The 72,089-nt window shown below is 36.4% G+C and overlaps 2 protein-coding genes and 1 long non-coding RNA gene across 3 annotated transcripts; 2 read left to right on the top strand and 1 right to left on the bottom strand.

Annotated features, from left to right (window-relative positions):
* The first annotated feature begins 31,138 nt into the window (after window positions 1–31,138).
* LOC127130952 (uncharacterized) lies at window positions 31,139–31,853 on the top strand. The gene is made up of 2 exons (XM_051059903.1): window positions 31,139–31,391; window positions 31,495–31,853. The coding sequence occupies exons 1-2, from the start codon at window positions 31,139–31,141 to the stop codon at window positions 31,851–31,853; spliced, it is 612 nt and encodes a 203-aa protein (XP_050915860.1).
* Window positions 31,854–43,444: 11,591 nt separating this feature from the next.
* Window positions 43,445–44,159, top strand: LOC127130951 (uncharacterized). Its single transcript, XM_051059902.1, has 2 exons — window positions 43,445–43,697; window positions 43,801–44,159. Exons 1-2 carry the CDS (start codon window positions 43,445–43,447, stop codon window positions 44,157–44,159), a joined length of 612 nt encoding a protein of 203 aa, XP_050915859.1.
* An 877-nt stretch (window positions 44,160–45,036) lies between these two features.
* Window positions 45,037–46,301, bottom strand: LOC127127214 (uncharacterized). The gene is made up of 3 exons (XR_007805282.1): window positions 45,762–46,301; window positions 45,390–45,626; window positions 45,037–45,165 (listed from the first exon to the last, which is right to left on the bottom strand). It is a non-coding gene; the product is annotated as an uncharacterized LOC127127214 (long non-coding RNA).
* Window positions 46,302–72,089: the final 25,788 nt, after the last annotated feature.

Raw genomic sequence — 72,089 nt, 5'->3', positions numbered from 1 at the left:
AGGTAGTGCGTGTCTTCGTCCATACTCCATCAAGTTCATATCTAGGGTTTGAGACCCTCAATGCAAGGAGACTAATCAAGAGATGGTTTATAATTACTCTAGACATCATATATGGGTCCCCATGATCTTCATTTATCATTTTGATCAAGAATTCATCAAAAGTTTGAAGCTTGTTTGCCTTGGAAGTCCTAATTCATCTTGGTATTTTGTGTGACTTCTTCAGCAATTTTCTTCAACATTTGATCAAAAATTTCAAGGGGTACTTCATATTACATCATATTATGCATATATGATCCCCCATGAGTCCCAAATATCAATACAATTTCAAGTTTGCAAGATGGTTCATGGTGGTTGACCAGAGAAAGTCAACTAGTTAAAACTGGGGTTCCCTAGACCCTATCTCCTACACTTTTTGTCATATGAAAATGATTTCAAGATCAACGTTACTTCTTATGACATTACAAACAACTTTAATGTTTAAGTAAAAAGCTAATTTTTCTTAGAAAGTCATTTTTTATGATGAAAGATTATAGGTCATTTTGTCTGAACCCTAGTTAGGAGATCAACTTCCAAGTACCATAACTTGATCAATTTTTATGAGATGAAATCAATTCAAGTTTCACGATCACATTCAAGATGCCCTCTCCAACTTTGATTCTTTTAAGAAGTTCAAATTCAAATTTCAAATGCATGTTCCAAGAGGAAACATTATAGGTCATTTTGGGCCACTACCATTGAACAAGTGATTTTCCTCAACTTCTAAAATGCATAACTCCTTCATGCCAAATCCAAATGAGGTTAAATTTGTGACCAAATTGGATATGTTTTAAATATTTACAACTTTGATGAAGAAACCTTTTCCATTTGAGTCATATAACAAAAGTTATTCAAGGTGGAAGGAGTGAACATTTGACTTGGTACTTAGAAAATTTTCAAATATGTTTGATTTTCCAAACTTCCACCTTAAAATTAATCATAATCCAAGCTTTAAATGGAAAAATGTTCAACATGAAAGTTGTTCCCCTTGATCTCACCTTTCCAAAAACTCCAAGATCATCTCATTTGGCCAATAATTGAAGGATTTGCGCATGGGTTCTTTTCAAAGGTTCATTTGGATGAATTTCACATTCACATTTCAATCTCCTTTGCATGACCACATGACATGATTTCAGCATTGCACATGAATGATTTTGGACCTGATAACATCATTTGATGGGCCTATCACACGCCCATGCAAGCATGCAAGGGAATTGCTATTTTTTTGCCAATTTTGGAAGTGTGTGAATATCAAATGCATATCCTATAAATAAGACCCTCTTGGCTCAGAATTAAGGACCTCTTTCCCAAGTTTTGAACCTGCAATCTAAACCCTCACCATTAAAGGATAATCTTGAAGGTTTTCATTTGAAAATCGAGCTTCAAATCTCTTTCTGTTTTGAGATTGGAACTCCAAGAGTCCAAGCCTTTCCTTGATCCAATTCAACTCCTACAAGCTTCTAAAGTCAAGCCAAGGCCAATTGGAAGCAATATCAAGCAAGTATGAAGATCACTCGAAGGTGATTTTCTAGAATTTTCATCTCTCTCAATTCTTCAATATTCTTTGTGATTTTTGGTTGGCTGAAGTCCTACAAATGTAGGCAAGAAGATTGAGTTTCTTTGAGGTCAAATTGAAGCAACCCAGTTCATGATCCTCAAAATTCAAATCCCTGTATCTTTTTATATACTTGGAATTAGAGAAAATTGAGGCCAGATTCGTGATCCTGAGCATTTTCTCTTTGAATTAGTGTCCTTGTTTTTCATTTTCCATTAAGATGAAGTTGGACTAGTCTGGTGAAGGTCACCGAAGAAGATGACCGAATCCCTAGCTCCGGTGGTGTGTTGGCACACCTCCTGGCCATCTGATCATGATTGGATATTATAATCTGGATCGTTGCTTTTGATTACTGTAAAACCCCAATTTTGACCCTAAGATTCCTCATGCTATCTCTTCATATGCATTAGCATTGGGATCACACCTTGGCATCCCCCTTACCCCTCATTCATTGGGTTTGTATTGGGAAAGATCACCAAGCACCATTTGATTGTATCATACTTTGTATTTTATCATCTTTAATAACTAAAATCCCAAAAATATGTCTTGGCATTTTGTCTAACTTTTTTGTAGGTAGGGCACATGCTCACCTTTGATCTATCAAGCTCATATCTAGGGTTCAAGACCCTCATTGCAAGAAGCTCAATCAAGAATTGGTCTATAATGGATTTATACATCATATATGGATCCCCATGTGCTTCACATGTTATTTTGATCAAGAAATCATCAAGAGTTTGGAGTTGGTTTGCAGTGGAAAGCCTAGTTCATATGGGTGTCTTGTGTAACTTCTTCACCAAGCTTCTTCAACAATTGATCAAATATTTTAAGGGGTACTTAAAATTTAATTACCTTATGCATATATTATTTCCCATGAGTCCCAAAAGTCAAGAGAATTACAAGCTAGCAAGTTGGTTGATGGTGGTTGACCAGAGGAATTAATTTGATAAAAACTGGGGTCCCTTAGACCCTATCTCCTACAATGTTTGTCATATGAAAATTATTCCAAGATCAAAGTTACTCTAAATGACATTACAAACAACTTTCATGTTGAAGTCTAGAGCTATTTTTTCTTGGAAAGTCATTTTTTATGGTGAAAGATTATAGGTCATTTTGTCTAAACCCTAATTTGGAAGTCAACTTCCCAAGGACATAACTTGCTCAATTTTTATGAGATGAAATATTTCCAAGTTTTCAAAATCAAATTCAGGGTGTCTACTTCAAATTTTATGTTTGGAGGAAGAGGTAATTCAACTTTTATGAGCATGTGATATGAGGATACATTATAGGTCATTTTGGACCAATGCCATTGAACAAGTGATTTTCCTCAACTTCAAAAATGCATAACTCCTTCATATTAAATCCAAATAAGGTCAAATTTGTGACCATTGTGAAGCACGTTTAGACAGCTACAACTTTGATGAAGGAATGTTTCTCATTTGAAGCTCACATAAAAAGTTAGCCATGGTGGAATAAGTGAACATATGGCTGGACACTTAGAATTTTTTTTTGATATGTTTAAATTTCCAAACTTCCACCTCAAAATTCATCATGATACAAGTTTCAAATGAAAAAGTGTGCAACATGAAAGTTGTTCCTCTTGACCTAATCTTTCCAAAAAGTCCAATTTCATCCATTTTGGACCAGATATGAATGGCCCGTGCATGGCTTGAACATTGCATCATCATTTGGCAAGATTGAACTTCAAACTTCCATGCACCATTGCCTAGCATTCCGACATGATCTCAGACTTGTTCGTATTCAATTATGGACCAAATGACATGATTTCATGGGCCTGTACACGCCCATTCACCCATGCATCACACATTGCCAAATTTGGAAGTTCACTTCAAAGGTGCAAATATCACTTGAATTGGATATAAATAGAGACCCTATGCATCAGAAATAAGGACCCCTTCGCGCCAGCTTTGATCCTAAACACCAAACCCTTCCATTTGAGAGGATAAACCTGAGAATTTCCATTGGAAATTGAGTTTGAATCTCACTATTTTGAGATTCAAATCTCTAGGGATCCAAGACCTTTTGATCATTCTAATATACTTCTGCAAGCATTCTGAGCAAGATCAAGCACAAGCCAAAGCAAGAACAATCGAATCCAGACCTGCATTGAAGGTATTTTTTAGAAAATTTCATATCTTAGATTCTCACTCAATTCTCCATAATTCTCTTGGATCCTTGGTTGTCTGAAGTCCTACCAATGTAGGCAACAAGATTGAGTTGCTTTGAGATCATATCGAAGCAATTCAGATCATGCACCTCAAATTTCAACTCCTTGTATCTCTCAATATACTTGGAGTTAGGATGAATTAAGGCCAAATACGAGCTCAATGCCATTTTACTTTAAAATCATGTCCTTATTTTTAATTTTGGTGATGGTTATGACTGAACCAGTCCGGTGAAGCTCACCGGAAAAGGAGACCGGAGTTGTAGCTCCGATGGTGAGTTGGTAGGTTCAGAGCCACATGATCCGTTTGAAATGAAATAATCTCGTGCATTGGTTTGAATGACCATGTTTATGGCGCGCTGACTAGAGTTCATCGTGGATTGCGCGTTTGAGACCACTTGACCTGCCACGCTTTTTATTATTATTTGATTTTCATTTTATTTATGTTATCTTCATTAATTCATATTAATTTTAATATTGATCCGAAAAATATGAGAGTTTCACCAAAAACTTTTAAATAAATTCCTATTTCATTTTCTAAATTAAAATTATTTTTTGGATCATTATTAATATTTTTCATGATTTAATTGTTTTTGTGAATATTTTTAATTGTTTAAAAATAGTTTTAAGTTTCCAAAAACTATGAAAAAAATTCTCTAAGGTCCTTTGGCCTTGTTTGACCTATGATAAATCTCATGGCCATTTCTTTGGTGTTTTGATGAGGTTTTAGGAAATTGATAAACCATAATTTAATTTAATGCATATTTTAATTGTTTTTAATTGATTAAATGCCAAATAAAATGTGTTGAGCTTCTAATTTTGACTTGTTGAGTTTGACTTGTGTTGTTGGGTCTTGACCAAGGTTGATTTGAATTTGTTGAGTTAAGATCATTGATTTAGGGGATTGATGAAATGTACATTTCATCTCCCAAAATGAATGAATGGTCTTTATTTGGTAAAAATCCTCCTTTGACCAATTTGTGTTGATTCTATTCCTCATCCCTCTTCATCTTATTCCCCTTCTTTATTCATTCATGTCATGGACCTATGATATCTCTATATCCTAAGGCTAGTTGATTGCAAAATCAACATAAGTATGGATGAGATTAGGTCCACCCTTTTTGCATATTCTTTTTGTGTGTGGTATGTTTTATGAGCATAGTTCATTATACTATGTCTCTAACATGCATTAACACCAAAATTTTATTGCCCGACCTCAAATAGTTGTGACTTCTACATAAGTCCAATTACGATTGCTTAACATAGCGCTAAATTTGTGACATAAAAGGCATATCATTCTAGTAAATGAGATTGTAAGTCTCCCCTCTTTCATGGTATTGTGTGGAAACTTGGCCTTTTTTCCTTCCTTTGGAAGATGTCTTGGTTCAAGGATCCATGCTTGTGAATAGTCGGTTGAGTGTTCTCCAAAGAATGACTTAAACAAAACAAAAGCAAAAGCAATACTAACTTCTAATCAACTAACAACTAACATTTAATTTCAAGCCATTTACTTTTATGCACTTTAATTTCAAGTCTTTATTCATTTGCCATTATTCATACCATTCAACTTGTTTACTTTAATGCCATTTTCACTTTGCTTACTTGAGCCATACTTTGTGAATATATTGTGTTTCTATATACTTGTTTGTGTTTGTGGTCTTTTGACCTAAATGTACATAATAAGAACAAAAACCCTAAAAAATATTTTTGTGTGTACTGTTGGACTTGATCTGAGACATTGGACTTAGAATTAGGCAACAGTCCCTATGCAAAGAACTTGGCCAATGCCAACTTTCATGAAACCAAGTGCTTGTGAAGTGAACATTCATCTAATACAATATTGAAGATCCATTTGAGTTCATCTGCAACATGATCATATTGAAGCTGTTATTTTGAACTTGTGTCTAATGCTTACCTTTGAAGTCATCTGATACATGGGGAATTTTGAAGAAGATCATGGATTTGCTAAGCTTGGATGTGGCTATCTTTATTTGATGCCTTGCTCTTCATCTTGATATTTGTGTATTCATATTGCTTGATTCTAAAGTCCAAGGGAAATTTGGGTCTCTATATGACATTCTTGTCTATTGGATTAAAGCCCATTTGTCAGATCTTTTTCAACTCTCAACTTTTAAATTTGTGCTTAAGATTAGTTCTTCATCTTCTCTCCATTTCTTTAATTTTCAAAAATATCTCCCTCTTTTAAAAATCTTCTTTGATTGTGATTTCTAAACTTTGGCCATATTGCAAATTAGAAACTTTGGTCGTATGCCATTGCATCTTCAAACTCTTTTTCTTAAACAAACTTATAAATGAACTTAACTATACTTGACTTAAAATTTCAAAAGCCAAAAAGAACTAACACTCATCCAAACCCTTTTTAGGCCTTTGTGCCTTTGTTAAACTTAAAATTTTGTTAAAAGCAACTCACTCGCTGAGAAATTGATACCAAGAACTACGAGTTTTTGATCCCTCATTTTTATGTTGGTACGTAGGCACAAGTCCGAAGGTCTTGTCAAACACAAAAATATAATTAATTAATTCTCTTATCATCCCTCCACTCTATTTATTACAAACATCATTTGTACAAAAACACATATGCACACAAGAAAGGGCTCCCTAGGAGTACCTAGGACACTTTGGATGCTAACACCTTCCCATTGTGTAACCAACCCCCTTACTTGTAATCTCTGGCATTTTATTAGTTTTGATTTGAAAACTTCTTATCTTTTGGGTTTTGTTCGTACTTTTCCCTTTTCCCTTGGAAACAATAAAAGCGTGGTGACGACTCTGGTTTTATTGATGTCTAGCTTATCCATAGCTTGATGGTCATGAATTTACCGTTACATAAATTAAGTGGCGACTCTGCTGGGGAGTAGTCTCTAGTGGGTTTAGCCTACTTTTTTGTGTGTATATAATTGTATACTTGATATATGTATATTTGTTTGTATGATATAATCTGCTTGTTGTGCTTGGTGATCTCTGAGTGGTGAGATAAGTTCTAACCCAAACTTGAGTGCAAATTAAGATAAGAGGATGGTATAGTCATGTTCAACTTGTGTAGAGTAGTCCTTAACAAGTTGGCTTGAGACCCATCTACTTAGTGGAGACTCTTTTGGAGTTATGAATGTCACACAAGTTATTTGTGGTTAGGCATTACTTTCTCTAATTTGGGGTTCGAGAAGCTGAGAACCGTAGAACATTTAACCCATCTTGGCCTATTTAGGATGTAGTGCGGAGACTGTTCAAGTGTAGACTTGATAACAGTTGTTACGCGATACTACACTCAAACGAGTTTCTCTTGAGAATATTATGGGTTGATGAGTCAGTCATCCTAACCTTTAATATCCGATAGATGGAATTAAGACTTTGAGAACTTTTTAGAACATGATCTACAGGTTTTATCCTTAGTTCACTCCTTTAGGATGGTTCTTACCCAGACTCCATGCTCGTGACTCACAACAAACCCTTGATTCTTGGTTGATCCAATCGAATTTTGTCAATATCAATGGAACTTGGGTGTTGATAAGGTGTAAACCATAATCCACCAAAATGGATGATTGATCTTGAAAATGATTTGATTCATCACTTGAACTTTGTTTGTTTGCCTTGTGTGTGATCCCTTATTTGTAACTGTTGCATTCATGCATTCATGCGCATCATAAAATTCATCACACGAAAAATTTCAAGGAACTGAGGTCTTATTTGCAAATATTTTCAGACCACGGACTGTGGATGAAGGAACACTAAGAAGTACAGTTTCAGATGTCCCGACTTGAAAGAACTAAGGAAGTTATCATCTTTTGTATTAGATCCTTTGGACTTCAAGCAACGTCATGGGAAGCTTCTATCTATTTTGTCTACTGATGTGGTTGAAGGACTTTTGAGTGTCTTGGTTCAGTTCTATGACCCTCTCTACCGTTGCTTCACTTTTCCCGATTATCAGCTTGTGCCTACGTTGGAGGAGTATGCCCATCTCTTGGGAATAACTATTTCTAGCAAAGTGCCTTTTAGTGGATTGGAAGAGATTCCTAGATCTCATCTTATTGCTGAAGCTCTTCACTTGAAGAAGTCTGAGATTGAGGCTCATTAGGTGAAGAAAGGAGGATTGTTTGGGTTGACTTCTAAATTCCTCATCAAGGAAGCTACTGCCTTGCGTGGATGCTTTCGAAACCATCTTTGTGTTGCTTTTCTATGGTTTGGATTTGTTCCCTAACATTGACGGTTTTGTTGGTGTTAACGCCATTAGAATTTTCTTGATTGGGAATCATGTGCCTACTCTATTAGGAGATATGTACTTATCTTTGCATCTAAGGAATTTTAAAAGTGGTGGGACGATTGTGTGTTGTGTTCCTCTTCTGTACAAGTGGTTTATTTCGCACTTGCCTCAGACGCCTGCTTTTGTGGAGAACAAACAATGTCTACGGTTGTATCAGAGACTTATGTCTCTCACTAATGATGATATAGTTTGGTATGATCCTTCATTGGGTAGCTTGAAGATTATTGATTGTTGTGGTGAATTCTCTAATGTGCCCCTCATTGGTACACAAGGAGGAATCAACTACAACCCTTCTTTGGCTCGTCGTCAACTTGGGTTCCCCCTAGAGCCAAACCTAATAACACTTTGGCAAAAGGTCTTTCTATAAAGAGGGTAAAAATCCCCAACATTTGAAGCAGAAGATTGTGCATGCTTGGCATAATGTGCATAAGAAAGGAAGATCCGAGCTTGGTTCGCACTATTGTGTAGCTTTGGAAGCGTACACTCTTTGGGTGAAAAAGAGAGCTTTGGAGTTGAAGATGCCTTATGCTTGTGAAAGACCTATGTTTATGGTTGTGGTTGAGCCATTAACTCTCCCTAACCAAGATGCAGAGGAGTTGAAAGACGCGCTCGCCAAGATGAAGCAAGAGAAGGATATGTGGGTAGAGCGTTTCCATGCTTTGAGCAGAAAGCAGGAGGAGTTGCAGCTTGAGTCTAAGGACAAAGATGCACTTATTAAGCTTCTTGAAGACCGAGTAATGAAGACACAAAGAGAACCATAGGTTTCATCTTCCTCTAGTAGGCCCCAACCTTCCATCGCTTGGAAGAAGATTGTGGATCAGCTTGTCTTTGAGAAGACTCAGATGAAGACTTCTTTTGAGTCCGAGATTCGACGCATCCGAAGGAAGTACGCGTCTGCAGCCAGATCTTTTAACATTGTTGTTAAGGATCCTTAGGATGACTAGTTTCTTTCTCTCTTGTATTTTTAATTTTGGTTTCTGAAATTGTGCTCAGTGTAATCCTTCCAATTACATAAATAAAAGAGATTTTTTATGGTCTTATCAAATTGTTGCAATTGTTGTCATAAATATATATTTGCAAATAATATAGTAAGTTCCTTGAAAATAAAAACAATCAAGCATTCCATTTCATGCATCATTTGCATAGCAGGTTTCTCTTTATCCAGATGTCTTATTGGTATTTCTTCTGTGCTTCAGCCAAGTTGACTCATCGATACAATATCCGCGCCAATCACTCAAGAATCCTGGAACATCTAGAGCAAGAGAATAGAGACTTGAAGGACGAGATCTCCTGCCTGACTGCCATGATGGAGTCAGTGTTAGATGCTCAGAACTAATCTTTTCCATCGTCTGCAACTCCTCCTCCTCAGAGGATTGCCATTTCAGAGGTTGCTACCTCTACCATTCCTGCTACTGTTGCTCACTTTGCACCTACCATTCCAGCCGGATTCCCATGGGAAATGCCGCCCAACTTTGTGCCTGAAGGTTTCGCGCCTACTTTTGCCTACATGCCGACATTTAGCTCGGTCATGTCTGTGTCGCCACCGGTTGTTCATGCTTTGCCCCGTGTTGAAGACACCATCTATCATTCAGAGCTGTCTGAAGGTCCGGATGTTTACAAGAAGATGGACAAAATGAAAGACCAATTCCTTGAGTTGCGAAAGGAGTTCAAGACTTTGAGGGGTAAAGATCTGTTTGGTAAGAGTGTTGCAGAACTTTGCTTGGTTCCAAATGTCAAGATCCCGATGAAGTTCAAAGTTCCCGACTTTGAAAAGTACAAGGGGAATACTTGTCCGCTCATTCATCTTGCCATGTATGCTAGAAAGATGTCGACACAAACTGATAATGATCAGTTATTGATCTATTACTTTCAAGACAGTTTGACTAGTGCCGCTTTGAGGTGGTACATGGGTTTGGATAGTGCAAGCATCCGCACGTTCAAATGATTTGGGTGAAGCATTTGTGAAGCAGTACAAGTATAATGTGAACATGGCGCCGGATAGGGACCAATTGAGGTCGTTATCTTAAAAGGATAAGGAGACGTTTAAAGAGTACGCTCAAAGATGGAGAGAGCTTGCTGCTCAGATTACCCCGCCTTTGGAAGAGAAGGAGATTACCAAGATTTTTCTCAAGACCCTGAGCTCGTTTTACTACGAGCGGATGATTGCTAGTGCCCCCAGTGATTTTACCAAAATGGTAAACATGGGAATGAGGTTAGAAGAAGGTGTCCGAGAGGGACGGTTATCTAGGGAGAAAGCTTCGTCCAGCAAGAGGTACGGTAACAGTTTTTCTAAAAATAAGGAGAACGAGGCTAACACAATATCTGTTGGGAGGCAGAGGAGACCTCATGTAAGAAGAAGTCAACCACCCCGTCAACACCATCATTAAATATCATATGTGATTCCAATATTTTCGAACAATCAATCAACACCAATTCAACAACAACGTCAACAACCGCCACAGTAACGAACAAACAACTACAACAACAACAATACCAACAATCATCAACAACAACAAAACTTTGAGAGGAAGAAGGTCTCTTTTGACCCTATTCTTATGACTTACACAGAATTATATCCATGTTGGTTCTCAAGAACCTTTTGCAACCAAGAAATCCCCCTCAAATTCCTGAACCACTTCCATGGTGGTACAAATCGGAACTCCACTGTGCCTTTCACCAAGGAGCTCCCAGTCATGATATTAAAAATTGTTACCCCCTGAAGCATGAAGTCCAAAAGCCGGTTAAGAGTGGAATGATATCCTTTGAGGACCGTGTACAGAATGTCAAAGCTAACCCACTACCTGCCCATGGAAATTCATCTATTAATATGGTGGACGGATGTCCCAGGGAATTCAAAATATATGATGTACGCTTCATTAGAAGGTCCTTGGTTAGGATGCACAATGATATCTATTTGGTTAACGATTGTGAGCATGACCATGATAGTTGTGCAATTTGCCGTGTCAATTCTCGAGGTTGTATGATTATGAAGAGAGACATCCAGAGGTTGATGGATGAAGGTATGATTCAGATTTTCCAGTCCTATAACTTAGGTGACGATGTGAATGTCATTGTTCCCATATTCAAAACTCCTGAGAGAATAGTAATCCAGTATGACAGCAGCAACAGTAACAGTGTCAACAATAGATCGGTATCACCGTTAGTTATACGGTTAGCGGGCCCCGTCCCGTATGCATCTGATAAGGCTGTCCCGTATCACTACAATGCTACCATGTTAGAGAACGGTCAGGAGGTTCCTTTGCCTACGACCAATTCTGTCGTGAGTATAGTTGATGTTACTAAGGTGACCCGTAGTGGTCGTGTCTTTGGGCCGGTGTTCCCTAAGAATGTGGAAGATATATCTGTCAGTAAGAAATTTGATGTGCCTATGATAGATCTTGTTAGTGCTCCAAGATGTCAGTCTAGTGAATCCAGTGGTTTGAAGCCCAACAATGATGAGGAGGTACTCCGATTAATTAAGAAGAGCGAGTTCAATGTGATGGAGTAGTTGCTCCAAACTCCCTCCAAAATTTCAGTGTTGTCTCTGCTAATGAACTCTGAAGCGCATAGAGAAGCACTACAGAAAGTGTTAGAGAAAGCGTATGTGGAACATAATGTTAGGGTGGATCAATTCGATCATATTGTGGCTAACATCACTTCCTAGAACAATCTCAGTTTTTATGATGAAGAACTCCTCGAGGAGGGTAGAAATCATAACTTGGCTCTGCATATTTCGATGAATTGCAAGGAGGACACTCTGTCAAATGTGTTGGTTGACATCGGTTCTTCATTGAAGGATGTCATATCAAGGAGCTCTGATGAGATATAGTGGCGTAATCGTCAAAGCTTTTGATGGTTCTCGCAAAACGGTGATCGGTGAAGTGTACCTTCCAGTGAAGATAGGTCCGAGTGATTTCCAAGTAATGGATATCCACTCGGCCTATAGTTTCTTGTTAGGAAGGCCATGGATACATGAGACAGGAGCTGTTACTTCAACGTTGCATCAGAAGTTGAAATTCGTGAGGAATGGAAAGCTTGTTATTGTTGGTGGGGAGAAGGCTTTGTTGGTGAGCCACCTGTCATCTTTCTCTTATGTAGAAGCTGAGGATGAGATTGGAACTCCGTTCCAAGCCTTATCTATTACTGAGGAAAAGAGAGTTGGGGCACCCATGTCCTCATTTAAAGATGCGTAGAAGATTGTTGAAGATGGTAAGTCTGATCAGTGGGGACAGATGGTAGAGGTCTCCGACAACAAGAGTAGAGCCAGTTTGGGTTTCTAACAAGGTTCATCTGTGGTTGGAGCTGAAGATGTGAAACCCAGTTTCCGTAGCGGAGGGTTCATTCATGGTAATGAACAACACTTAACTGCTGTGATCAAGGCTGATGAAGATGAAAATTGCACCAATTTTGTGACGCATGGAAAAGCTTGCAACAATTGGATTGCTGTTGATGTCCCTATTATTGTGCATCGATCTAAGTAATTTCTTTTATTTGTTTTTGAAAATCCTTCTTCTAGACCTAAGGGAGAAGTGAACATTGATTGGGCATTTTTCAAATTTGATCATCAATAAAATATAATTCTATTCATCCACATCTATGATGTTTTATTTTTACTTTTTGCTTTATTCTGAAAAATGGTAATCACAAAAAAAACTTAAATAAATAAATAATAATTGTCCATCTGCATAATATTTGAATTCCCTGTATTTGAGACCGAGGAAGGAAGTGATAAAGAGGTATCTGATGAATTATCTCGTCTACTTGAGCATGAAGTAAAATCCATTCAGGTATTCGAAGAGCAGATTGAGTTAGTCAACTTGGGTTCCGAGGATGATGTGAAGGAAGTCAAGATTGGATCTCGATTGTGTCCTGAAGTGAAGAAGGGGTTGGTTGATCTTCTCCGAGAGTACTCATATGTGTTTGCTTGGTTCTATTAAGACATGTCTGGTTTGAATTCTGAGATTGTGGAGCATAGATTACCGTTGAAGCCAAAATACCCGCCAGTCAAGCAGAAGTTAAGGAGAACTCATCCTGATATGGCAGTGAAGATCAAAGAAGAAATGCAAAAGCAGATTGATGATGGTTTCCTTGTGACTGTTGAGTATTGTAGTGGTAAATTCATGACCATCGAGCTATGGATAAGCTAGACGTCAAATAAACAAGAGTCGCCACCACGATTTTATTGTTTCCAAGGGAAAAAGGAAAAGTACGAACAAAACCCAAATAATAAGAAGTTTTCAAATCAAAACTAATAAAATTCCAGAGATTACAGGTAAGGGGGTTGGTTACATAGAGGGAAGGTGTTAGCACCCAAAGTGTTCTAGGTACTCCTAGGGAGCCCTTTTTTGTGTGCATATGTGTTTTTGTACAAATGATGTTTACAAACAAATAGAATGGGGGGATGAGAAAAGAATTCATTAATTATATTTTTGTCTTTGACAAGACCTTCGGACTTGTGCCTACGTACTAACATAAAAATGAGGGATCAAAACCTCGTAGTTCGTGGTATAAATTTCAAAGTGGATGCATTTCTTTTAACAAAAAATTTAAGTTTGAAAGGCACAAAGGCCTAAAGATGACTTGAGTGAGTTAGTTCTTTTTGGCTTTTGAAAATTTAAGTCAAGTATAGTTAAGTATATTTACAAGTTTGATTAAGAAAAAGAGTTTAAAAATGCAATGGCATAAGGCCAAAGTTTCTAGTTTGCAAAGATGGTCAAAGTTTAGAAAAACAAACACAAGAAAATAAGATTTTAAAATGAGGGAGAGATTTGAAATTAAAGAAGTGGGGAGGAGAAGAATAGACTAATCCTAAGTGTAACACCCTTCTAAAATACCCCAATATTTAATTAAAACAACATATAAAACTCAGAGTAATTATGCAGTTAAGGGTGTCACACACAAACACTGTACACCATTCACCAATATAACGGTCATGCTCTTTTATTAAATTCAAAACATAAGCATTTGCATAAAACGCAGCGGATAGAAATCTCATCAATCATGTAAAACATTACATGTAAAATGGTTCACAACCAACAATAAAACATTTAAAGCAAGTTAAAACATCCCATCCCGATGTTACATCTATCAGAGCACGACCCACTAAGGAGACTACACTAGACTCCAAGCATTCACTTCTACTAAACTCATTGCTCGTTACCTGAAAAATAGTTGTAAGGGTGAGTTCCTCAATCGATATAACAAGCATTATAAAACATCATGTAATGCTAAGTAAATAACACATTTCATCACCCAAATCAGATTACACATTCAGTAACAGCAATATCAACTCAATCATACTCAACATCAACACAACACACAACACACGTATAATACTGGAATACATCCATTCATATTATACGCCATATATCAATTATGCAATGAGACTCCATGCATGCGGTACCGACTCTTTGTGAACATATAGTTCACCTCACCGTCCAAATCCAGGCACGGCTACCAAGCCCACTAGTCCCACTCATTTGAGACCTAGTGACTCACTCACTAATTCCTCACCATGGGAATTAGCTACCACCCCAAATGGGCCATGCTATGCACGCTAATCACCTAGCATGCAAACATCAACAACAGTCCAAAATGACTAACTCACTAATTCCTCACCATGGGAATTAGCTACCACCCTAAAGGCCACAATATGCATGCTAATCATCTAGCAATGCAACATCAACAACAAAATCCACAATGGACATATGCTCACACTCTAAGCCATACAACAGTCCATTCACAATTGCATACATAACATGTGCATTCACAACATTATGCATACTATCAACATTATCAAAACATGTATCAAAACATCATATCATGTTAAATAATTAACCACAGTATTAGCACACTCTACTAATACCTATACTGCTCAAAATAGCGGGAATTAATCCTTATTACATCATACGCCACTATAGGCCAAACATCAATTATGTACACAACATTAAAATGTCAATTTTCTCACTTTTCAACAGTGTTAACCGGTTAACGCCCTGGGTTAACCGGTTAACGCAGCACAAACACACTTTCTGGCAAAAACGCAACAGTGTTAACCGGTTAACACCCTGGGTTAACCGGTTAACGCAGGCAAAACAGCACTAATTTCACAATTCGCAACAGTGTTAACCGGTTAACACCCTGGGTTAACCGGTTAACGCAGACAAAACAGCAGTTCCTGCGCTAACACAAAGCAGAATGCAGAATTCTCCGCATTTTCCGCCGTTGGAGGACTTCCGGACCTCCGATTCCAATTCCGTAAAAACTATACGTTAGGGAAATTACAACACACTCAATTACAGGTTCAATTTCAGTTTTTACACAACATATCCATCACAATTTTCAGCATTCAACAATCCCAATTAGGGTCAATTCAACGGTTTATCACTACCCATTACATGCTAACCCATAATACCCATTAAACGACGATAAACCCCCCTTACCTGAGTTAATCCGGCAACTTTGAGCTTCAAGCTTTTCCGTTCTCCAACCCTTGCTCTCTAGCTCTTCCTCTTGCCCTTTCTCCACTTTCTCAATCGCTTCTCTGTTTCACGTGAAAACCTTTTCTTTACTAAATGGGACTCTTTTTCCTTATTTCACACTTATATATATTTTCAAATAATTATTATTCCAAAATAATAATAATAATAATCCAATTATCTAGTTAAATTAATAAATATTTTATTAACTTAATTTAAATAATTACCATATTATTATCGGGGTGTTACAACTCTCCCCCACTAAAAGAGTTTTCGTCCTCGAAAACATACCTCAATCGAATAACTCCGGATAAGACTCTTTCATCTGACTCTCCAGTTCCCAAGTCACATTGCCACCTGCTGGTCCTCCCCAAGCTACCTTCACCAAGGCAATCTCTTTACCCCGCAACTGCTTCAACTCTCGATCCTCAATCCTCATAGGTGATGTTTCAACAGTCAGGTTATCTCTCACCTGTACATCATCTATTTGGACTACATGCGACGGATCATGAATGTACCTCCTCAGCTGAGACACATGAAAAACCTAAGGCAAATTCGCAAGCGACGGCGGTAAAGCGATACGATAGGCTACCTCTCCTATCCTCTCCAAAATCTGATAAGGACCAATAAATCGAGGTGTCAACTTTTTCGACTTCAAAGCTCGACCAACCCCAGTTATCGGAGTAACACGAAGAAACACATGATCTCCTTCTTGAAATTCAAGTGACTTCCTCCTCTTGTCATGATAACTCTTCTGACGACTCTGAGCAATTCTCATCTTCTCCTGAATCATCTTAATCTTTTCCGTAGTCTGTTGAACAATCTCCGGTCCAACCACAGCACTCTCACCGGACTCATACCAACATAAAGGTGTCCGACATCTCCTACCATACAAAGCTTCAAACGGTGCCATACCAATACTCGAATGAAAACTATTGTTGTAGGTAAACTCAATCAAAGGTAAATAACAATCCCAAGCACCTCCTTTTTCCAAAACACAAGCCCTCAAAAGATCCTCTAGTGACTGAATCGTCCTCTCAGTCTGACCATCAGTCTGCGGATGATATGCACAACTCAATCTCAGCTTAGTTCCCAAAGCCCTCTGCAAACCTTCCTAGAACTTCGATGTAAATCTAGGATCTCTGTCCGAAACAATACTAGACGGAATACCATGCAAACTTACAATCTTCTCAATATACAACTCGGCTAATCTCTCTAACGGATAATCCATTCTGATCGGAATGAAATGAGTCGACTTTGTCAATCTGTCAACAATCACCCAAATAGCTTCACAATTCTTACTTGTCCTCGGTAAACCAGAAACAAAATCCATACTGATACTATCCCACTTCCACTTTGGAATAGCCAACGGTTGCATTAGCCCAGACGGCTTCTGATGCTCAATCTTTGACTTCTGACAAGTCAAACAGGAATAAACAAAACTTGCAATTTCTCCTTTCATTCCCGGCCACCAAAATAACCTCTTCAAATCATGATACATCTTCGTAGCCCCAGGATGAATACTCAGGCCACTACGATGTCCCTCCTCAAGAATACTCTTTTTAAGTTCGGTAACATCCGGAATACACACCCGATTACCAAATTTCAAAACACCATTCTCACCAACTCTGAATTCACCACCTTGACCTTGCTTCACTAAAGTCAACTTATCCACCAAAAACACATCGGATTTCTGACCCTCTCTAATCTCATCCAGAATACCACTCGTTAACTTCAACATTCCCAATTTAACACTATTGTGAGTACTCTCACACACCAAACTCAAGTCTCTAAACTGCTCAATTAAATCCAATTCCTTAACCATTAACATAGACATATGCAATGATTTCCGACTCAATGCATCAGCCACTATGTTTGCTTTACCCGGATGGTAATTCAAACCAAAGTCATAATCCTTCAGAAACTCTAACCATCTCCTCTGTCTCATATTCAGCTCTTTCTGATCAAACAAATACTTTAAACTTTTATGGTCACTGGAAACCTCAAATCTTGACCCGTACAAGTAATGTCTCCATAACTTCAGAACAAATACCACGGCTGCCAACTCTAAATCGTGTGTCGGATAGTTCCTCTCATGAACCCTCAGCTGTCTCGAAGCATAAGCTATAACCTGCTTATTCTGCATCAACACACCACCCAAACCCAACAATGAAGCATCACAGTAAACCTCAAATGGTTCCGACGAACTCGGTAATATCAGAATAGGAGCAGTAGTCAACCTTCTCTTTAACTCTTGGAAACCTTCTTCACATCTTAAATCCCAAACAAACGCTTGCCCCTTTCTAGTCAACATCGTCAACGGTAACGCCAACTTAGAAAATCCCTCAATGAACTTCCTATAATAACCAGCCAAGCCAAGAAAACTTCGAATCTCAGCAACAGACTTCGGAGCTTCCCACTTAGACACCGCTTCTATCTTAGAAGGATCAACAGCAACACCACCTCTTGAAATCACATGACCAAGAAAACTAACCTCCTCTAACCAAAATTCACACTTGGATAGTTTAGCAAATAACTTCTTTTCTCGTAGAACTTCTAAAACCACTCTCAATTGCTCAGCATGCTCTTCTTCAGATTTCGAATACACCAAAATGTCATCAATAAACACCACAACAAACTTGTCTAGGTACGGATGGAAAATCCTATTCATATACTCCATGAATACTCCAGGCGCATTAGTCACACCAAAAGGCATTACAGAATACTCATAATGTCCATACCTTGTTCTGAAAGCAGTCTTCTGAATATCCTCAGCTTTCACACGTATCTGATGATACCCAGATCTCAAATCTATCTTGCTGAACACACTCGCACCAACCAATTGATCCATCAAATCATCAATCCTCGGCAAAGGATACCGATTCTTGATCGTCACTTTATTCAGTTGCCTGTAGTCCACACACAACCTCATAGTACCTTCTTTCTTCTTAACCAATAACACTGGTGCACCCCACGGTGACACACTCAGACGAATAAACTTCTTATCCAACAGATCTTCCAGCTGACTCTTCAATTCAGCTAACTCAACAGCAGACATACGATACGGAGCCATCGATATCGGTCTAGTACCAGGTACCAAATCAATCGAGAACTCAACTTCACGTTCTGGCGGTAATTCATTCACTTCTTCTGGAAACACATTAGGAAAATCACACACCACAGCCAGATCACCAATCACCAGTTTATCTTTAGCCTCCAAAGTCGCTAACAACATAAACAACTCTGCCCCATCTGCTACTTCCTCATTCACCTGCCTTGCTGATAGAAACAAACTCTTTCCTTCCTCAACCTCAGGAAAAATCACAGTCTTATCAAAACAATTGATGGAAACCCGGTTAAACACCAACCAGTTCATACCTAGAATAACATCAATTTGCACTAATGGAAGACACACAAGGTCTATCCCAAAGTCTCTACCAAAAATACTCAAAGGACAACTCAAACAAACTGAAGTAGTAGTCACTGAACCCTTTGCAGGAGTATCAATCACCATACTACCATACATCTCAGATATCTCTAACTTAAGTTTCACAGCACAATCCAAAGATATAAAGGAATGAGTTGCACCTGTGTCAATAATAGCTACAAGAGGAAAGCCATTAATATAACACGTACCTCGGATCAAACGATCATCTGCAAAAGTCTCAGAACCCGATAAAGCAAAGACCTTGCCTCCCGACTGATTCTCTCTCTTTGGCTTAGGACACTGTGGACTAATATGACCCACCTCTCCACAGTTGAAGCAAGTCACAGTCTTCGACCGACACTCTGCAGCCAAATGACCACCCTTGCCACACTTGAAACATTTCTTCTCAGCACTGGTACACTCATGGACACGATGTCCAGCCTGACCACATCTGTAACACTTAGCAGGAGCACTAGAGTCTCCCCCACTAGGCCTCTTCATCCCACTCTGACTCTGGAAACCTCTGCCAGCTGCATACGGTTTCCCACGATCATTCTGATTCTTGCCTCTTCTATCAACCCTTTGCTGATAGCTCTTTGCTCTGGCTTTGGAATCCTGTTCAAAAATCCTGCAACAGTCAACCAAGTCAGAAAACACTCTGATCCGCTGATATCCAATAGCCTGTTTGATCTCGGGACGCAACCCGTTCTCAAACTTCACATATTTCGAAAATTCTCCAGCAGCCTCACTATAGGGAGTGTAATACTTCGACAGCTCTGTGAACTTAGCAGCATACTCAGTAACCGACCGATTGCCCTGCTTCAATTCCAAGAACTCTATCTCTTTCTTTCCTCTTACATCCTCTGGAAAATACTTCCTCAGGAATCTCTCTCTGAACACAGCCCAAGTGATCTCAGCATTTCCAGCAGATTCCAACTCAGTGCGGGTAGCAACCCACCAATCATCAGCTTCCTCTGACAGCATATGCGTACCGAACCTGACCTTCTGGTTATCGGCACACTCCGTCACTCGGAAGATCCTCTCTATCTCCTTCAACCACTTCTGACGCCATCTGGATCGTATGCTCCCTTGAACATTGGAGGATTGTTCTTCTGGAACTCACTCAGTTGGCGAGCAGCTCCTATTCCCACAACATTCGGATTTCCTCCAAGTACTCCAGCTAGCATACCCAGAGCCTCAGCAATCGCAGCATCGTCTCTACCTCTTCCAGCCATCTCTATTCTGAAAACCCAACAAGCTAAACAATAAGTACTGATAGGGTTACACAACACCTATCCCGTACAGGGGAAACAGAATAATTACGACTCGACTCGACCGACTATGCTCTGATACCACTAATGTAACACCCTTCTAAAATACCCCAATATTTAATTAAAACAACATATAAAACTCAGAGTAATTATGCAGTTAAGGGTGTCACACACAAACACTGTACACCATTCACCAATATAACGGTCATGCTCTTTTATTAAATTCAAAACATAAGCATTTGCATAAAACGCAGCGGATAGAAATCTCATCAATCATGTAAAACATTACATGTAAAATGGTTCACAACCAACAATAAAACATTTAAAGCAAGTTAAAACATCCCATCCCGATGTTACATCTATCAGAGCACGACCCACTAAGGAGACTACACTAGACTCCAAGCATTCACTTCTACTAAACTCATTGCTCGTTACCTGAAAAATAGTTGTAAGGGTGAGTTCCTCAATCGATATAACAAGCATTATAAAACATCATGTAATGCTAAGTAAATAACACATTTCATCACCCAAATCAGATTACACATTCAGTAACAGCAATATCAACTCAATCATACTCAACATCAACACAACACACAACACACGTATAATACTGGAATACATCCATTCATATTATACGCCATATATCAATTATGCAATGAGACTCCATGCATGCGGTACCGACTCTTTGTGAACATATAGTTCACCTCACCGTCCAAATCCAGGCACGACTACCAAGCCCACTAGTCCCACTCATTTGAGACCTAGTGACTCACTCACTAATTCCTCACCATGGGAATTAGCTACCACCCCAAATGGGCCATGCTATGCACGCTAATCACCTAGCATGCAAACATCAACAACAGTCCAAAATGACTAACTCACTAATTCCTCAGCATGGGAATTAGCTACCACCCTAAAGGCCACAATATGCATGCTAATCATCTAGCAATGCAACATCAACAACAAAATCCACAATGGACATATGCTCACACTCTAAGCCATACAACAGTCCATTCACAATTGCATACATAACATGTGCATTCACAACATTATGCATACTATCAACATTATCAAAACATGTATCAAAACATCATATCATGTTAAATAATTAACCACAGTATTAGCACACTCTACTAATACCTATACTGCTCAAAATAGCGGGAATTAATCCTTATTACATCATACGCCACTATAGGCCAAACATCAATTATGTACACAACATTAAAATGTCAATTTTCTCACTTTTCAACAGTGTTAACCGGTTAACGCCCTGGGTTAACCGGTTAACGCAGCACAAACACACTTTCTGGCAAAAACGCAACAGTGTTAACCGGTTAACACCCTGGGTTAACCGGTTAACGCAGGCAAAACAACACTAATTTCACAATTCGCAACAGTGTTAACCGGTTAACATCCTGGGTTAACCGGTTAACGCAGACAAAACAGCAGTTCCTGCGCTAACACAAAGCAGAATGCAGAATTCTCCGCATTTTCCGCCGTTGGAGGACTTCCGGACCTCCGATTCCAATTCCGTAAAAACTATACGTTAGGGAAATTACAACACACTCAATTACAGGTTCAATTTCAGTTTTTACACAACATATCCATCACAATTTTCAGCATTCAACAATCCCAATTAGGGTCAATTCAACGGTTTATCACTACCCATTACATGCTAACCCATAATACCCATTAAACGACGATAAACCCCCCTTACCTGAGTTAATCCGGCAACTTTGAGCTTCAAGCTTTTCCGTTCTCCAACCCTTGCTCTCTAGCTCTTCCTCTTGCCCTTTCTCCACTTTCTCAATCGCTTCTCTGTTTCACGTGAAAACCTTTTCTTTACTAAATGGGACTCTTTTTCCTTATTTCACACTTATATATATTTTCAAATAATTATTATTCCAAAATAATAATAATAAGAATCCAATTATCTAATTAAATTAATAAATATTTTATTAACTTAATTTAAATAATTACCATATTATTATCGGGGTGTTACACTAAGCATAAATTTAAAAGTTGAGAGTTGAAAAGATCTGACCAATGGGCTGCAATCCAATAGACAAGAATGTCATATAGAAACCCAAATTTCCCTTTGGACTTTTAGAATCAAGCAACAAATAATGCACAAAATATCAACTTGAAGAGCAAGGCATCAAATAAAGATAGCCACATCCAAGCTTAGCAACTCCATGATCTTCTTCAAATTTGACCATGTAGCAGATGAATTCCAAATGCCCTAAATCACATGTTCAAAATAACAACTTCACAATGATCATGTTGCAGATGAACTCAAATGGATCTTCAATATTATATCAAAGGAAGTTTCAATTCACAAGCACTTGGTTACATGAAAGTTGGCATTGGTCAAGTCCTTTGCATAGGGAGTGTTGCCTAAATTCTAAGTCCAATTGTCTCAGATCAAACCAACAGCCCGCACAAGATATTTTTTTATGGTTTTTGTTCTTATTATGTACATTAATGGTCAAAGACCATACAAACAAACACAATATACCCAAAAAAGATATATCATAAAATATGGTTCAAATGGACAAAGTGAAAATGACATTAACATAAACAATTAGAATGGTATGAATAATGGCAAATGAATAGAAGCTTAAAAAATTAAATTGCATTAAAAGTAAAGGACTTGAAATTAAATGTTAATTGTTAGTAAGATAGAAGTTAGTATTGCTTTTGCTTTGCTTTTGCTTAAGTCATTCTTTGGAGATCACTCAACCCACTTATCACAAGCATGGATCCTTGAACCAAGACATCTTCCAAAGGAAGGAAAAAAGGTCAAGTTTCCACACAATACCATGAAAGAGGGGAGACTTACAATCTTACTAACTAGAATGTTATGCCTTTTGTGTCAAAATTTAGCGCTATGTTAAGCAACCGTAATTGGACTTATGTAGAAGTCACAACTATTTGAGGTCGGACAACAGAACTTTGGTGTCAATGCATGTTAGAGACATAGTATGATGAACTATACTCATGAAACATACCACACACAAAAAGAATATGCAAAGTGGGGGGACCTAATCTCATCCATACTTATGTTAATTTTGAAATCAACTAGCCTTAGGATATAGAGATATCATAGGTTCATGACATGAATGCATAAAGAAGAGGAATGAGATGAAGAGGGAGGGAAAATGGATCAAACTCAAATTGGACAAAGGAGGACTTTTACCAAGTTAAGATCATTCATTCATTTTGGGAGATGGAATGTACATTCCATCAATCCCCTAAATCCAATGATTTTAACCTAACAAAGTCAAATCAACCTTGACCAAGGCCCAACAACACAAGTCAAACTTACAAAGTCAATTAAAATGGCTCTACACAATTAATTTGGCATTTAATCAATTAAAAATAATAAAAATAATGCATTAAATTAAATATGGTTGGTCAATTTCCTAAAACCTTATCAAAACACCAAAGAAATGGCCATGAGATTTATCATAGGTCAAACAAGGTTAAAGGACCTTGGAGAAAATATTTCAATATTTTTGGAAACTTAAAAGTATTTTTAAACAATTAAAAATATTCATAAAATCAATTAAATCATGAAAAATATTAATAATGATCCAAAAAATAATTTTAATTCAGAAAATGAAAGAGGATTTTATTTAAACAATTTTGGTGAAACTCTCATATTTTTTGGATCAATATTAAAATTAATATGAATTAATAAAAATCAAAGGAATAAAAATAAAAATCAAATAATCAAAAAAACGTGGACCACTTGATCTCCCTCATTAATTGAGGTGACAGATCAAGTGGTGGAGAGCGTGTTTTCCATGATGCGCTTGAGTCAACTGATCACACGCTGGGTAATCACAAAGTATGCTCCTGATTAAAACATTTTAAAACAGATCAATGGCTCTGAACGCTTTTAGCTCATCGCCAGAGCCAAAGGTCGGTCATCTTCTCCGATGACCCTGGCCGGACTGGTTCAATCATCACATCATCATAAATGAAAAAGGGGGACATGATCTTGAAGAAAAAAATAGCGTATACCACGAATATCACCTCAATTTTAACTAACTCCAAATATATACAGAGATGCGTGGAGTTGAATTTTGAGGTGTGTCAACTGAGTTGCTTCGATTTGACCTCAAAGCAACTCAATCTTCTTGCCTACATTGGTAGGACTTCACACAACTAAGGATCCAAGAGAATTGATGAGTATTAAGAGAGAATCAAAGAGAAGAAAAATCTGGAAAATTACCTTCAATGTTATGCAGAAATGGATCACTCTTGCTTCAATTCATGCTTGATCTTGCTTATAGAGCTTGTGGAAGTGGCTTAAGAGTAATGCAAAGCTTTGGATCCTGGAGTTTTTGAATATCCAAACAGTGAGATTCAAACTCAAATTTTAAATGAAATTTCTCAGGTTTTCCTTTGAATTGAGAGGGTTTGAAAGGTTGGGGACAAAGCTGGCGCGCAAGGTCCTTTGAATTGAGGCATTGGACCTCTATTTATAGCAATGAGAAGTGTTATTTGCACACTTGAAAAAATCTCCAAAATTAGCAATGCACATGCTTGCATGGGCGTGTGCAGGCCCATGAAGCAATCCAATTAGGTCCACAATCAACTGAAATGAGGTCTGCATGAAGCTTGGATGGCAAGGCAAAGTTATTTGAATATTTGAAGCATTGATCTTGCCAACTGATACAGGTCTGTTTAAGCCATGCGCAGACCTATCAAACTTTGTCCAAAATGAATGAATTGGGACTCTTTGGAAAGCTTAGATCAGGAGGAACAACTCTTATGTTGAACACTTCTCCATTTGAAACTTGTATCATGGTGAATTTTGAGGTGGAAGTTTGGAAATTTCAACATGTCAAAATATTTTCTAAGTGTCAAGTCCCATATTCAATTATTCCACCTTGCTTAACTTTTTATGTGAGCCCCAAATGAGAAATGTGTCTTCATCAAAGTTGTAGCTCTTTCAAAAACCTTCAACAATTTTACCAATTTGACATAATTTGGATTTAGGATGAGTGAGTTGTGTATTTTTGAAGTTGAGGAAAATCACTTGTTCAATGGTATTGGTCCAAAATGACCAATAATGTATCCTCATATTACATGCTCATAAAAGTTGATTTATCTCTCACTCCAAACATAAACGTTGAAGTAGACATATTGAATTTGATTGTGCAACTCAGAATTCTTTCATATCATAAAAATTGAGCAAGTTATGGCCTTGGGAAGTTGACTTTCAAATTAGGGTTTAGACAAAATGACCTATAATGTTTCAACATAGAAAATGACTTTCAAAGCAAAATCATCTCTAGACCTCAACATGAAAGTTTCTTGGAATGTCATTTTGAGTAACTTTGATCTTGGGATCATTTTCATATGATGAAAATTGTAGGAGATAGGGTCTAGGGAGACCCAGTTTTGATCAAATGAATTCATCTGGCCAACCACCATCAACCAACTTGCTAACTTGCAATTCTATTGATTTTTTAGGCTAATGGTAGATCATATATGTATAATATGATGAAATTTTAAGTGTCCCTTGAGGTATTTGATCAATTGGTGAAGAAGCTTGTTGGAGAAGTTACTCAAGATACCCAGATGAACTAGGGTTTTCAAGGCAAACCAATTCCAAACTCTTGAAGAAATCTTGATCAAAATAACATGTAGAGATAATTGGGACTCATATATGATGCTTAGAGCCATTGTGGACCATTTATTAGTTTTACTCTTAGCAATGAGGGTCTTAAACCCTAGATATGAACTTGATAGATCAATGGTGATCATGCCCTACCTACAAAAGAATTAGGCAAATGCAAAGACATATTTTTGGTGTTTTGGTTAGTAAAATGATAATATACAAGTATGATACAATCACATGGTGCTTGGTGATCTCTCCCAAAACAAACCCAGTGAAGGAGGGGGAAAGAGGATGCAAAGGCATGATCCAATGCTAATGCATATGATGAGATTGCATGAGGGATCTTAGGGTCAAAGTTGGGGTCTTACAAGTATCTGCAGTGGGTGACCAATATTGTGCATGTTTCGAAGAAAGACAGAAAAGTCCGTATGTGCGTTGATTATAGAGATTTGAATAAAGTCAGTCCGAAAGATGATTTCCCTCTGCCACACATTGATATATTGGTAGACAATACAGCTAAATTCAAGGTCTTTTCATTTATGGACGGATTTTCCGGTTATAATCATATCAAGATGGAACCCGAAGATATGGAGAAGACCACATTCATTACACCCCGGGGAACATTCTGTTATAGAGTGATGCCTTTCGGTCTAAGGAATTCGGGTGCAACTTACCAAAGAGCAACGACTACTCTTTTTCATGATATGATGCATAAAGAGATCGAAGTCTATGTGGATGATATGATTGCTAAATCCATTGATGAAGAGGAACATGTTGAGTATTTGTTGAAGTTATTCCAGCGTTTCAGGAAGTACAAACTCCGCTTGAATCCCAATAAGTGTACATTTGGTGTTCGTTCTGGTAAGTTGTTGGGCTTTATTGTCAGCGAGAAAGGTATTAAAATTGATCCTGCTAAGGTCAACGCAATACAAGAGATGCCTGCGCCCAAAACTGAGAAGCAAGTCAAAGGTTTTCTCGGCCACTTGAATTATATCTCAAGATTCATTTCACACATGACTGCCACATGTGCGCCTATACTCAAGCTTCTTTGGAAAGATCAGTCTTGTGATTGGACCAAGGACTGCCAGAAAGCTTTTGACAGTATCAAAGAGTATCTACTTAAGCCTCCGATTCTGTCTCTGCCTGTTGAAGGAAGACCGTTGATCATGTATTTGATTGTGCTCGAAGAAAGTATGGGTTGTGTTCTTGGTCAACAAGATGAGACTGGAAACAAAGAATATGCAATTTACTACCTCAGTAAGAAATTCACTGATAGCGAGACTCGGTATTCTATGCTAGAAAAGACTTGTTGCGCATTGGCTTGGGCTGCTAAGCGTCTGTGCCAATATATGTTAAATCATACCACTTGGTTGATATCCAAAATGGATCCAATCAAGTATATTTTTGAGAAGCCTGATTTAACTTGGAGGATTACCCGTTGGCAGATGTTGTTATCAGAGTATGATATTGAGTACCGATCTCAAAAAGCGATCAAATGAAGTGTCTTGGCTCACCAGCCCATTGAAGATTATCAGTCAGTGCAGTATGATTTTCCTGATTAAGAGATCTTGTACTTGAAAATGAAAGATTGTGATGAACCATTGCTTGAAGAAGGGCCAGAACCTGGTTCCCGTTGGGGCATGTTATTTGATGGAGTTGTTAATCAGTATGGTAATGGCATTGCGGAAGTGATTATTACTCCTCAAGGCACATATTTTTCGTTTACTGCTAGATTGACTTTCAAGTGTATGAATAATATGTCTGGGTATGAAGCTTGCATTATGGGGCTTGAAGAGGTCATTGATATCAGAATCAAGTATTTAGGCGTCTATGGAGATTCAACTTTGATCGTTAATCAGATCAAAGGTGAATGGGAGACGAATCAACCCGGTTTGATACCATATAGAGATTATGCGAGGAGGATTTCAACTTTATTTACAAAGGTTGAGTTTCATCATATCCCTCAAGATGAAACTGGATGGCAGATGCTCTTGCAACGTTGGCTTCAATGATTGTGGTAAAGTATTGGAATGAAGTTCTCAATCTGACTGTGATACGTCTTGATAGGCCAGCTCATGTGTTTGTTGTTGAGGAGGTTAAAGATGAAAAGCCATGGTATTATGATATCAAGTGCTTCCTCCAAATTCAGATTTACCCGTCTGGGGCATCTTTGAAAGATAAGAAGACTTTGAGAAGATTATCCGACAATTTCTACCTGAATGGTGATGTGCTTTACAAGAGAAACTTCGATATGGTTCTGCTTAGATGTGTGGATAAACACGAAGCAAACTTATTGATGACTGAAGTCCATGAAGGTTCCTTTGGTACTCATTACAATGGACATGTTATGGCAAAGAAGATGTTGCGAGCAGGTTACTATTGGCTGACAATGGAATCTGACTGTTGCAAGTTATTGAAGAAATGCCACAAGTGTCAAAATTTCGCAGATAAGATTCATGTTCCTCCAACACTGTTGAACGTCATTTCCTCTCCACGACCCTTTTCCATGTGGGGAATTGATATGATTGGCATGATAGATCCCAAAGCTTCGAATGGACATCGTTTCATTTTGGTGGCTATTGACCACTTCACAAAGTGGGTTGAAGCGGCATCGTATGTGAATGTAACCAAGCAAGTTGTTGTAAGGTTTATTGAGAATCAGATTATATGTCGTTATGGTGTGCCAAGTAAGATCATTATTAATAATGGATCGAACTTGAATAATAATATGGTGGAAGCTCTTTGCAAAGACTTCAAGATTGCACACCATAATTCTTCTCCCTACAAACCTAAAATGAATAGGGATGTTGAAGCTGCAAACAAAAACATCAAGAAGATCATTCAGAAGATGGTTGTAACGTATAAGGATTGGCATGAGATGCTCCCATTTGCTTTGCATGGGTATCGTACATCCATCCGCACTTCAACAGGGGTAACCCCTTTCTCACTTGTTTATCGCATGGAAGCTTGCTCCCGGTAGAAATTGAGATCCCATCATTGTGTGTGCTGATGGAAGCCAAGTTGACTGAAGCTGAATAGTGTTAGACCAGGTTTGACTAGCTAAATTTAATTGAAGAGAAGAGGTTGACTGCCATGTGTCATGGTCAGTTATACCAGCAGAGAATAAATAAAGATTTTGACAAGAAGGACAAACGTCGTGCGTTCAGAGAAGGTGACCTTATGCTGAAGAAGATTCTATCTTTCAAACCAGATTCTACGGGAAAATGGGCTCCTAATTATGAATGCCATATGTTGTTAAGAGAGCCTTTTCAGGCGGTGCTTTGATTCTTACAACTATGGATGGTGAAGAGTTCACTCGTCCTGTGAATGCAGATGCAGTCAAGAAATACTTCGCCTAAAAAGAAAAGAACAACTCGCTAAGTTGAAAACCTGAAAGGGCGGCTTAGGCAAAAGTGGGCATCTCGGTGGATTGAAAACCTGAAAGGGCAATCCAGGCAAAAATTAGAGACATAAAACTGAAAGAATTATCCCGATAAATTGAGTACCCCACCTTGGGGAAATTAATGCAAAAAATAAGGATTATGGCAAGTAACTGCATCCTGCTGATCTTCAGTTCTGAAGACTTTCTTGAGCACATTGTTGGATTCTGATCCCCAGTAGCGGCCAAGAGCATAGTGGATATCAAGAGTTGGTGGAAGGATTAGTGATCATTGTATTCAATGTAGCCATTTCACATGTAAATTACCATTTTTAACTTTTGTAAAGATATATGGAGTCTTGTCATTTACAGACTACCATCCTATTAAATAAAGTTGAGCTTTTATCCAATTGTTTCTACTCTTGTTTAATTCAACCAAATAGATTTAAATTTTATTATGATCATTTTTGAAATTAAAATTTTAATCAAAATCATATTTTCTTAAACATATAAAAGCATTAATTTTAAGAAATCGATTTCATTAAAAGGAATATCAACAGTGGTTTGAAAGCGGCAAGCCCTAAATGTGGAGCGTTATTGGTTCTCCCCAAGCAGTTGGCGTAACTCCTGTCTTTCATCCCCGGCAGCGTATCAGCACCCGGTGTTTGTTGATTTCCCCAACCAAGTTCACCTTCTCCATCTAAGTTTATGATCATCCTCCCTCGGGTTGTAGGCATTTCATTGTAACAGTTTTCTTGGTTTCGGCATAACTTTGTTTCCCTACAAGTCTCCATCAGATTTATCCTCAGTCGGAGCTTCTTCCTGGTTTCTGAGCAGCTATTTGTGTTTATCCCCTGCAGGGTTGTCTCCCATTTGATGTGGTGTTGACCTAAAATTCTCCGCAGAGTTGATAGCAGTTTCCTCAGCAGATCTTCTTCTTTTCTTCCCCAGCTAGGGTTGAGCCTTCGAGATGTTTGATCTCTTCTCCAGCAGTTGTTTCCCTCTTTTGTGGATTGGCTAGGAATTGTATCGATGATTCAAACCAGCGACATTTTGTATCCTTTGTGATCATTTTGTCAGTATAATCATCACATACATATACATATATGTCATACCCCGATTTTGACCCTGAATTTTTTATTTTGATTGGCACTTGGCCTAAAATTCATTTGCATACATTCATTCCCAACTCCATATTTTTGTTGCACATTGGTCATTGCCTATGCCTTTTTGATCATGGTGCTTTTGATTATAAGATGGATTTTAATATCTTGACTTCTTTTTATTTTTAATTTGATTTTAATTTCAAATTAAGTTTAAATTCCAATTGTCAATTTAATCTTAATTGTTTATTTTTACTAACGACTAAAACTCTAATCGATTTTTATTTCCAAATGAATGTTAGAGTTGGCATCCAAGTAATTTTAAATGAATTATAAATTAATTTGATTTTTAATTTGGTTTTTACTGATTTGTTATTATTATTTAAATAGATATTTAAGTTAGTTTTGGGATTAGGCCTAAAAGTCCTTTCCATTTTATAAACCAACTTCTCAATTATCCATTTTATAATCAAATATCCAAAACTCATATATTTTTATTCATAACATTTCATGCAGTAAACTACATTTTCATTCATAACTTTCCATGAAAATCAATAAAGAGCCATTTCCATACAATATCCAATAAACCTTCTATTTAAATTCAAAACGCCCAAAATCTCACAAGAAACTTGAAGCCAGTTATAGTCGTCAGAAGAAGCGGTCTTCTATTTCCTTTCGATTTCCCTTCCCAGCAGGAAACCAACAAAGGTTGGTTTCAACGTCTGAATTGATTAAGTATACAAGCCAACTACTTTCGAAATCTAAACATGAAATTCACAGAAGCACTTTAAAGATGCCAGCATTAATTTTGGATCAAAAGGACAAAATGAATTCAATGTTTTTATCTAGTAATGGGCTGGTTGAAGATCCACTGGCTATTGAGAAAGAAAGGGCCGTGATAAACCCTTGGACTTCAGAAGAGAGAAATATTTTCTTGAAGAAATTTGCTGCCTTTGGAAAAGATTTTCGGAAAATAGCTACCTTCCTTGACCACAAGACAATGGCAGACTGTGTTGAGTTCTATTACAAAAATCACAAGTCTGATTGTTTTGAAAAAATAAAAAAAAGATAACGACAAGCTCAGGAAGTTTTATAAAGCCAAAACTGACTTGATGCCAAATACTTCTATACTTGATATCTTGAATGCAGCTTCAGTGATGGCAGATGACATTGCAAGAAATCGGAGAATGCGCTCTGGGCGTGCTCTTTGGAGGGGATATAACATGACTGCCAGGGTGAAAGGTTTTGGAGTTCTTCAAGATGAAAGAGAGACTGTTGCAGCTGATGTGTTAACGAGTATATGTGGTTCTGTTTTATCCGAGGCAACAAGTTCCTGCATAACTAGTTCAGTCAATCCTGTGAAAGGCAAAAGGGCCAGGAAGTGCGTGAAAGCAAAGCCTCTACGCAAACCATCACCACCTCCAACAATGCCACAATCTTTCCGTTCCGGTTGGAATTTCACACCAAGCTCACTCCTCGAACCAATCTTCGACAGTCCAGAATTCTAGAAGAACCGGTAACAAGTTCAACCACTTTTCAGCCGCCGTTACCCAGGATGAAGTGCTTACGGTTACGGTATCACCTGAAACCAATAAAGAATGACAAGTTTAAAAACTCACAACAACAAAAAGCAAGTTGGCAGCATATAATATAACCATTTAGAAAACCAACTCAGTTCAGCTCATGTCAAGATGAAATTTGCAACATGCTACGAAGCCATAAAAATTTAAACTTCATGGCCAATCAGCAAGGACCACCGTTCCATTGCTTCGGAGTCATGTTCAGGTACAAGTACAGATAAGTATATTGCCGGATGGGGTATTAAGCTTTGGGCTGCCACACCATGTTTCTTTAGAGTTTTAGTTATTAGCTGAAGAGCTGTTGATGAGTGATTCTATGATGAAGGTTGGACCATCCATAACACCCGCCAGCTTATCAAGGTTCTAGCTTTTGCTGCAGGATCATTTGTTTCTATGCCAGCATGCCGGCCATCCAATATTTCAAAACCTGCAAGAAAAAAAAACGAAACAGCAACAACTAGAATATCAACCTCAGAAGGAAACCTCCAAAGAAGGCATTAGAAAAGACAATTGCATTTGCACTACTTACTTTAGAGAGGTTGTTGTTTTGTCCAAAACGGATACATGCTATTAACGGAGAGTTTCCGCCGCCGAATGAGCAATTCATTTTAGATTCTGAGCAACTTCAGAGTCAGTTTCAAACCATGAGCAATTACATTTTGTGGCGGAAGCTATTCTTATGCCATTTGGTTGCACAATGTAGTGGTCATAGATCACAATCAGATTTTTTGCGAAGCTTGAGCGGTAACGGTCTTCCAATCCGGCATCTCCATTGAACTCCCTCCATATCTTTAGCAGTCCCGGATGCAGCAACAACAACATGCAGCCATGGAGTTATCAAGGAAGTACAAAACAAGAAGTCTATCCACAGGCTGGAAAAATTCTACTTGAGTGCAACCATGCGAGCAAGTAATTAAGATGGCATGCTCTATCCTGTAGCACCATTGCACAAGTCAGCCAATCATTAGCATCAATGATAATCAATTCCATGCCAAATAAGTTGCATCAACACATGATATTTCATAACAGCGATCAATTTGCACTACAGAGAAGAAAGAATATTTGTTGTTGTCATTGAGGATTTACTGAAGCCGAAGCTATTAGTGCTGCACTGGCTGTTGCCAAGGCACGGCAAGAAAATGGAGAAGTGGAATTACCTGACAGAAACCGTGGGGCTGAGGCTACCCCAAGTGTCAAACACGCATCTTCCCCGATTAAGCTTGATTCTGTAGGGTCAAATAACAATGTTTCTGGCGGAGTTCGGCTGCATCATAGAGCTGTAGTTGTTGCTGCAGAGACTGGTGAAGCATTAGGTGGCATGGTTAGACAGCTTTCGATTGATCAATTTGAAAGTGAAGGCAGACGGGTCAGTTATGGCGCTCCATGAAATGCACCTGCAAAGTTAAAACAACAATAAGGCTCACATCCTGCAGTAATAAAACCAAAGCAATTGTCAAGTAGTAAAATTTCAAAAAATTCCCAATTTGGCATCCAGACAAAACAATTGGAGAAAGTGTGGTTCAGATTACCTTTCCGAGTCCAATGATCAAAGAAGGCACTCCAATTCTGAGCATCCAAAAGCACTTCCGGAATTTGCTTCTTTGAGCTTTTGAATACCAAATCCAAGAACCCTAATCTGTGAGCATAAAAGGAGACGAGTTGGTGAGAGAGAAAAAAAGAAGGCAATGAGGGGAGGCGGAGAGAATTTGAAAACGAAAAATTCGGAGGAGGACTTCACTCTTTAGCCATCACTCATTTCCTCACTCCAACCCTAAATCCGCCGCCACCCTTCATTTTCCTCACTTCACCATCTTCCTCACGAAACCTTCATCGATTCTCCCTCACAATCTACACCACAAACCCAACCATTCACAGCGAAAACCCTTACAAGTTCCTCCGCCTCGTTACTGTTCCGGTGGCCACCACAATCGCTACCATGATTTTCCTCTCCCTGCAATTTTTTTTTCTACTAGTTTTTTACAATAGGGGTTTAGTTTAGTTTTGTAAAATTTTATATTTACAGATATAACTTTTAGATTTTAGGTTTACTATATTTTTAGTTTTATAATATACTTTTGTTTTAGTTTTATAATATAAATGTTGTTAGTTTTATAATGAACTTTTTATTTTCTATTTTTAGGTCTAACATACACGTTTACTTTTATGATATATACATACTGTTTTTTCTAAGTTTTATATGTTTCAGTTCTAAGCTTAAATATATACACTCTGTTAGTTCCATAAATTTATATATATACATTACTTTACTCTCTTCAACGTCTTATATATATATATATATATGTGTTCTGTTTTTTTTTGCGATACATACATATATTTTTTTTAGTTTTTTTTGTGTAGTTTGATATACTACTTTTTTTATATAGTATAATATATACTTCTGTTTTTTAATTATATATATACATATTTCTTTTTATAGTATAATAATATTGTTTTCATATTTTATTCTTTTAACTCTATTTCGATACTGTTGCAATGCAGATTTATTGTGGATAACACGTGTGTGTTGTCTTCAACTTTTTATTTTTTTCGATTACCTTGAGTTGATGTAAAAAAAATTGTGACACTACTGTAATAATAATATTTGGTTGCTATTGTTATTTTATGTTGTATTTCATTGCGTTGCGATTTCGGAGTTAAAATTTAATTTAACTTCCAAAATTGTTTGGGCGCATAGATTTAGTGCTCAGTTTCTTGTAGAGTGACTCACACAGAAGTCCACTTTAAGTAAGCTTGAAGCTAAATTCGGTCGCTTTCAATTTCAGTTTGTTTTCGGTCCCGTGACTTACTCTTGGGCCTCCTTACAATGAGCTCTTAAGCAATATCAACTTAACTTTCAATGATTTCAAACCTTTGTACTTTAATTATTTTAGTTTAATATTCAAATCTTTTTCTAAATAAAACGTGAAGAAAAAGATTACCTGGATGTAATATCCAGTCGTAATCCCGAATATTAGGCTCAAGCTGTAAGAGCTTGCAAGCCATAAATATTCGTCTTCTCTCCAAAACACTTGTAAATATCTCAAACCATCTTCTTAATAAAGTTGGAAGAAAAAGATTACCTGGAGGGAATATCCAGTCGTAATCCCGAATATTAGGCTCAAGCTGTAAGAGCTTGTAAGCCATAAATATTCGTCTTCTCTCCAAAACACTCATAAATATTCGAATCATTTTCTTAATAAATATTGGAAAGAAACAGACTGCCTGGGTGGAATGTCCAGACGTAGTCCCGAGTATTAGACCCAAGCTGTAAGAGCTTGTAGGTCACAAGTACTCGTCTTTCAAACTTCAAAATACCTAATTCATACCTTAATACTTTTCAATAAAGATGGAAATGGAACATGGTGTATACCGTGCACTCCTGAGGCTAGGATTCGAGATGTATATCTCGCTCATCCAAGCTCTCGCCATCATTCAAAATACATCCAACCAATCAAACTCTTTTCTCGCCGCCGTGCGACTAATCAAAAAACCTTTTTCATAAATGAAAGATATATTGTCTTAAGGTGATTCAAAACAATGTTTCGGCCACGATTGTTGAGTAGAGATAAATGACGCTTTTCCGAATGTAGATTTATAAATCCGTTTGATGTGTGGTATGCGTCCACTCCTCATCTGTTTTGGGTAAAACGATGTTTTTGTCGATTAATACAATATAGCTTTCGCTAAAATCGACCAACAAACAAACATTTTTCTACCCAGAACTACGTAAGCCTTGATTTCTCTTTTGAGATACGTAGGAGCAGGATTTTTAAATCTTGTCAGGCCCACTAATAAAAAACTTAGGTTTAGTCCTTCGTTAAAAAATCCAAAAACATTTTTCCTCTCTTTTATTCTTTCTTTCCCACCTAATAAATTGAAAAGCCTAACATTTCAAACTAACATTAATGCACACAACTGACCTAATGGTTCCCGTTGAGTACAACGGACGTGAGGGGTGCTAATACCTTCCCCTTGCGTAATCGACTCCCGAACCCTGATATTGGTTGCGATGACCATATCTTATCCTTTCTTTTTGTCTTGGGTTTTATCGATATTTCCCCTTTCCTTTTAAGGAATAAATAAAGTTCGGTGGCGACTCTGTTCAGTCCATCATTGCGAGCGTTCGATCGCGCTTCGCTTTGAAGTCGTATCCCCATTTTTCGAGGTGCGACAGATGGCGACTCTGCTGGGGAATATTCATCCCTAAGTGAGTCAAGCCTAGTTAGGTCGTTTGTGTGCCTTTGTTTGTTTACCTATGTGGCTTTTCTTTATTGTTTTTACTATCTCTATTGTCATATTGATATGAATCTGTTGTATTGGTTCGATTATGGTCTGGTACTTGGATACTCTGATTGCAAACCTTATGGGAAAGACTTTTTACCCGAGTCTCGAGTAAAAACATAAGATAGGACGAGGTTGAGTAGTGCGGGTCCGCGAGATGTATTTCTCGTTGGGTCGGTACGAGAACCTCACTTAGAGTAGATTCTTGAGAAGATGTTGTCGCTCGGCAAGTAAGTTGCCGTAAGCTTCGATATTTTCTTTAGGATCCATGACTCTGAGAACCATTTGTAGAACCTTAGTTCTCTGCCCAACTAGGAAAGATGGTTGCGTAGTGTGGGTCTGCGAGATGTATTTCTCGTTGGATCGATGCGAGAACCTCACTTAGAGTAGATTCTTTAGATGGAGTTGATGCCCGGCAAGTAAGTTGCCGCAGGTAGCAAACAGTCTAATGGATCCATGACTCTAGGAACCTTTGTAACCCTAGTTCATACCCGGTGAGAACCTATTCTTGGAGAGCAATCTGATTTATCAGTACCTCGGACTTTTGAACCCGTGTATGAAAAAAAAAACAAATATGCATGGCTTGCATCGTATTCATTCGCATTCCATTGCATCTGCATCGCATCATAATGCATGTCATTTTCCAGACAAAATACAAAAAAAATTCATCCATCCTTTGTCCGTGATCAGCAAAGTGATTCTCAACACACGTTTAGAGCAAAGAACCATGTCTCAGGGGATGATGGACGAGCTAAGAAAAAGCCAAGAAGCACTGAAGGAGGAACTTAATCTTTTGAAGAGCCAAATGAGATGGGTCTTGGAAACCCTGCAAGTCTTGGTGAGAAAAGAGGGTCACCCAATATACACTGCTGCAACAAAGAGAGATACTACCCCACATCCATCTGGTGTTACCCAAAGTCAAGGGAAATTCTATACGTGGCAACTCCTCATCTACCGACATATGGCCCTCCCTCAAGACGTCATCATCAACATCCTCTGGCTATTCCTCCTCAAAATCACAGAAGTCAGGTTCAGAACAAAAATCAGAATCAGAACAAGAGGAACAAAAATCACAATGACCCAATTCCGGTGCCATATAGCAAACTCTACCCATAGCTGATCCAGAATGCTTTGGTGACCCCTCGAGCTCTCACACCTGTGTCACCATACCTGCCATGGTACAATCCAAATGCAACATGTGAATTCCATAAAGGGGCAGTGGGACATGACCTGGATTCTTGCTTAGCGCTAAAAGCCTTGGTACGAGAGTTGATTAACAAAAAGAGTTTAATCTTTGAAGAAGATCACCCGAAGATCAAGTGCGGATACCACACTGGAACAATGGGGAACTCCATCGAGGAATGCAAGAGTTTTAAGCTCAAGCTGCAAAGATTGATTGACATAAGGTCACCAACACTCAAGGAGGAAGGCTCAAGTACATATACCTTGATTTCTGGGCCAGGTAATGAGAAAGGGAAAGGACCCTTGAAAACCCTCAAGGTTTTGTTCCACAAGGAAGATGTCAGGGATGTGGCTAATGAGCTATCATTGTTTCCTGGTAAGAGCATTGAGATACCGTCTTGGATTTCCAATGTCGCGACCCTAACCAATGAAAGAAAAGGAGAAGTGAGTAGTGAATCCAAGAGACATGCGTACAACGATGAGACTGAAGGAAAAGAATTTGAAGATCATCCTGCCAATGTCAAAAAGCTTGTTGATCCCAACTTTCAAGTGGCTGAAAATGAGCAGTTAGCAATGCCCAAAGTGTTGTACCAGCAACCCCCACCTTCTGGTCTTCATTGCCAACAATCCTGGTTTACCCCTCATCCAAATCAACAAGCCCAAGGCCCGAGGTATCACAATCAGCAAAGGCCTCAAGGTAACTTGGAAGGAAAAATGATCCTCAACATCCGGTCTTCATGACATACAGCCAACTCCTACAACCTCTGATTCAAAACTCGTTGGTGGTTCCCAAGTCTCTTAAACCGGTTCCACAACCTTACCCACCCGGGTATAACCCAACTAAGAAATATGGATATCATGCCGGATCAGAAGGGCACTCAAATGAAGACTGTGACGCTTTCAAAGCCAAAGTACAGCAGCTGATTGACAACAGGTACATAGCCTTTCAAGAAGGAAGCTTGGTGGTAAATGTTAACCCATCGACCGGATAAGCGCGAAGATCTCAAAGGGTGTTCCCCTAAGTTAATGGATCAAGATTGAAGAAGTCATTCCCTAAAGTTGGCAATCATTTGGCTGTTTCAGCATTTCTTTTGTTAGTTTCTTTGCATGTTAGTTGTTATTTGCTTTTAAACATTGTTGTTTTATTTGAATTGGTAAGATTAATGAAATGTTTATGCATCTTTTGAATCGATCCATTCGTATTCACTCGTTTTTCATTTATGTTAAAAAAACAAAAATTCTCCTCTCATTCACTTTTGTTTATCAAACTGTTGTGTTAACAAAGATTGGAGGGAGGATGATGAAAACGAAACACCTGAAATTGTTGTGGTATGCTTTTGAGTAAAACCTTGTCGATGATGTAAGGCATTGTTTCAAATCCCCAAACACTGGAGTGATAAGGAGTTAATCCCTAGACAACCACTTTGAGCCTAGAAGTTGGTGTTTATTTCGGATCTAAAACCCTTAATCTTAACCTGGGGCAGGGTAGTTGTGTTCAGATATTTTGATCATGTATTCGATCTTTCAAAAATCGTCCATATGAACACCCTCCAATTAGGTTCAACCACGTGTTATCCTTCGCACACATGTTGAAGTGTTGAAGAAGTTAAGAAAAGCTAAAATTAGTGTTGGTTGATCCTTATCCACCAATAATGTGGCAGTCAATACCTTTAAAAAATAAATAATAAAAGTCCGCTAAGTCAAACACCACAAAAATGACTTAGGCAAAAGTCAGGGCATCCCGATGGACCGAAAGCTTCAAAGAAGCGGTCCAGGCAAAATAAGGGACAAAGAAAAACAAAAAGAGGTCACCAAAACCCTCAACAAAACAAAAAAATAAGGTGACTGCCATTTCAAGAAAAATTCGTCTTGAATCCTCATCACACCTTCGAACCCTCTTGGAAGTCGAATGCGTGTATTGAATTAACTGAACGTAGGAACTGGAGATCATCAAGAAGAAGGGGTGGGTAAAAATAAATTTTGAGCCTTATATCCTTTTGTTTCAAAAAACCGTGAACCAGACCACGTTACAACCCTTCAAAGACCTAATTGAGGCAGGGTTTATCTTGAAAGCATACTATAACAAGTTTGTGTTAACTTGACTCCAAACGATTTTTGTTAATCATTTGATAGCACCAACTTGCATACTGTGAATGACTTGATCACCATTGTATTCTTATCATTGACCCGTTCACTGTATTTCACCCGTTCATATCAATAAACTTTGATTTCAAATTTTTGCATAAACACTGCATTAAAATTACCATTTTTGAATGAACAATCTTATTTGCAAGTCAACACTTAGCATCAAAGAAATGCCAAATACAGTTGAGGAACTTGATGGAGTGAAAGAAGTCTAGTCAAGGGCAAATCACTTTGAGCATCAGTTAATTCGAGCTAGTCACCCTAAGGGTCATCTAGCCAAGGGTAATCTGCTTCAAGAATCAGACAGGGGCAAGCCACCTCAGAGCTCAGTAAGTCCAATCACTCCAATGTTCAGTTAACCAAGGGTAATCTGCTTCAAGAATCAGACAGGGGCAAGCCACCTCAGAGCTCAGTAAGTCCAATCACTCCAATGTTCAGTTAACCAAGGGTAATCTGCTTCAAGAATCAGACAGGGGCAAGCCACCTCAGAGCTCAGTAAGTCCAATCACTCCAATGTTCAGTTAACTAAGAGTAATTTGCTTCAAGAATTAGACCGGGGCAAGCCACCTCAGAGCTCAATGAGTCCAGCTATCCAAAGGACAATCAACCAAGAGTCTACCATTCCAGCATTTGGTTAGCCAAGTTCGGACCGCTGCAAGTTACAAACGCTTGGGGCAAGCCATCTCGAGGTAGTCTCATGGCAAGTTGTTTCCAAACTCACTTTCAAGGTGAACATTTCCAAAGACCCAACAAACTGGGGCAAGATGAGCCACAGAGGGGCAGAACCTCTTTCTTCGTGCTTTCAAACTGCTCAAACAAATTCTGCCATACGTCAACAACTATCGAGTTTAAGACGAGTGCCTGAAAATTATGCTAGCACGATTCATTGATCCTCCAAAAGGATCCATTGGCTAAGTTGTGGCTATCAAGCTGGATAGAATTCTCCTTTGACAACATCTATCACAAATATTTGGTTAAGTTCTCGGTGTTGAGGAATCTTGAGCTTCCATAAAAAGCCTTTACAAACTCCCAGTCTGCCCAGTGTCAGCATTCTCATAATCATGATCATTCATATATCATGCATAAAAGGAAATTCAAATCATGCATAGCCGAAATGTACTTCGTGCTCATTTTGCATTGACCCAGGTCTTGTTGTTGATCCTATATCCTTTGACCTTTGATTCCAGTCTGTATTTGGTGCCCTTAAACCATCATCCGGTTTTTGCAGTCATTTTCAAATCCAACCCAGTTGGCACCTATTAGAAAATTTTCCATTAAGGTTCATTTTTCTTTTTGGATTATCCGATGAATTTCCGGATTACTCCTTGGTTTATTGATGAATTTCCATAACTGGTCTGATGTATTTCCAGATGTTTCACCATCTATCTGAGGTGTTCTCTGATGTGTCTATATTCTGATGTATTTCCAGAATTTCCTTGATGTATTACCGGATGTGTCTGTATTCTGTTGTATTTCCGGAATATCACTTGTAATTCCGATGCATTTCCAGAATTTGTTTCTTTTACTCTCTGATGAATTCTCAGACATGTCACTTTTATTCTGACGAAGTTCCAGGACCCCTATGTCATTCCCTGGAATTGTTTCAAGACTCATTGGTGTCACCTAAAGATCAGTTGTTGCTAGGCATTATTCCAAGCTCAGTTGTTACTAGAACTCATTTCAAAGTCCAATTGTTGTTGGCAAAATCCGTTAAAAGCTGGTTGTAGTCCATTGCTTACGGTCAGAGTCCAATTGTTGTTATTCCGGGGTCAGGCCATCCTTGAACCTGCTCTGAAGAGTTTTTCCTTTCTTTGTTCAATCCTATTCAGGTCTTATACGAACCTGTCATTGAACCATTTTATTCCGGGGTCCGTTCATGCTTGAACCTACTCTGAAGATTCTTTGTTCAATCCTATTCAGGTCTTATATGAACCTGTCATTGAACCTTTTTATTCCGGGGTCCGGTCATGCTTGAACCTGCTCTGAAGATTCTTTGTTCAATCCTATTCAGGTCTTATATGAACCTGTCATTGAACCTTTTTATTCCGGGGTCAGGTCATCCTTGAACCTGCTCTGAAGATTCTTTGTTCAATCCTATTCAGGTCTTATATGAACCTGTCATTGAACCTTTTTATTCCGGGGTCAGGTCATCCTTGAACCTGCTCTGAAGATTCTTTGTTCAATCCTATTCAGGTCTTATATGAACCTGTCATTGAACCTTTTTATTCCGGGGTCCGGTCATGCTTGAACCTACTCTGAAGATTCTTTGTTCAATCCTATTCAGGTCATGTACGAACCGGTCATTGAACCTTTTTATTCCGGGGTCCGGTCATGCTTGAACCTACTCTGAAGATTCTTTGTTCAATCCTATTCAGGTCATGTATGAACCTGTCATTGAACCTTTTTATTCCGGGGTCCGGTCAGGCTTGAACCTACTCTGAAGACTCTTTGTTCAATTCTATTCAGGTCATGTACGAACCTGTCATTGAACCTTCTATTCCGGGGTCCGGTCATACTTGAACCTATACTGAAGTTTTTTCTCTGTTTGTTCAATACCATTCAGGTCATGTATGAACCTGTTGTTGAACCCTTATTCCGGTGTCAGGTCATACATGAACCTGTTCTGAAGAGTTTTCTCCTTGATTATTCCCCAGCGTTGTCAGGTCTTATATGAACCTGTCATAGCATCTTTTTCTTTATTCGGTTGTATTCTAAGTGCCGTTTATCAAATCTCACTTTGAATACTCCCCAGTGTGTGTGTGATTCGCCAGCAGGACTGTTTTCCCAGCAAGTTGTTTCTTACCGTTTGTCTGTCCCCCTGTGGATCATCAGCATTCCCCACAGTTTTGGTCTGTCTAGTAGCACCTCCTGTCAAGGGTCCATCATATCCCTAGCAGATGAAAATTACAAAAAAAATCCTGCATCCATGCATATCATGTCATATCATATCATGTCATATCATATCATATCATGTCATATCATATCATATCATGTCACACCATGTCATAGGGATTCAGGATCAAAATCCGGGTCTTTTTAGTATTTAACCATCTCCCACTATGATCATATGAAGAGTGTCCTGCTTCATATGATCTAGTAGAAGATACTTAAATAGGGGCAACTGTCATACCCCGATTTTGACCCTGAATTTTTTATTTTGATTGGCACTTGGCCTAAAATTCATTTGCATACATTCATTCCCAACTCCATATTTTTGTTGCACATTGGTCATTGCCTATGCCTTTTTGATCATGGTGCTTTTGATTATAAGATGGATTTTAATATCTTGACTTCTTTTTATTTTTAATTTGATTTTAATTTCAAATTAAGTTTAAATTCCAATTGTCAATTTAATCTTAATTGTTTATTTTTACTAACGACTAAAACTCTAATCGATTTTTATTTCCAAATGAATGTTAGAGTTGGCATCCAAGTAATTTTAAATGAATTATAAATTAATTTGATTTTTAATTTGGTTTTTACTGATTTGTTATTATTATTTAAATAGATATTTAAGTTAGTTTTGGGATTAGGCCTAAAAGTCCTTTCCATTTTATAAACCAACTTCTCAATTATCCATTTTATAATCAAATATCCAAAACTCATATATTTTTATTCATAACATTTCATGCAGTAAACTACATTTTCATTCATAACTTTCCATGAAAATCAATAAAGAGCCATTTCCATACAATATCCAATAAACCTTCTATTTAAATTCAAAACGCCCAAAATCTCACAAGAAACTTGAAGCCAGTTATAGTCGTCAGAAGAAGCGGTCTTCTATTTCCTTTCGATTTCCCTTCCCAGCAGGAAACCAACAAAGGTTGGTTTCAACGTCTGAATTGATTAAGTATACAAGCCAACTACTTTCGAAATCTAAACATGAAATTCACAGAAGCACTTTAAAGATGCCAGCATTAATTTTGGATCAAAAGGACAAAATGAATTCAATGTTTTTATCTAGTAATGGGCTGGTTGAAGATCCACTGGCTATTGAGAAAGAAAGGGCCGTGATAAACCCTTGGACTTCAGAAGAGAGAAATATTTTCTTGAAGAAATTTGCTGCCTTTGGAAAAGATTTTCGGAAAATAGCTACCTTCCTTGACCACAAGACAATGGCAGACTGTGTTGAGTTCTATTACAAAAATCACAAGTCTGATTGTTTTGAAAAAATAAAAAAAAGATAACGACAAGCTCAGGAAGTTTTATAAAGCCAAAACTGACTTGATGCCAAATACTTCTATACTTGATATCTTGAATGCAGCTTCAGTGATGGCAGATGACATTGCAAGAAATCGGAGAATGCGCTCTGGGCGTGCTCTTTGGAGGGGATATAACATGACTGCCAGGGTGAAAGGTTTTGGAGTTCTTCAAGATGAAAGAGAGACTGTTGCAGCTGATGTGTTAACGAGTATATGTGGTTCTGTTTTATCCGAGGCAACAAGTTCCTGCATAACTAGTTCAGTCAATCCTGTGAAAGGCAAAAGGGCCAGGAAGTGCGTGAAAGCAAAGCCTCTACGCAAACCATCACCACCTCCAACAATGCCACAATCTTTCCGTTCCGGTTGGAATTTCACACCAAGCTCACTCCTCGAACCAATCTTCGACAGTCCAGAATTCTAGAAGAACCGGTAACAAGTTCAACCACTTTTCAGCCGCCGTTACCCAGGATGAAGTGCTTACGGTTACGGTATCACCTGAAACCAATAAAGAATGACAAGTTTAAAAACTCACAACAACAAAAAGCAAGTTGGCAGCATATAATATAACCATTTAGAAAACCAACTCAGTTCAGCTCATGTCAAGATGAAATTTGCAACATGCTACGAAGCCATAAAAATTTAAACTTCATGGCCAATCAGCAAGGACCACCGTTCCATTGCTTCGGAGTCATGTTCAGGTACAAGTACAGATAAGTATATTGCCGGATGGGGTATTAAGCTTTGGGCTGCCACACCATGTTTCTTTAGAGTTTTAGTTATTAGCTGAAGAGCTGTTGATGAGTGATTCTATGATGAAGGTTGGACCATCCATAACACCCGCCAGCTTATCAAGGTTCTAGCTTTTGCTGCAGGATCATTTGTTTCTATGCCAGCATGCCGGCCATCCAATATTTCAAAACCTGCAAGAAAAAAAAACGAAACAGCAACAACTAGAATATCAACCTCAGAAGGAAACCTCCAAAGAAGGCATTAGAAAAGACAATTGCATTTGCACTACTTACTTTAGAGAGGTTGTTGTTTTGTCCAAAACGGATACATGCTATTAACGGAGAGTTTCCGCCGCCGAATGAGCAATTCATTTTAGATTCTGAGCAACTTCAGAGTCAGTTTCAAACCATGAGCAATTACATTTTGTGGCGGAAGCTATTCTTATGCCATTTGGTTGCACAATGTAGTGGTCATAGATCACAATCAGATTTTTTGCGAAGCTTGAGCGGTAACGGTCTTCCAATCCGGCATCTCCATTGAACTCCCTCCATATCTTTAGCAGTCCCGGCATGCAGCAACAACAACATGCAGCCATGGAGTTATCAAGGAAGTACAAAACAAGAAGTCTATCCACAGGCTGGAAAAATTCTACTTGAGTGCAACCATGCGAGCAAGTAATTAAGATGGCATGCTCTATCCTGTAGCACCATTGCACAAGTCAGCCAATCATTAGCATCAATGATAATCAATTCCATGCCAAATAAGTTGCATCAACACATGATATTTCATAACAGCGATCAATTTGCACTACAGAGAAGAAAGAATATTTGTTGTTGTCATTGAGGATTTACTGAAGCCGAAGCTATTAGTGCTGCACTGGCTGTTGCCAAGGCACGGCAAGAAAATGGAGAAGTGGAATTACCTGACAGAAACCGTGGGGCTGAGGCTACCCCAAGTGTCAAACACGCATCTTCCCCGATTAAGCTTGATTCTGTAGGGTCAAATAACAATGTTTCTGGCGGAGTTCGGCTGCATCATAGAGCTGTAGTTGTTGCTGCAGAGACTGGTGAAGCATTAGGTGGCATGGTTAGACAGCTTTCGATTGATCAATTTGAAAGTGAAGGCAGACGGGTCAGTTATGGCGCTCCATGAAATGCACCTGCAAAGTTAAAACAACAATAAGGCTCACATCCTGCAGTAATAAAACCAAAGCAATTGTCAAGTAGTAAAATTTCAAAAAATTCCCAATTTGGCATCCAGACAAAACAATTGGAGAAAGTGTGGTTCAGATTACCTTTCCGAGTCCAATGATCAAAGAAGGCACTCCAATTCTGAGCATCCAAAAGCACTTCCGGAATTTGCTTCTTTGAGCTTTTGAATACCAAATCCAAGAACCCTAATCTGTGAGCATAAAAGGAGACGAGTTGGTGAGAGAGAAAAAAAGAAGGCAATGAGGGGAGGCGGAGAGAATTTGAAAACGAAAAATTCGGAGGAGGACTTCACTCTTTAGCCATCACTCATTTCCTCACTCCAACCCTAAATCCGCCGCCACCCTTCATTTTCCTCACTTCACCATCTTCCTCACGAAACCTTCATCGATTCTCCCTCACAATCTACACCGCAAACCCAACCATTCACAGCGAAAACCCTTACAAGTTCCTCCGCCTCGTTACTGTTCCGGTGGCCACCACAATCGCTACCATGATTTTCCTCTCCCTGCAATTTTTTTTTCTACTAGTTTTTTACAATAGGGGTTTAGTTTAGTTTTGTAAAATTTTATATTTACAGATATAACTTTTAGATTTTAGGTTTACTATATTTTTAGTTTTATAATATACTTTTGTTTTAGTTTTATAATATAAATGTTGTTAGTTTTATAATGAACTTTTTATTTTCTATTTTTAGGTCTAACATACACGTTTACTTTTATGATATATACATACTGTTTTTTTCTAAGTTTTATATGTTTCAGTTCTAAGCTTAAATATATACACTCTGTTAGTTCCATAAATTTATATATATACATTACTTTACTCTCTTCAACGTCTTATATATATATATATATATATGTGTTCTGTTTTTTTTTGCGATACATACATATATTTTTTTTAGTTTTTTTTGTGTAGTTTGATATACTACTTTTTTTTATATAGTATAATATATACTTCTGTTTTTTAATTATATATATACATATTTCTTTTTATAGTATAATAATATTGTTTTCATATTTTATTCTTTTAACTCTATTTCGATACTGTTGCAATGCAGATTTATTGTGGATAACACGTGTGTGTTGTCTTCAACTTTTTATTTTTTTCGATTACCTTGAGTTGATGTAAAAAAAATTGTGACACTACTGTAATAATAATATTTGGTTGCTATTGTTATTTTATGTTGTATTTCATTGCGTTGCGATTTCGGAGTTAAAATTTAATTTAACTTCCAAAATTGTTTGGGCGCATAGATTTAGTGCTCAGTTTCTTGTAGAGTGACTCACACAGAAGTCCACTTTAAGTAAGCTTGAAGCTAAATTCGGTCGCTTTCAATTTCAGTTTGTTTTCGGTCCCGTGACTTACTCTTGGGCCTCCTTACAATGAGCTCTTAAGCAATATCAACTTAACTTTCAATGATTTCAAACCTTTGTACTTTAATTATTTTAGTTTAATATTCAAATCTTTTTCTAAATAAAACGTGAAGAAAAAGATTACCTGGATGTAATATCCAGTCGTAATCCCGAATATTAGGCTCAAGCTGTAAGAGCTTGCAAGCCATAAATATTCGTCTTCTCTCCAAAACACTTGTAAATATCTCAAACCATCTTCTTAATAAAGTTGGAAGAAAAAGATTACCTGGAGGGAATATCCAGTCGTAATCCCGAATATTAGGCTCAAGCTGTAAGAGCTTGTAAGCCATAAATATTCGTCTTCTCTCCAAAACACTCATAAATATTCGAATCATTTTCTTAATAAATATTGGAAAGAAACAGACTGCCTGGGTGGAATGTCCAGACGTAGTCCCGAGTATTAGACCCAAGCTGTAAGAGCTTGTAGGTCACAAGTACTCGTCTTTCAAACTTCAAAATACCTAATTCATACCTTAATACTTTTCAATAAAGATGGAAATGGAACATGGTGTATACCGTGCACTCCTGAGGCTAGGATTCGAGATGTATATCTCGCTCATCCAAGCTCTCGCCATCATTCAAAATACATCCAACCAATCAAACTCTTTTCTCGCCGCCGTGCGACTAATCAAAAAACCTTTTTCATAAATGAAAGATATATTGTCTTAAGGTGATTCAAAACAATGTTTCGGCCACGATTGTTGAGTAGAGATAAATGACGCTTTTCCGAATGTAGATTTATAAATCCGTTTGATGTGTGGTATGCGTCCACTCCTCATCTGTTTTGGGTAAAACGATGTTTTTGTCGATTAATAAAATATAGCTTTCGCTAAAATCGACCAACAAACAAACATTTTTCTACCCAGAACTACGTAAGCCTTGATTTCTCTTTTGAGATACGTAGGAGCAGGATTTTTAAATCTTGTCAGGCCCACTAATAAAAAACTTAGGTTTAGTCCTTCGTTAAAAAATCCAAAAACATTTTTCCTCTCTTTTATTCTTTCTTTCCCACCTAATAAATTGAAAAGCCTAACATTTCAAACTAACATTAATGCACACAACTGACCTAATGGTTCCCGTTGAGTACAACGGACGTGAGGGGTGCTAATACCTTCCCCTTGCGTAATCGACTCCCGAACCCTGATATTGGTTGCGATGACCATATCTTATCCTTTCTTTTTGTCTTGGGTTTTATCGATATTTCCCCTTTCCTTTTAAGGAATAAATAAAGTTCGGTGGCGACTCTGTTCAGTCCATCATTGCGAGCGTTCGATCGCGCTTCGCTTTGAAGTCGTATCCCCATTTTTCGAGGTGCGACAATATACATTCGGAAATTTCATTATTGCATCATTACACCTTGTGATTCATTGTTATTTTGACTCTCTGTTGTGGTGGGACTTTATCCGCATACAGGGCTGGTGTGTTTGTCCTCTTTCAATTGTAGAGTGTCAACCCCTTAAGCAGAAAGACTTTAACCTTTCTCCCTTCCCCATTGAGTTATTTCCTCGTGGATGATTATTATTTCAGTGTCCTCTCCAGTTGATTAACTGGATGGAACCATTCCCCTTGAGTTATATCCTTAATGGGTTGAGTCTTGATTGACCGTTTCTTTCTAGATCTTACCTAGACAGATGCTTTTGACCCCCTGAGAGTTTATTACCGAGTAACTAGTGATATTTTTTGTTAGTTTGCAGTTTGTTACTTCTTGCCCAATACCCGACAAAAGTAACAGCGGATTCGTTTTCACGTTTCCCCAGGAAGTATATCCTTGATATGTTCATCATAACCGATGACAAATATTTTCTTCCCCCCTTTTGAGTTTACCCTTGATATGTTCATCCTAACCAGTGACAGATATTTTCCCTTTGATATTCTACCTAGTAAAAAGGTAGTTGTAATCCCTATTTTGTTCCCCAGAGAGTTAATCCTTGATATGTTCATCCTAACCGATGACGGGTTTCCTTCTCTTTGCGGTCTTCTACCCAGTAATTGGTAGTTGTAAATCCTGATCTTCTCCCCTTCGTAGAGTTTATCCTTGATATGTTCACTTTAACCGGTGATGGATATCCTCTTTGTGGTTTTCTATCCAGTAAATGATAGATATAATTCCTATTCTTCCCTGCAAAGTCTATCCTTGATATGTTCATCCTAACCGGTGACGAATATTCTCTTTCTGGTATTCTATCCAGCATTCGATAGATGTAATTCCTACTTTGTTCAGGCGGTTTATCCTTGATATGTTCATCTTAACCGATGACGGGTATCCTTCTTAACATCCCCGGGCAAGTCTATCGTTGATATGTTCATCTTAACTGATGACGAATTTTCTTTCCTTTGAGTCTATCCTTGATATGTTCATTTTAACTAGTGACGGGTATTCTCTCCTTTTTGGTCTTCTGCCCAGTAATCGGTAGTTGTAAATCCTATGTTTAGCTTTTCCCTAGCAAGTCTATTCTTACCCAGTAACCGGTAATGAATACACCTCCTGGTGGCCCTCAGCGAGTCATCCTTGATATGTTTACCCTAACCGGTAACGGATGTCCTCCCTGTCAGATTATGTTATCCCCGTATCCAGTAACGGTAATGGATAATATATTTCTGCTCCTCCTGTGTTGAAGATCTTTTCTTCCTCATTCGAGTTTGATTTGCGTATTTCCTTAGTAAAATCGATGTTCCTGCTTGGTTCGAGTATTTTAGTTTGGTTCTGATTTACTCGTTTCCCCTGCAGGTGTTCCTTTGTTCCTCGGCTGAGTCTTTCCATTGATTTATTTTCATGGAATTCCTCTAGTCCCCCAGTAGTTTTTAAGTCGTAGCCTGGCCTACGCACAACCCTTTTTATTCCCCCCAGAGTCTCTGTCTCCCTAGTGAGTTTTTCTTATGGAATGCATTATGCTCCTGCGGACTTTCAGTCTATCCGTATTCTTTTCCTTTATGGCAATATTTCCCCACAAAGATTTATTTTAACATTCATAGCATATGCATCATGAGGTCTCTTAGGGACCAAAACTTGTTTCTATATGTTGTTATTTAAGCTCATTCTACTGAGTCGATACGAAGATTTTAACCTTCATCTCCTCAGTTAGAACGTTCTTAAATAGGGGCAGCTGTAAGACCCCAATTTTGACCATAAGATCCCTCATGATATCTCATCATATGCATTAGCATTAGGATCACACCTTGGCATCCCCCTTACCCATCATTCATTGGGTTTTTATTGGTAAAGATCACCAAGCACCATTTGATTGTATCATACTTTGTATTTTATCATCTTTACTAACTAAAATCCCAAAAATATGTCTTTGCATTTTGTCTAACTCTTTTGTAGGTAGGGCACATGCTCACCTTTGATCTATCAAACTCATATCTAGGGTTCAAGACCCTCATTGCAAGGAGCTCAATTAAGAATTGGTATACAATGGATTTAGACATCATATATGGATCCCCATGTGCTTCAAATGTTATTTTGATCAAGAAATCATCAAGAGTTTGGAGTTGGTTTGCAGTGGGAACCCTAGTTCATCTGGGTGTCCTATGTAACTTCTTCACCAAACTTCTTCAACAATTGATCAAATATTTCAAGGAATACTTCAAATTTCATCAACTTATGCATATATGATCTCCTATGAGTCCCAAAATTCAAGATAATTACAAGCTAGCAAGTTGGTTGATGTTGGTTGATCAGAGGAATTCATCTAATAAAAACTGGGGTCCCCTAGACCCTATCTCCTACAATTTGTGTCATATGAAAATTATTTCAAGCTAAAAGTTACTCTAAATGACATTCCAAACAACTTTAATTTTTAATTCTAGAGCTAGTTTTGCTTGGAAAGTCATTTTTTATGGTGAAGGAGTATAGGTCATTTTGTCTAAACCCTAATTTGGAGGTCAACTTCCCAAGGCCATAACTTGCTCAATTTTTATGAGATGAAAGATTTCCAAGTTGAAAAATCAAATTAAGGGTGTCTACTTTAACTTTTATGTCTGGAGGAAGATCTAATTCAACTTTTATGATCATGTGATATGAGGATACATTATAGGTCATTTTGGACCAATGCCATTGAACAAGTGATTTTCCTCAACTTTAAAAATGCATAACTCCTTCATATTAAATCCAAATGAGGTCAAGTTTGTGACCATTTTGAAGTACTTTTATAGATCTACAACGTTTATGAATGAACTTTTCTCATTTGAAGCTCACATAAAAAGTTAGTCAAGGTGGAATAAGTGAACATATGGCTTGACACTTAGAATTTTTTTTGATATGTTTAAATTTCCAAACTTCCACCTCAAAATTCATCATGATAAAAACTTCAAATGAAAACGTATTCAACATGAAAGTTGGTCCTCTTGATCTAATCTTTCCAAAAAGTCCAATTTCATCCATTTTGGACAAGATTTGAATAGGCTGGGCATGGCTTGAACATTGCATCATCATTTGGCAAGATTTAACTTCAAACTTCCATGCATCATTCCCTAGCATTCCAACATGATCTCATACTTGTTTGTATTCAATTATGGACCAAATGACATGATTTCATGGGCCTGTACACGCCCATGCACCCATGCATCACACATTGCCAAATTTGGAAGTTCACTTCAAGGGTGCAAATATCACTTAAATTGGCTATAAATAGAGACCCTATGCATCAGAAATGAGGACCCCTTCGTGCCAGCTTTGATCCCAAACACCAAACCCTTCCATTTGAGAGGATAAACCTGAGAATTTCCATTGGAAATTGAGTTTGAATCTTACTATTTTGAGATTCAAATCTCCAGGGATCCAAGACCTTTTAATCATTCTAATCTACTTATGGAAGCATTCTGAGCAAGATCAAGCACAAGCCAAAGCAAGAACAATCGAATCTAGACCTGCATTGAAGGTATTTTTCAGAAATTTTCATCTCTTCGATTCTCACTCAATTCTCCATAATTCTCTTGGATCCTTGGTTGTCTGAAGTCCTACCAATGTAGGCAACAAGATTGAGTTGCTTTGAGGTCAAATCGAAGCAACTCAGATCATGCACCTCAAATTTCGACTCCTTGTATCTCTCAATATACTTGGAGTTATGATGAATTGAGGCCAGATTCGAGCTCAGTGCCATTTTTACTTTAAAATCATGTCCTTCTTTTAAATTTGGGTGATGGTTATGACTAAACCAGTCCGGTGAAGCTCATCGGAGAAAGAGACCGGAGATGTAGCTCCGGTAGTGAGTTGGCAGGTTTAGAGCCACATGATCCGTTTGAAATGAAATAATCTCGTGCATTGGTTTGAATGACCATATGTGTGGCACGCTAACTATAGTCCATCGTGGATTGCACATTTGAGACCACTTGATCTGCCACCTCAATTAACGAGAGAGATCAAGTGGTCCACGTTTTTTTTCCTGATTATTTGATTTTTATTTTATTTGTTTTATTTTCATTAATTCATTTTATATTTAATATTGATGCAAAAAATATGAGAGTTTCACCAAAAAAAAATCCTCTTTCATTTTCTGAATTAAAATTATTTTTTGGATCATTATTAATATTTTTCATGATTTAATTATTTTGTGAATATTTTTAATTGTTTTAAAATAGTTTTAAGTTTCCAAAAATTATGAAATTTTTTCTCCAAGGTCCTTTGAACTTGTTTGACCTACGATAAATCTCATGGCCATTTCTTTGGTGTTTTGATAAGGTTTTAGGAATTTGACAAACCATAATTTAATTTAATGCATATTTTAATTGTTTTTAATTGATTAAATGTCAAATAAATTGTGTTGAGCTTCTAATTTTGACTTGTTGAGTTTGACTTGTGTTGTTGGGCCTTGGTCAAGGTTGATTTGACTTTGTTGAGTTAAGATCATTGGATTTAGGGGATTGATGAAATGTACATTTCATCTCCCAAAATGAATGAATGATCTTAATTTGGTAAAAGTCCTCATTTGACCAATTTGTGTTGATTCCATTCCCCCTCCCTCTTCATCTCATTCCCCTTCTTTATTCATTCATGTCATGGACCTATGATATCTCTATATCCTAAGGCTAGTTGATTGCAAAATCAACATGAGTATGGATGAGATTAGGTCCACCCTTTTTGCATATTCTTTTTGTGTGTGGTATGTTTTATGAGCATAGTTCATTATACTATGTCTCTAACATGCATTAACACCAAAATTCTATTGCCCGACCTCAAATAGTTGTGACTTCTACATAAGTCCAATTACGATTGCTTAACATAGCACTAAATTTGTGACACAAAAGGCATAGCATTATAGTAAGTGAGATTGTAAGTCTCCCCTCTTTCATGGTATTGTATGGAAACTTGGCCTTTTTTCCTTCCTTTGGAAGATGTCTTGGTTCAAGGATCCATGCTTGTGAATAGTGCGTTGAGTGTTCTCCAAAGAATGACTTAAACAAAACAAAAGCAAAAGCAATACTAACTTCTAATCAACTAACAACTAACATTTAATTTCAAGCCATTTACTTTTATCCACTTTAATTTCAAGTCTTTATTCATTTTCCATTATTCATATCATTCAGTTTGTTTACTTTAATGTCATTTTCACTTTGCTCACTTGAGCCATACTTTGTGAATATATTATGTTTGTATATACTTGTTTGTGTTTGTGGTCTTTTGACCTAAATGTACATAATAAGAACAAAAACCCTAAAAAATATTTTTGTGTGGACTATTGGACTTAATATGAGACATTGGACTTAGAATTAGGCAACACTCCCTATGCAAAGGACTTGGCCAATGCCAACTTTCATGAAACCAAGTGCTTGTGAAGTGAACATTCATCTGATACAATATTGAAGATCCATTTGAGTTTATCTGCAACATGATCATATTGAAGCTGTTATTTTGAACTTGTGTCTAATGCCTACCTTTGAAGTCATCTGATACATGGGGAATTTTGAAGAAGATCATGGATTTGCTAAGCTTGGATGTGGCTATCTTTATTTGATGCCTTGCTCTTCATCTTGCTATTTGTGTATTGATATTGCTTGATTCTAAAGTTTAAGGGAAATTTGAGTTTCTATATGACATTCTTGTCTATTGGATTACAGCCCATTGGTCAAATATTTTTCAACTCTCAACTTTAAAATTTGTGCTTAGGACTAGTCTCTTCATCTTCCCCTCATTTCTTTAATTTTCAAAAATCTCTCCCTCTTTTAAAAATCTTCTTTGATTGTGATTTCTAAACTTTGACCATATTGCAAATTAGAAACTTTGGCCTTATGCCATTGCATCTTCAAACTCTTTTTCTTAAACAAACTTGTAAATGAACTTAACTATACTTGACTTAAAATTTTAAAAGCCAAAAAGAACTAACACTCATCCAAACCCCTTTTAGGCCTTTGTGCCTTTGTTAAACTTAAAATTTTGTTAAAAGCAACTCACTCACTTTGAAATTGATACCACGAATTACGAGGTTTTGATCCCTCATTTTTATGTTGGTACGTAGGCACAAGTCCGAAGGTCTTGTCAAACACAAAAATATAATTAATGAATTCTCTTCTCATCCCTCCATTCTATTTATTGCAAACATCATTTGTACAAAAACACATATGCACACAAGAAAGGGCTCCCTAGGATTACCTAGGACACTTTGGGTGAAAACACCTTCCCTCTGTATAACCAACCCTCTTACTTGTAATCTCTGACATTTTATTAGTTTTGATTTGAAAACTTCTTATCTTTTAGGTTTGGTTCGTACTTTTCTCTTTTCCCTTGAAAACAATAAAAGCACGGTGGCGACTCTGATGTTATTGACGTCTAGCTTATCCATATCTTGATGGTCATGAATTTACCGCTACAATTATCACGTGTGCTTCTCTTTGACTCAAGACCACCATGGAACGCACGCGTGTGGCCATCAGATCTGCCACCTCAATTAATGAGTGAGATCTGATGGGCCTTGTTTTATCTATTTTTATTTTAATTTCTGATTTTATGTTTAATCCTTTTATTTTGTTTAATTCATATTAATTTCATTTTTAAGCCAAAAAATATGGGACTTTCACCAAAAATCTTTAAATATTTTTCTATTTCATATTCTGAATTAAAATTATTTTTTGGATTAATTTTGATATTTTTCATGAATTAAATGTTTTTATGTATATTTTTAATTATTTAAAAATACTTCTGACTTTTTAAAAATCATGAAATTTGTTGTCTAAGGTCCTTTGACCTTGTTTGACCTAGGATAAATCTCTTGGCCATTTATTTTATGTTTTGAAGAGATTTTAGGTTTTGACCAAATTAAAATATATTTTAATTCATTTTTAAATTGTTTTTTAATTGATTAAATGTGAAAAAATTATGTTGAGCCATTTTTATGGTCTTGTGATGTTTGACTATTTGTTTGGATCTTGGTCAAGGTTGGTTTAACTTTTGTTGGATTAAAACCATTGGATTGATGGGATTGATGAAATATACATTTCATCTCCCAAAATGAATGAATGGTTTTAATTTGATAAAGTCCCCCCTGATCAATTTGTGTTTCTATATCCCCCTCCCTCTTCATCTTCATCCCTATTTTTTCCCATTCCCTTATTTGACCAATGAAATCTCTAATGTCTTAAGGCTAATTGGTTCATCAATGACCTTGTGTCAGATGAACCAATACAAGTATGACTGAGATAGGTTCATCCCTCTTGATCTTTTCTTTTAGTGTGTGGTATATTTTAGGAGTTTGGTTCTTCATACCAAATCTATAACATGCATTAACACCTAAATTTTTATTGCTCGGCCTTAGATAGTTGTGACTTCTACATAAGTCTAATTACGATTGCTTAACATAGAGCTAAATTTGACCCTGAAGGCATAACATTCTAGTAAGTGAGATTGTAAGTCTCCCGTTCTTTATGGTATTGTGTGGAAACTTGAACTTTTTTCCTTTCATGAGAGCTAGTGGCATACTTGTTGAATTATCCAAGTTGGAGCCCTTCTCATGGAAGATGTCTTGGTTTAAATATTCATACTTGTGAATGAATGGTTGAGTGTTATCCAAAGAATGACTTAATCAATTAAAAAAATCACCACTAACACTTGACTTACCTTTGACTAACTCTTGTTAATATTGCTTTACTTTCAAGTCATTTACTTTATGCAATTTAAATTTCAGTCATTTATCATTCATTGCCATTTACATTCCATCTAACTTGTTTAGGTTTATGTCATTTTCACTTTGCTCATTTGAGTCATATCTTGTGATTGTATATACTGTTTGTGCATTTTGGTTTTGTTTGTGGTCTTAGGACCTTAAAATACTTAATAACAACAAAAACCCTAAAAAATGTTTGGTGGACCGTTGATCTTGATCTGAACTCTTGGACTTAGGGTTAGGCAACATTCCCTGTGAAAAAAGGACTTGGCCAATGCCAACATTTTGAGACCAAGTTATTGTGAACTAAGCCTTCATCTGATGCAAGCCTTGAGCTCTATTTAAATTCATCTGCTACTTTTTCTTTATGCTGAATTGTTATTTTGATCTTATGTCTGATGCTTTGCTCTGAGTTGATCAAGGAATATTTCATCTGATACATGGGAAGACAAAGAAGGCTGCTAGCTTTTGGGATTGCTTGTTTGGATATGGATATCTTTATTTGATGCCTTGATCTTCATAATGTTTGGATACTGCTAATTGCTCATTGATTATTGCTTGACTCAAACTCCAAAGGGAAAATGGGTTTTCTATATGACATTCTTGTCTGTTGGATTGCATCCTATTGGTCAGACCTTTTCAACTCGTAACTTTTAATTTTTGTGCTTAGGATAGCCTCTTCATCTTATCCCACTTCTTAAATTTCAAAATCTCTCCCCTTTTTCAAAAACTTTCTTTGCTTGTGATTTCAAAGTTAGACCCTATTTTAAATAGAAACTTTGACATTATGCCAACGCGGATTTTCAAAGTCTTTCTTAAATCAAATTTGTAAATAAATTTAATCATACTGACTTAAAATTTCAAAAAAAACAAAAATAAATAACAACTTTATTCAAATTTTTGGCCCTTTGTGCCCTTTTTTCATTTAAACTTTTGATTAAAAGAAATTCACCAAACTTTGAAATTGTTACCACGAACTAGGAGGTTTTGATCCCTCATTTTTATGTTGGTACGTAGGCACAAGTCCGGAGGTCTTGTCAAAAACAAAAATATAATCAATGAGTTCTTTTCTCATCCCCACACTCTATTTTTTTTTCAAACATCTTTTATACCAAAAAAACATACACACATAAAAAAAGGGCTCCCTAGGAGTACCTAGGACACTTTGGGTGATAACACCATCCCTCTGTATAACCAACCCCCTTACCTGTAATCTCTGGCATTTTATTAGTTTTGATTTGAAAACTTATTATCTTTGGGTTTTGTTCGTACTTTTCCCTTTTCCTTTGGAAACAATAAAAGCGCGGTGAAGACTCTGGTTTTATTGACGTTAAGCTTATCCATAGCTTCTTGGTCATAAATTTACCGCTACAACAATCACACAATAATTAATTTAGAACATCAATTAATCAAATAAAAATCTAAATAATTCAAATTAATTAATTAATTAAATTCAGGGAGTTACAAATATGTCTCAAATGATTTTGGGAGGTTTTATGATCAATAAGGGATTGTACATGATCTAGTACCACCTTATACACCACAACAAAATGGTGTAGTCGAAAGGAAGAATGGATCAATTATGAACATGGTAAGAAGCATGTTGAAGGGGAAGAACTTGCTGAAGGAGCTATGGGGAAAAGTGGTATCCACAACTGCCTATTTGTTGAATATGTGTCCTACAAAGAAGCTGGAAAATGTAACACCGGAGGAAGCATGGTCGGTCTAAGACCCCAATTTTGACCCTAAGATCCCTCATGCAATTTCATCATAAGCATTGGGATCATACCTTGGCATCCTCCTTACCCCTCCTTCATTGGGTTTGTTTTAGGAGAGATCACCAAGCACTTTGTGATTATATCATACTTGTATTTTATCATTTCACTAACCAAAATACCAAAAATATGTCTTTGCATTTGTCTAACTCTTTTGTAGGAAGGGCATGATTCCATTGATTCATCAAGTTCACATCTAGGGTTTGAGACCCTCGTGAACAAAGGGCACAACCAAGAATTGATCCAATAATGGTTATGAGCATCATATATGAGTCCCAATGTTCTCTACATGTTATATTGGTCAAGTTTTCTTCAATAGTTTGAGGGTGATTTGCCTTGGAAACCCTAGTTTGACTGGGTATCTTGAGTAACTTCTCCAACAATCTATCTCACCAATTGATCAAATTTCTCAAGGGGGACTTCAAATTTAATCATCTTATGCATATATGATCTACCATGAGCCAAGAAAGTCAAGAGAATTGGAAATTAGCAAGTTGGTTGATGGTGGTTGGCCAGATGAATTCATCTGATCAAAATTGGGTCTCCCTAGACCCTATCTCCTACAATTTTCACCATATGAAAATGATTCCAAGAGAAAATTTACTCTAAATTACATTCCAAACAACTTTCATGTTGAGGCCTAGAGCTAGTTTTTCTTGGAAAATCATTTTCTATGTTGAAACATTATAGGTCATTTTGTCTAAACCCTAATTTGAAAGTCAACTTCCCAAGGCCATAACTTGCTCAATTTTTATGAGATGAAAGATTTCCAAGTTGCACAATCAAATTCAATGTGTCTAATTAAACCTTTATATTTAGAGTGGGAGCTAATTCAACTTTTTTGAGCATGTGATATGAGGTTACATTATAGGTCACTTTTGACCTATACCATTGACCAAGTGATTTTTCCAAACTTTAAAAATGCATAACTCTATCATTTCAAACCCAAATGATATGAAATTGGTGACCATTTTTAAGGTATTTGAGAGAGCTACAACTTTGATGAAGACACTTTTCTCATTTGAATCTCATATAAAAAGTTAAGTAAGGTGGAATATTGAGACATATGACTTGACACTTAGAAAAATTTTGATATGTCAAAAATTTCCAAACTTCCACCTCAATTTTCTCCAAGTTCCAAGCTCCAAATGGGAAAGTGTTGAACATGAAAGTTGTTCCTCTTGATCTCACCTTTCCAAATAGCTCAAATTCATTCATTTTGGATAAGGAATGCATAGGCTGCATGTGGCATGAACATGGTGACATCACTTGGCAAAGATCAAACTTCAAATCCAAATGCACACTTGCCTTGCAATCCAAGCTCAATTCAGACTATCTAACATTCATTTGTGGACTTATGGCAATGATTTTATGGGCCTATGCGCGCCCATGCATCCATGCATCATCAATGACCAAATTTGGAAAGTGATTTCAAGTGTGCAAATATCAATGATTTCAGCTATAAATAGAGCTCCATATGCTCAGAATTACACACATTCACGCCAGCTTTGATCCCCCATCTCAAACCCTCACTTTGCAAAGGATAAACCTAAGAAATTCTTTTGAATTTGAGATTGAATTTCCACTGTTTTGAAATTTAAATCTCCAGGAATCCACAGCCTTGTAAGCATCCAATCCTTCTTCTGCAAGCAAATGGAATGAGATCAAGCACAAGCAAGATCAAGATCAGTTGAATCCAGACCTCCATTGAAGGTATTTTCCAGAAATTTTGAACTCTTCGATTCTCTCAAATTCTTGCTCAATTCTATTGATTCTTTGGTTGTCTGAAGTCCTGCCAATGTAGGCAAGAATATTGAGTTGCTTTGAGGCTAAATCGAAGGAACTCAGTTCATGTACCTCAAATTTCAACTCCATGTATCTCTCAATATACTTGGAGTTAGAGAGAATTGAGGCCAAATTCGAGCTCAGTGCCATTTTTACTTTAAAATCATGTCCTTCTTTTTAATTTTGGTGATGGTTATGACTGAACCAGTCCGGCGAGGCTCCCCGGAGAAGACAAGCGGTCCTTGGACGCCGGTGGTGTGCTGGATGGTTCTGAGTCATAGGATCCATTTGATTTGTTTTAATCTCGTGCGTTGGTTTGCATTACCACGTGTGTTGCGCAGTTGACTAGTGACCACATGGAACGCGCGCTGGTGGCCACTTGATCTGCCACCTCAATTAATGAGGGAGATCAAGTGGTCCACGTTTTTCTGATATTTTAATTTTCATTTTAATTGCATTATTTTCAACAATTCATATTAAATTCAATATTGATCCAAAAAAATATGGGACTTTCACCAAAAAATTTCAAATATTTTTCTCTTTCATATTCTGAATTAAAAATATTTTTTGGATTATTATTAATATTTTTCATGAATTAATTGATTTTACATTTGTTTTTAATTGTTTAAGAATATTTTTAAATGTCCAAAAATTATGAATTTTTTTCTCCAATGTCCTTTGACCTTGTTTGACCTATGATAAATCTCATGGCCATTTCTTTGGTGTTTTGATGAGATTTTAGGAATTAGACAAACCATATTTAATTTAAATGCACTGTTTTAGTATTTTTAATTTGAATAAATGCCAAATAAATTTGTTGACCAATTGTGATGACTTGTTTATGTTTAACTCTTGTTGTTGGACCTTGGTCAAGGTTGATTTGACTTTGTTAAATTAATATCATTGGATTTAGGGGATTGATGGAATGTACATTCCATCTCCCAAAATGAATGGATGATATTAATTTGGTAAAAGTCCTCCTTTGACCAATTTGTGTTTTGATCCATTCCCCTCCCACTTCCTTTTATTCCCCTTCTTCATTCATTCGTTCCATTTGGCCTATGACATCTCAAAGTCCTAATGCTAGTTGATTGAAAAATTGACATGAGTATGGATGAGATTAGGCCACACCTTTTGCATATTCTTTTTGTGTGTGGTATATTTCATGAGCATAGTTCATTATACTATGTCTCTAACATGCATTAACACCAAAATTCTATTACCCGGTCTCAAATAGTTGTGACTTCTACATAAGTCCAATTACGATTGCTTAACATAACGCTAAATTTGTGACATAAAAGGCATAAGCATTCTAGTTAGTGAGATTTTAAGTCTCCCCTCTTTTATGGTATTGTGTGGAAAATTGGCCTTCTTTCCTTCCTTTGGAAGATGTTTTGGCTCAAGGATTCATGCTTGTGATAAGTGGGTTGAGTGTTCTCCAAAGAATGTCTTGAAATGAAAAGCAAAAGCAAAACAATACTAACTTCTAACCAATTAACTACTAACTTTTAATTTCAAGCTTTTACTTTAATGCAATTTATTTTTAGCACTCTATTTCATTTGTCATTGTTCATATCATTCTAATTGTTTATGATTAATACAATTTTCACTTTGTCCATTTGGACCATATTGTGTGATATATTTTGTTTGTGTATACTTTGCTTGTTTGTGTGGTCTTTGACCATTAATGTACATAGTAATAACAAAAACCCTAAAAAACTTTTGAGTGGACTGTTGGCTTGATCTTGGACAAATGGACTTAGAATCTAGGCAACCTTCCTATGCTAAAGGACTTGGCCAATGCCAACTTGTTGAGAAATCAAGTGCTTGCAATTTGAAATTCATCTGATACATCTTTGAAGACCTCTCTAAGATTCATCTGCAACATGATCATTGTGAAGTTGTTATTTTGAATGTATGACTTGTGGAATTCATCTGTTGCATGGGCTATTTTGGAGAAGATCGTGGAATGGATAAGCTTGGATGGGGCCATCTTTATTTGATGTCTTGCTCTTCAAGATAATATAATTGTGCATTTATGTATTGCCTGATTCTAAAAGTCCAAGGGAATTCTGGGTTTCTATTGACATTCTTGTCTATTGGATCGCTACCCACTTGGTCAGATCTTTTCAACTCTAAAGTTTTGATTTTGTACATAGGATAGTCTCTTCATCTTCTCCCCATTTCTTTAATTTCAAAATCTCTCCCTCCATTTTTCAAAATCTTCTTTGTGTGAACTACTTTTGTTCTAAACTTTGACCATTTTTGCAAAAAAGATAGAAACTTTGGCCTTATGCCATTGCATTTTTAAACTTCTTTTCATAAATCAAATTTGTAAATAAACTTAACTATACTTGACTTAAACTTTCAAAAAGCCAAAAAGAACTAACTCATTCAAACCATTTTAGGCTTTTGTGCCTTTCAAACTTAATTTTTATTAAAAGTAATGCATCCATTTTGAAATTTGTATCATGAAATACAAGGTTTTGATCCCTCATTTTTATGTTGGTACGTAGGCACAAGACCGAAGGTCTTATCAAACACAAAAATATAATTAATGAATTGTTTTCTCATCCCCTCATTCTATTTGTTTGTAAACATCACTTTGTACAAAATACATATGCACACAAAAAGGGCTCCCTAGGAGTACCTAGGACACTTTGGGCGCTAGCACCTTCCCTCTGTGTAACCAACCCCCTTATCCGTGATCTCTGACTTTTTATTAGTTTTGATTTGAAAACTTCTTAATTTTGGGTTTTGTTCGTACTTTTTCCCTTTTCCCTTGGAAACAATAAAAGCGCGGTGGCGACTCTTGTTATTTAATCTCTAGCTTATCCATAACTTGATGATCATGAATTCCCCACTACAGTCGGGGTTCAAGCCAAATCTGAACCACTTGAAATTTTTTGGTTCCATTGCATACCGACATGTGTCGGGTCAACTTAGAAAGAAGTTGGATGATAAGGGAGAGGTGATGATTCTTGTTGAATATCACTCTACGGTGGTTACAAACAGTTTGATGTTGTTAATAGGAGGATCGTGATCAATTGGGATGTTGTAATCGATAAATTGAAGCAGCTGCAGCATGGTGTAACTGGTTACCAGCAGTCTGTAACCGGTTACCAGAATCATGTAATCGGTTATAGGTTCAAATTTCCAGGTTCTGAGGAAGTAGGAAAGATAAAACAGCATGTCATCGAAGCCCGAAATGAAGGAAATGCCATGAGGTTAACAAGGCAAAGGGGTTTGCCTCAAAGACTTCAAGATTATAAGTTGTTTCATGATAATGATGATGGTGATTTCGTTCATTTTGCACTTATGGCCGAATTTGAACCTATTAATGTGGAAGAGGTTTTAAGTGATCCAAAGTGGATTTGTACTATGAAAGAGGAGTTGGAATCCATTGACAAAATAGTACTTGAGAGGTAGTTGATCTACCAAAAGGTAAAAAGGAAATTGGTGTGAAGTGGGTGTTCAAAGTGAAGGAAAATCCCAAGGGTGAGATAATTAAGCATAAGGCTCGATTAATGGCTAAGGAATTTTTGCAAAGAGAAGGTATAGACTTTGAGGAGGTATTTGCACCGTCTGCTAGGATTGAAACTATTAGGCTTGTTTTGGTATCGCAAATAACCATAATTGGCCTATTTACCAAATGGATGTTAAATCCATGTTTTTTAATGAACCTCTTGAAGAGGAGGTATATGTATGACAGTCCCCTGGTTTTGTTGTGAAAGACTAAGAGCTGAAATTATACAAGTTGAAGAAAACGATATATGGTTTGAAGAAAATCCAAGAGCTTAGAATAGAAGAATTGATAGTTTCCTAAAGGACATTGGCTTCAAGAAATATGTATCAGAGCATGGAGTTTATGTGAAAACGGATGCTAGTAAAGGAGTAATCATCCTTTGTCTATATATGGATGATTTATTAATCACGGACGACAATGGTGAGTGCATTTCAAAGTTCAAGAGTGAACTTATGGATGAATTTGAGATGACGGACCTTGGTCTCGTGTCTTATTTTCTTGGCATTGAGTTCCACAAGTCCAAAATAGGATTGCTCATGCATCAAAGGAGATATGCTCTTGAGATATTGAAAAGGTGTGAAATGGAGCATTACAATGTTGTCATTTCTCCAGATGAACCAAGGTTGCAATTGTCTAAGAATGTGGATGAGGAAGATGTTGATCCAACTCAGTATAGGAGGTTGATTGGATCTTTGTGTTACTTGTGCAATACACAACCGGACTTAGCATTTAGTGTCGGTATTGTGAGTAGATTCATGGAGAGACTGAAGGTGTCTCATATGGCAGCAGTCAAGAGGATCCTATGTTATGTCAAAGGTTTTATTGGCTATAGAATTTTCTTTCCCGTAACGAATACAAGCAGAAAATGCAATTTGCTTGGTTTTACCGATTCTAACTGGTGCGGAGATAAAGATGATTGAAAATCTACAACTAGATACATATTTATGTTCGGTGCGGCACCAATCTCTGGATGTTCAAAGAAGGAACCGTTAGTTGAACTATCATCTTATGAGACTGAGTACATTGCCGATTTGTCATGTGTGTGCCAAGCCGTATGACTTATGAATCTATTGGATGAGTTGGACAACAATGAGGGTGAGGTTGTCACACTCTTAGTTGACAATGTTTTCGCGATTAATCTTGCTAAGAACCCAATTGCACATGGGAGGAGCAAGCACATTGAGATGAGGTTCCGTTATTTGAGGAAACTTGTTAGAAAAGGGAGGTTACGATTGAGATATTGCAGGAGTAAGGACCAAGTTACGGATTTGTTGACTAAGGGAGTCACAAATGATGTATTCAAGAGGTTGAAGATGAGCATGGGCATGGTGAACTTGCAACACTTGAATTAAGATGGTGTGTTGAAGTTTATGAAGTAATTCAAGTATTATAGTCGGTTACCACAAGTGTGTAACCGTTTACAGCTGATGCTGATATGCTTTATAGTAGCAAAAATCTAAAATTTTCGAAGGTGTAACCGGTTACCACTAAAGCTTAATTAATTTCTTAATTTTTTAGTGTCATGTGTAACCAGTTACACGTATTGGTGTAATCGGTTATAAGCCCGAGTTTTTGTATTTTCTGCTATTGTACTTGGTCAAATTGCATTTCAATCATTGTGTAACATGTATATAAGTGTTTAGGATGCACTCTCACCCTGGTCAATAAAAATATAGCATCTCACCCTTAACTATATATATATATATATATATATATATATATAGAGAGAGAGAGAGAGAGAGAGAGAGAGAGAGAGAGAGAGAGAGAGAGAGAGAGAGAAAAAAAAGAGATATGCTATATTTTTATTGACCAAGATGAGAGTGCAACCTAAACACTTATATACATGTTACACAATAATTGAAATACAATTTCACCAAGTACAATAGCATAAAATACAAAAACTCGGGCTTATAACCGGTTACACCAATACGTGTAACCGGTTACACATGACATTAAAAAACTAAGGTCAGTTTATTTTAACTTTAAAAAAATAGATTTTTTCTTTATATTTTTAAAAATGAATTTTATGAAACCGTTTCTCAAAATATTACAAATTTTTTATATTCGTTTATTGTAAATTGAAAGATTAACTTTTACATCCTATAAAAAAACATACATTATTAAAGATCAAAACATAGTTAAAATCCAATTTTTCAAATAGTTGTATCTAAAAAATAATTTTTATGAAACACTATTTGAAATAGCTTCGAAATTAAAAAAAAAAAATTGAATTTTTTTTGATAAATATTAATTTAGTTGTTGCAATTTTAGTCACATAACATTTACGATTTTAGTGAACCATAATTTTAACTAATTTTAAATATTTCACTATTTAGTTATTTTGATGTTAATACAATTTTATGTCATGCAACTTTAATTTATTGATAGTATTTTATGATAATTTTGTTAGTTGATGATAATTTATTATATTATAATGTTAAAATATAGTAAAAATAGGTTATCTATTTTTTAAAATAAAAAAATGTTGAATAATTTTTATTAAAAAAATATGATAAATCATCGTTTAATATTTAATATTAATAAAAAAAGAAAATTTATTTGAGCAACTTATTATCCAAATCAACCAAACCCAAAAATGAATAAATTTGTCCAAACCTCTCCGTTAGTGTACCGGGTAGATACTTTACCTCACTCAAACTAAAATATTATATATGTTAAACTATAAAAAAAAAAATAAGTCAAAATAAATGGGCCCAGGGCCCATAATGTGATGTTTCATGTTCCAAAATACATATACTCAATCTTTTCTGATGCATTTACTCATTTTCATGATATTTCATTGTTTTATAAGGTTAACTCTTTCATTATTCACTATATCATTAATGTTTTATGAGTTAAAATAAATTTATTACGTCCACTCAATTAATAGTTTATACATGAAAAATTCACTCATAAAAGATCATCTATAAAACATTTATTTCAACCATTCATACAAAAGCTAACATCATTGGAAATTCTTCATAATAGAGCTCTAACAAATAATCTAAAACAAATAAAACAATTTTTAATTTCTCATGAATTAAGATGTAGAGTGTTACGAAAAATTTCCAATTTTTCATTTCACCCCATTTTCTTTCTCTTTCAATTATTAAGATGAGAATTTGTTTTTTTTTTAAATCTCAAGTTTAAATTTCACTAAATATAAATAATTTATTCAAATATATTTATTTAAAGTTATGTTTTCAATTTAAATGTGTCATATCATGGTCAGCTACAAATTTTTACAGTATTTTCATTCAAACTTCTCTCACTGAAAATAAGTTTAAATTTCACTGAAAATAAAATTGATTAATTGGATAAGTCATCTCATGGTCAGCTACAAATTTTCACAGTATTTTCATTCAAACTTCTCTCAAAATCATTTATATTATAACATAATAAAAATAATTTTTAGACTTAAGTAACACCACACAATAAAAATTATTTATAAACTTATTTGTTTTCATAAAAAATTGTAAAATAATCCTTTTATAAAACAAAACTACATTAATAAAGCTTAAGACTATTAATCTATTCATTTCTTTATTAATGATTGATATTGTTCATTATATTTGCTTTAAAATTAATGGTTGACATTATATAGAGACAGAGAAATAAAGTAGAACTATAGATCACATATAATTAAAAATTGTAATTCTTTGTTGTTGGATTTCGTTAATATTATATATGTGTCCTTTGGACTTTTTTCATAAAGTCAAATTGTGAACCGTTGAAGGGGATGAAGGTGAAATTATATGGTTGAAAGAAAGACACAAAGAAGACGAGGGAAACCAAAGAGAAGAGAGAGAAAAAAAAAATACTGATGAATTATCTATCTCAAGGGATGAAGAGATAAGATAGAATTAAAGAGGTGCAATGGAAAAAAGTCACACATCTGATTTAACAGAATAAAATCAAAAAAATCGGTGAGTTGCGGATGTAAACACTTAAATTTATTCTTTAATAAAACTTAAGATTATTAATCTTTTCATTAATAAAGCTTTAGACTATTAATCTATTAATTTCTTTATTAAGGATTGATATTGCTCATTATATATTCTTTAAAATTAATTGTTCCCATTATTATTATTATTATTATTATTATTATTATTATTATTATTATTATTATTATTATTATTATTATTATTATTATTATTATTATTATTATTATTATTATTATTATTGAAGAGTTTAGAAATAAATTACAATTATAAGATCACATATAATTAAAGATACGTGACTAAATGTCTTTGTTGTTGGTTTCGGGCTTAAGGTGATAGTGTTTTTTTTGCAAATTAATATATTTATGGAATATTATAAATATGATATTTGATTAATTCAATTTTATAGTTGTGCAAGGATGTCAGATGATGAATCTATATTATAAGAAAGATAGTCTGTTGATAAGTTGGAATTGAACTATCTTTTTCTTTTCTTCATTACCCTTGTCGTGTTTGTGAGTTTTTTAAAAAGACATGTGATGTATTGGAATAAATAATGGTAGAGATTAAACTTATTTTCATTAAAGCATTTAGATTAGGAACAGGAGAGGATCCAATTCCTACTTTTATATACTCTCTCCGGTGATATATGTCATTTGGATCCTTTTTCATAACAAATAAAATAAAATAAAAGAGGTACAATATAATAAAGAGGACCCACTTATTCAAGGTTAATAATATAAAATAGTACTAAATCAATCCTATGTTTTAACCTATAAAGGTCTATAAAGGTTTATACGATCTTCATAAATGATATTATATATATCATAAAAGTTATATGATAATTTTTTTTAATATTATAGAAAGTTTTAATATAATAAAATTAACTATTATCAAATTCATTGATTTCCTCAATTTCTTTCATGTTATTGATTTCCTCAATTTCTATATTTCATTAATATTGTATATATTTTATCAATTTATGAAACCATAATTTTCTATTACACTGATATGGTTTGTTGTAAACAATGTTCTTTGTTTACCTATTTTTTTATTTGTTTTATTGTTCTTTAATGTTATATTTCTTTAATGTTATATAAAACCTTAATTATTTAATTTTTCTTTTATATATCTATTTTGTCAATTTTTTCCATTACACTTTTTTTGTTTCCTCTGTTACTATATCTCTTATCTCTTAATAGGTAAAGTATAAGAAGTTCAATTTTCTCCCATTTCTATAAAAAGAAATAAAGATGGAAGTTTTGATATTTATAATTTTGTTATTTAGTTTTATATTTTATTTGCTTTATTTTAATTTTACTTTTTTTTTAAAGGAATGTTTCCATATTTTTCTTTTGAAAAGGAAAGTTTCCATGTTTAAGATGTCTAATTCTTTTCCATTCCTATTGAGATGTCAGAGATAAAAAATTGAGATTCAAAAGATAAAAATTGCAAAGCTAAGTTTCCATGTTTTGGATATCTCTTTGCAAGTATTTTGCCAAATACATTAGTTTTTAATGTTTTTTTTGTTGTGTTTGATTTTAGTTTATGAGACTGTTAATTATTTGAAATCAATGACTTTTCAGAAAAATCTAAGTTGTTGGTACTCCCGGTTTCATTCTTGAGTAAAATACCATTTATACAAATATTTTTATAAACTACAATAAATAAAATAAAGTTAAAACAAAAATAATGTATTTTTCATCTAAATAATTTTTTATAAAAGGTAAAAAAATTTATTGTAAATTCAACCACTTTTATAAATAATTTAAAAACAATGTCTATATTCGGAATATCGGATTAAAAAAATGTTAATTTTTTTAATATAATTTTTTTATTATAATTTCAATAAAACAATTATTTTTTAATATCAGCACAATAACAACATTTGAAAATAATGTTTTCAAGAAAATAATTTGGATGTCATTATACATTTATACATAATTAATAAAAACATTATTTATTTAAAATAGTATAACTCGTCAATAAATATGGATATATTATTAGACATTAGATGTAAAAACACATTCATATATGATATCTTAAATATTTTGTGGTCAGCAAGTATGATCTTTAGAGACGGTTGAAATTGTATTTGAAGCATGGTGCATAATATTAAAATATATGGTATAGAATATGTCACTAAAATTTAAATGCTTTATGTGTTAACAACTTTGATGTGAGTTGAGTGAGTGAAGAATGGTTAGTGGGGATAAAATAAATGTATATGACAAGTAAGGAAATGATAAGAAAAAAAATGTATACCTTAGTTTTGGGAATTAGGAACGTTTAAAAAAAATGTAGTACCTAAGATAGGGTTACATAGAAGATTGATTTGAATGAATAAATTACTTATCTAATGAAAAAAAAAGAGAAAAATGGAAGAAAACTTCTTATTCACTTAAAAAAAAAGTGTATATAACGATGAAGGAGAAGAGTAATATAATTTTACAGAGTTTCTCTCTGCCCACAAACTATGGAAAATTTCTTATTCACTTTGTAATTGCAAAATACTGTGAATACAATGTTATGAATGTTATATTCACTTCTATATGAAAATAAGGGTTACTCCCTCTATTTATAGATTTAGGTTAACTTGGATCTCAAGGCAAAGCCCAAAACTATAAAAACCCAAAATTATAAAAGCCCAAAATAGCCAACACTACTTAACACACTAGGTCGTTAGACACTTCCTTGCTCTATCGAGCAATCTGCTTCGACACAAGGAATTACAATTCAACACACTATCTAATTCATTGTGTCTAAGTTATCTACATTCATCATAGCTCTTAGCCTTCTGAACAATCCGACTTGCACTCCCTTCGTCATGATGTATGCAATCTAATTCTTAGTTCTGCAATGTTCCACTTTCATCTTCCCATCTGCTACCTACTCTCGAAGATAATGGAATCTCATTTCGATGTGCTTTCTTCGACCATGTGCTATTGGATTCTTCGTCAGATTGATAGCTGACATATTGTCGATCTTCATGGTAATTGCTCCATGGCTCTTCGCTGTTATCTCTTCGACCAGATTCACCACCCACGTTGTTTGACATGCACAAAGAGAAACAACTATGTATTCTGCTTCGCATGACGATAATGTCACTATTGGCTCTTTTCTCGAACTCCAAGCAACTGGTGCACCATCTAGCATAAACACATAACCAACTGTGGATTTTCGATCCTCAGCATCACTACACCAACTTGAGGCGGTGTATCCCACTAATTTGCATTCTTTTCCTTCATCAGCTGCAGGAAACAAAATGTCATAGTCGAGAGTTTCTTTCAGATACCTTAGTATCCTCTTTGTCGCTGCCAGATGTTATACCTTTGGCTTCTTCCTGAACCTACTCATTATACCTACATTGTATGCATAGTCAGGCCTTGTGTGACAAAGGTATCGAAGTGACCCAATAAGTCTTCTATATTGGGTTGGGTTGACATCATCTTCATCTGAATCTTTCGACAGTTGTAATCTGGGCTCAGCTGGAGTTGAAGTTGGGTTGTAATCTTGCATCTCAAATCTCTTGAGTATTTCGCCCGCATACCTTCTTTGATGCATCATCAAACCTCTACCACTCTTGTAGAATTCGATGCCAAGAAAATATGAAATGTCACCCAGATCTGACATTTCAAATTCCTTGTTGAGATCACCTTTGAAATCTTCGATCTCCTTCTTGCAGCTACCTGTTATCAACAGGTCATCGACATAGAGGCATGGTATAAGCAATTCACTCTTGATTCTTCTTACATATACTCCATTTTCATATTTTCACTTCACAAATTCCTTCTCCTTAGAAATCCATCTATCTTCTTGTTCCAAGCTCTTGGAGCTTGTTTAAGTCCGTACAGGGTTTTATGCAGCCTGTACACTTTTCTTTCTTCGCCATGTTTCATAAACTCAACTGGTTGTGCAACATAAACTTCTTCTTCTAAGGGTCCATTAAGTAATGCACATTTCACATTCATCTGACACATCTGCCAGTTGTTCATGTTTGCTAGACCAACAACCAACCTGGTTGTTTTTATCCTAGCAACAGGTGCAAAAACTTCATCGAAGTCGATTCCTTCTTTCTGAAGAAATCCTTTCGCCATAAGTCTCACCTTGTGTCGAGTCACTTCTCCTTTGGGATTCAACTTCACCTTGTATACCCACTTCACATCGACTGTCTTCTTGTCTTGGGGCAATACGACAAGCGACCAAGTGTTGTTGGCTTCGATTGACTTCAGCTCTTCGTTCATTGCTTTCATCTACTTCGAATCTTTCAATGCCTCAGTTGCATTGACAGGTTCGACATCTGCATAGAAAGCATAATGTACCATCTCACCTTCTTCATCGATTACATCATCTGATGTAAACACACATTCTTACAATCTTGCAGGCATGTGTCTTGTTCTTTGAGGTCTGCTTGTACTTGCTTCACCTCTGACTTCTTCCTATCGAACTTCTCTTTCGACTTAACTAGCTGGTTCATCATAAAAGATTCTCACTGGATCTTTCTTGACATTCTCAGTCCAATCCCACTCCTTAATCTCATCTATGATCACGTCCCTGTTGATCACTACTTGCTTATTCATTGGATCGAACAACTCATATCCTCTAGTCGAATGATATCCTATCAGGATCATCTGACTGGACTTGTCATCAAGTTTTCTTCTCAACTGATCTGGCACATGTTTATGTGTTATAGATCCAAACACCCTTAGATGACTCAAGCTAGGCTTGACACCAGACTAACATTCTTCTGGCGTTATTCCTTCTAGCTTCTTTGTCGGACATCTGTTCGGGATATATATCGCAATCGACACAGCTTCTCCCCATAATTCTTTGGGTAGATGCTTACCTTTCAACATACTTCTAACCATATTCATAAT

Source organism: Lathyrus oleraceus, chromosome 3 (genome assembly GCF_024323335.1).
Source record: "Lathyrus oleraceus cultivar Zhongwan6 chromosome 3, CAAS_Psat_ZW6_1.0, whole genome shotgun sequence".
NCBI lineage: Eukaryota > Viridiplantae > Streptophyta > Magnoliopsida > Fabales > Fabaceae > Lathyrus > Lathyrus oleraceus.
Note: the sequence above shows the minus strand (reverse complement) of the source record. Positions and strands in the feature narration are given on the sequence as shown.

Excerpts from the sequence above, each read along its gene's own strand:
- LOC127130952 (XM_051059903.1), top strand. The coding sequence starts at position 31,139 with ATGCCAGCATTAATTTTGGATCAAAAGGACAAAATGAATTCAATGTTT. Across the intron at positions 31,392-31,494 it reads CAAAAATCACAAGTCTGATT|CTTCAGTGATGGCAGATGAC; the intron begins GTTTTGAAAAAA and ends TCTTGAATGCAG.
- LOC127130951 (XM_051059902.1), top strand. The coding sequence starts at position 43,445 with ATGCCAGCATTAATTTTGGATCAAAAGGACAAAATGAATTCAATGTTT. Across the intron at positions 43,698-43,800 it reads CAAAAATCACAAGTCTGATT|CTTCAGTGATGGCAGATGAC; the intron begins GTTTTGAAAAAA and ends TCTTGAATGCAG.